This window comes from Spinacia oleracea, chromosome 1 (genome assembly GCF_020520425.1).
Source record: "Spinacia oleracea cultivar Varoflay chromosome 1, BTI_SOV_V1, whole genome shotgun sequence".
Taxonomy (NCBI): domain Eukaryota; kingdom Viridiplantae; phylum Streptophyta; class Magnoliopsida; order Caryophyllales; family Amaranthaceae; genus Spinacia; species Spinacia oleracea.
The window spans coordinates 99,201,796-99,272,779 of NC_079487.1; the positions used below are offsets into that span (position 1 = coordinate 99,201,796).

Sequence of the window (70,984 nt, forward strand, 5' to 3'; positions counted from 1 at the left end):
TAACCATTAGAGATGCTTTTTAATTTATGTACTTGTCTGAATTTAGTTTTGTTTGTTGTGGCAGCAATCAAATGACCATCAACAACAACAACAACAACAACCACCGCTACTCTCGGCTCATCATGACTCTAACGGTGGGCAGCTTCCACCAGGGCAACCCAATCACGGAGGAGATGGCGGTGGTGGGTCGATTACTAAGCCTAATTCAATGGTTGATCGAGCTCGTCAAGCTCAAATTCCACTTCCCGAGGCAGGTCAGAAATGCCCTCGTTGCGACTCTACAAACACCAAGTTCTGTTACTTCAACAATTACAGCCTCTCGCAGCCTCGACACTTTTGTAAGACGTGTAGGCGGTACTGGACTCGTGGTGGGGCCCTTAGGAATGTTCCTGTAGGTGGCGGGTCTCGCCGCACTACTAAACGAAGCAAATCAAGGAGTAGCAGCAGCGGCGGCGGTGGTGGTGGTAGTAATAATGAAGCGTCGAGATCTCCGATGATAAGTACTTGTACTACTACAAATTCAGGAGGGTCATCTTGTTCTACAAGTTTATTTTTAACCCCTAATAATAATAATATGATGAATATTATGCCTCAGTTTCCATTTCTACCCTCATCCTTGCATCATCATCATCTAGGGAACTCAAACCCTAATGGCATAGGGTTGAGTTTGTTGGGTGGTGGAGGGGTAGAAATGGAATTCCCTTTTATGGGAAATAATTTTGAAGGTCTTGGAAGAATTAATGGGATGATGCAACATATGCACCCTTTTGATCAGAACAACACCACCACTCCTGGGAGTAGTGTTGAGCTCTTGGGTGGGAGACTAATGCCTAACCACCACCACCACCACCACCACAACGCCGCCTTTCAGTCAAGGCCGCCATTGGATCACGAGGTCGGCATTGATGATCGATCAGTAGCATCAGTTAAACTCGAGGACTCACAAAGGCTAAGCTTATTAGCAAAGGATTTCGAGGTTGTTCAACCAAATGAGCATCATCAACATCAATACAACAATTGGAACTCGAGTGTGTGGAGTAATAGTGATATTTCTGGATTCACTTCTCCATCTTCAACTAGCCATCTTTTGGGGTAATGTTAAAGTTAGTGTTCTAGGATTATTATTAGTTAAAAATTATTGTAGTGGCTAGTTAGTCGATCTACTTATCTATGATTGGAGTGACTTATTTGGGTTTGATTTCTTTCATTTGTTGTATTTTAAAAGATTAGATTATGTTTATAGGGTTAATTAGCTAGTTAGTTAGGTTCATTATGTATGTTTGTTATATCATGACATGAAAATAGGAGGATTGTCATGATCTTTACTATTATTGACCAATTAGCTAATCTTGGTTTGAAATCTAGCTAATTATATAAACACTATAATATCATATATAGAGTTGTGTTTCGAAATTTCACTATTATATACTACGTAGATGAAGATTTGTGTTATTTAATTGTGATTTATATTGTACTCTCTCAATCCGGAGTTAGTTGTTGATCGCACGATTGGTTCAAATTACACAATATCAGCATAACAGTTGGTTAATGTAGCGATAATTATATGTATAAGTTCAAGATCGGATTAGGGTTTTGATTCACTTTTTTAGTGATCAAGTACATTATACTAGATATTGTAACATTTTAGATGGCTACGACGATAACATATTGAGTACTAGCTCTCTAATCTTGTTTGATATTGTTTAAATGTATACCTCAATTAATTTATGCATGCTCTTTCATTCTTAAAAAATAATGTCCTTCCTCAACTTCACACAAATTTTAAATAATTATTAACGAGCTAGGTATGAATAAATGATCACGTACGAAGAGTAATAATTTGATGAACACCGTTAACAAAAAACAAAGTGATACTCGATCAGGAAGTTTTCTTTTGATGATTTGTGACTTTGATGCAAGGAACAATATTGGCATAATTTGGTATGTTGGAGTTAATAGCACTTTATGAGCATACATATGTCAATAATAATAATCCTAAATCAATCTAACAATTAGATATGCGTGATTAAGTGGTTGAACTTGTTAATTGATGAGTAAAGTTTTAAGTATATCCACTATATGGCTAGTTAGTCATGCTACTAATTAAGTTATAGAAACATATACTGCGATCCACATATACACATATACACATATACAATACGTATTAATTTGTTTCGCCAAAACTTATAGACACATAAAATGGTGCATGGCGGAAGTAACACTATGTTTGGATAAGAAAAACAAATAGAAAGGCTCGAGGGAACGGAAAGGGAGGGTATAGGAACAAGTTAATTAATTTATTTTATCTTTTCCTAATATTAAGAGTTAGTTACAATTCTGTTAGGCTAGCTGCTGATGTGGCATTATACATTGTATATAAACACCCTTGCTGGGCTTATTTCCATTGCGAGATCATAATTCTAATAAAAGAATTCTGTTACATCTCCAAATCCTCTCTAAATCGCTTTGGGTTTCTTCATGGTATCAGAGCAAGAATCTCTGATTTGAGATTGAGGTTTGCTCGATCTGAGTTGAAATTGATTTGTTCTTTAATCAAAATCAAAAGCTGCTGATTACTGGAAGTTTAATGCGAAGTTTCTTGCAATTTGCGAAGTAAGATTGCGAAATTTCTTGCGTTTGTTACAAAATTGCTGTCGTTAATTCGAGTAATTTGATCAACTGAAATGGCGATTCAAGATTCTGAGAGTTATAATTCGCACAACAACACCAATAATGGAGGTAATACATACAACTATGATCCATTTTTCATTGCTAATTCAGACAATCCTACTTCTTCATTAGTTGGTGTTGCATTTACTGGTGTGAACTTTGTGAGATGAAGTAGAAATGTTAAACGTGCTTTAGTAGCTAAGAACAAGGAAGGATTCATAAATGGTGAGATAACAAAACCTGCTGTAAATCATAAAGATTATATGAAATGGAAACGTGCTGATTTCATGGTGGTTAGCTGGATATTGAGCTCTATGAATCATGAATTAGCTGATGATTTTGGTTATATTGACAATGATGCTGATCTGTGGTGTGAATTGAATGAGAGATTTGGTCAATCGAATGGTCCATTGATTTATCAACTGAAGAAAGAAATTGAAAATCTAACTCAGCAAAACATGACTATTGTTACTTACTATGGGAAACTGAAGAAACTGTGGGATGAAATGCAAAATGTGAGAGCATTTCCAAGCTGCACATGTGGTGCTATGATTCAGTGTAGCTGTCAGTTTCTGAAAAAGATAGCTGAATTTGAAGAAGAAGACAAGATGATGAAATTTTTACTTGGACTGAATGGAGGATTTGATAGTACTGTAACCAATGTTCTCTCCATGGATCCTTTACCTAGTATCAACAGAGTGTTCTCAATCACTCAGCAAATTGAGAAACAAAAGGAGTTAAGTGGTGCAAATGTGGAATGCAATGCTATGGCTAGCAGTGCCATGGCTGCTCAGGCTTACAGAGGGGGACAATCTACATTACAGAAGTACAATGCTGGTTCAGGAAAGAAGGACTGGAAAGAAATCAAGAAAGAGAAGATGAATCGTACTTGTACTCATTGCAAGGGGAAAGGACACACTGTTGATCAGTGTTTCAAACTAATTGGTTACCCTGAGTGGTACAATTCTATCAAAGCTTCTAAGGGCAATAACATTACTGGAAACAGACTTGCAGCTCATGTTAATGAAGTTGGTGATGAACCTTTGGGCAACACAGACAGTGATAGTGGATTGGTAAACAATGACATGCTGAATGCTATATGCCAAGAAGTCATGAAGGCAATGAAGGGCAAACAGACTCAGAGCACTGAAGCCAGTGGAGCTCAGTGTTCATATGTCAATTATGCAGGTACAATTTCCCACTCTTTTAACTGTGCTGTCACCAAGTTACATAATGAATGTCTATGGATAGTTGATTCTGGAGCATGTGACCATATGACCTATAATGATACCATCTTAACCAACATTAGAAGCTTAACTAATCCTATCAAAGTTGGTCTACCTGATGGTTCTCAATTAACTGTGGACACCATAGGAGACACTGCTTTAAGCAACAAATTGGTTCTGCATAATGTGTTGCTGGTTAAGGGTTTTAAACATAACCTCCTGTCTGTTGGTAGACTGATTGAACAATCTGGTATACAAGTTTTATTCACTAGCACTGGATATACTTTCCAGGACCCTGCTAGTTCTGAGTTGCTTGGTGCTGGAAAAAGAACAAATGGTTTGTACTACTTTGTTCTACCATCTCATGCTGATTCTTCTCAAGGTATTGCTGCTCTTTACCAACAAAGTTGTAATACAGTAGAACATTTACCTGATACTAATGTTGCTGTACTTCCAAATAAGACTGCTACTAGTATAGCTCAAACTAATACACCAACAGGAAATAAGATTCATATGTTTCATGCCAGATTGGGACATCCTTCTTTGTCTAAAATGAAATGTGTTGATGCTGAGTGCTGTAAAGGATTTTCAGAATATAATTGTGTTGTGTGTTACAAAGCTAAACAACACAAATTACCTTTTGCTGTTAGTAATAGCAGAGCTGATGCATGTTTTGATTTGGTTCATTTGGATTTGTGGGGTCCATATAGAGTAAGAAATTTGGATGGTGCCTCTTATTTCTTAACTGTTCTAGATGATCACATCAGAACAACCTGGACCTACCTACTTCACAATAAATTTCAAGTTGAAAAGGTTATAGCTAGTTTTTTGTCCATGGTTGAGACTTAATTTAATACAAAAGTCAGGAAAATCAGATCTGACAATGGGCGCACTGAAATTGTGAAAGCATCTTGTACACTTTTGTTTGCTGACAAAGGGATTGTTCATGAGAAAAGTGTTCCCTATATTCCACAACAGAATGGAAGGGTTGAGAGGAAACACAGAAGTCTACTTGAAATTGCTAGGTCTTTGAGATTTCATGCAAATCTTCCCAAAAAGTTTTGGGGAGAATGCATACTGACTGCTACTCATTTAATCAATAAACTTCATGTCAAGATTTTGAACTGGAAATCTCCTTTTGAGATTTTGTTCAAACAACCACCTGAGTATGATACTTTGAGGGTGTTTGGTTCTCTGTGCTTTGCTCATAATAATCAGATTCAAAGGGATAAATTTGATTCCAGATCCAGAAGATGTATGTTTATAGGCTATCCAGCAGGTTACAAAGCTTACAAACTTTATGATTTGGATTCACATTCAGTTTTTGTTTCAAGGGATGTCACTTTCTTTGAAACAATCTTTCCTTACAACCTATCTACTTCATCCCTCACAACTCTCATTAAATCTCCTTCTCTTGTTCAATTTGGTCTTGATTGTGATAGGCCACATCCTCAACCTAATATCCACTCCTCTCATTCTACTGATTCTGAGAATATACTTTCCTCTCCTCTAATTTCAAACTCTCCTATTTTATCTCCTTCTGTTAGTCCTCACATAAACTCTGATTCTCCTATTTCTACTCATTCTATCTCCTCCATACCACTTTCTCCTCATAATCTGTCCAATGTTCATCCTGAACCACCCCCACATTCTGAAACTGGCTCAATACCTGTTGTCAGACATTCTACTAGAACCATTAAACCTTCTTCTGTTCTCAAGGACTTTGTGGGAGGGTATGTTCCTCATAGGGACATTAATCAACCTGTTGACAGTGAATCTCTCTCTTTTTCTGTTGCATCAACTCTGGATGATAAACCTGATTTGTCTTTATCTGATCCAAATTGGTTGCTGAATCTAGCATTGCATGATTTTGACACCTGGGAATCTCTTGCTTTTTCTGTGTGTGCTTCTCCATCTGATCCTACACATTATCATCAAGCAAAGGCCAGTGAACACTGGTTACAAGCTATGGATAAGGAGATCCAGGCTCTTGAGAGTAATGATACATGGGATCTCACTTTGTTACCCAAGGATAAAAAAGAAATTGGTTCAAAATGGATTTACAGAACCAAATTGAATCCTGACTATACAATTGATAAATATAAAGCAAGACTTGTGGCTATTGGTTATCAACAAGTTGAGGGAAGAGATTTTACACAAACTTTCTCTCCAGTTGCCAAACTGGCTACTGTGAGGATTGTTATTGCTTTGGCTGCCATGAAAGGGTGGATTCTGTGTCAACTGGATGTTAATAATGCTTTTTTACATGGATTCATTGATGAGGAAGTTTACATGAAGCCTCCTGCTGGTTATACAAAGGCACAACCAGGTGAGGTTTGTAGACTCAAAAGGTCTATTTATGGACTGAAACAAGCTTCCAGGCAATGGAACAAGGAATTAAGCAAATTTCTGAAAACTCTACATTTTACTCAATCCACTCAGGATTATTCATTATTCACCAGAACACTGGATGGTGAATTTTTGGTGTTACTTGTCTATGTTGATGACATCTTGCTTACAGGAACTTCTTCCTCTCAAATAGATGATGTCAAGTTGGCTTTAGATCAAGCATTTACCATCAAAGATCTTGGCCAATTGACCTATTTTCTGGGAATAGAAGTACATAGAACTGATGCAGGGATTTCTCTTTCACAAAGGAAATATATTCAAGATATTTTGGTTGATGCTGGTATGGAGAATTGTGACTCAGTTGCTGCCCCACTGTCTTGTGATCTAAAACTCTCTACTGATGTTGGAGACTTACTCACTGAACCTGACATTTACAGAAGACTAGTTGGACGATTGCTTTACTTGGGAATTACCAGACCTGATTTATCTTATTGTGTGCAACATTTAAGTCAGTTTGTGCATTCTCCTAGAGTTCCTCATCTTCGTGCTGCTCTTCATGTCCTTAAGTATCTCAAGGGCACTCTGAATGATGGAATTTGGTATTCTGCAAGCCCTTCTTTTAATCTTTCTGCATACAGTGATGCTGATTGGAGTTCATGCCAATTCAGTAGCAGATCCCTCAGTGCCTATGCTGTATTTTTGGGTCCTAATCTCATTTCTTGGAAGACCAAGAAACAAAGAAGTGTCAGCAAGTCTTCTGCAGAAGCTGAATACAGAAGCATGTCAGCTGCTGCAAGTGAACTAGTTTGGATTCAAGGATTACTTGAAGATCTTAAAATTGATGTTCCTTTACCTGTTAATTTATACTGTGATAATGTCTCTGCTGAGCATCTTGCTAAGAACCCTGTGTTTCATGATAAAACGAAACATCTCAAGAGAGATATGCACTATGTCAGGGAGCAGGTGGAGGCTGGTTTTATTCACACCATTCATGTTTCAAGCTCGCAGCAACTTGCTGATATTCTTACTAAACCTCTTCCTTCTTCTCACCACAAACTTCTTTCAGCCAAGCTTGGACTTATATCCAAGGTCCAGCTTGAAGGGGGAGTATAGGAACTAGTTAATTAATTTATTTTATCTTTTCCTAATATTAAGAGTTAGTTACAATTCTGTTAGGCTAGCTGCTGATGTGGCATTATACATTGTATATAAACACCCTTGCTGGGCTTATTTCCATTGTGAGATCATAATTCTAATAAAAGAATTCTGTTACATCTCCAAATCCTCTCTAAATCGCTTTGGGTTTCTTCAGAGGGGAACAAATCAAACTCCCTTGTTTGGATAAAATGCTGGAGGAAGGAAAAGTAGGGATACATTTTTATAAAAACTTAAACATAAGGAGTAAACATGGCCGGTTTTGAGGGCGTGCGAGGCCGGTGAGCGACGGAACAGGGCCCCTAAATATTCAGAATATAATATAATTAGTTTTCTTAATGTAAACAAAAATAAAGTTGGAGTAGTGGTTAAGGCCTTATTGTATAATACCTAAGGTATCATAGTCATGACATCATTGTAGCCCCGGCACTGGAGTTCTTTTTATTCTCTTTTCTTTTGTTTTTATTTAAATGAGGGCCTCATTTAGAAAACAGGGCCTCATAGTCATGACATCATTGTCGCCCCGACACTTAAGTAGACACATAAAATTGGAAAGATTTGGAGGGGAAACGAAGCTCATTACCCCTCCCCTTCCTCCTCTTTCTTTTCCATTCCATATATTACCTTCTATTTTATTATCCAAACACACCATAAGACTATTAGCTCCAAGTATGGATTTGAATTAATTACAAAATTCTCGTATTTACTACCTATAGTTCCGTATAATTTTATAGTCTGTACTACCAAAGAAAAGAATGCTAAGTCACTTATTTCGTACTCCGTACTTTTCGATTGACGAGAATCTTCTAAATTCTTTCTAATACATAAAAAAAAAAAAAAAACATATCCATGTGTACTATGCAGACAAAATTACTTATAAAAATGACCTTTATCGGTACAAAGTACATGGATCTAGCAACACCGTTTTCTTCTCTTGCACAACAAAAAAGTACGCAACAAATAAACAAGTAAAAAGAAGTGTTGGAGTATCTAATTCGTGATGCATTTGCTAGAATTTTACTATTGCTTTTCCAAGCCAAATAAAGCAGTCAAGCAAAATTCTTTTTAGACGGTCTAAGCAAGAATGTAACTTTTTTTCTTTCATAATTGTAATTTAATAATAGTTCAAAAAATAAAAATGGATGTTTTATTTGGCAAGACTGCAAAGTGATGGTATTTATTGGAGTAAGGGCCATAGATTTGAGTAGTTTTGTTGATCAACAAATAATGAAATCAAGTCATAAAGTTAAGATTGGAATGGAATTCCTTCATTGATACTAGAACCATGCCTTCAGCTTCTTCTTCTGCACTTTCTTCTCGTGGTACTCAAAATTCCAATTCTGACAAGCTCATTATTCAAGGAGATTGTTAGTCCTTCCAAGAAAACCGTTTCTTTCTATTGAGAATTGTTATGTTTTCTTTTTAAAAAATACCCTCCGTTCGTTAAATATCGTATAATGGTTGACTTTCACGTACTCATGTAACACATTACTAGCTTTGACTCTTAATATCTCACATTGTATGTAAGTAAATATTGTAAAAAAAAAAAATTTAGAAAATATATATCGATAAGAATCTAACATGACCCTACACGAATACAAATATTTTTACGTATGAATCACCAAAAATGCCCAGAGTCGTAGTATGAATAGTGTAAAAAAATAAAATGGTGCGATATTTACGGAACGGGGGAAATTTTATAATTTGTAAATCGTACGCTGCAGAAGTATTATACTGGTTAATAATGGACGTACTCCGTAATAGATTGAATGTCCATATTCAAAACAAAAGAATAATATGGAAACCATACAAAGTAGTTTAAATTTTTTTGTTGACAACTTTCAAAATCAACATTAGTATTATCGGGATAACAATATTTTAGTTAACACTTAATCTTAATTATATCACTTTGAAAATCATAAAGCAAAAAGCTGGAAATTGGCATGATACTGGACGCCAGCAAGCCCGACCCTAGGGGGTAGGCAAGGGGTGCGACCGCCTATGGCTCAAGGCGGAAAATGGCCTAAAATAATAGCATGTCCAGTAAATTAGTACTAGCTAGTAATTAACAACACATTAAACACACATGTTATTTCCTTGGCTCATTTGTAGATAATAGGTGCTAAAGCTTTGATACCTACCACGAGTCTAGTGTTCGACTCCCATCATTGTCTTTATTATTTTGTTTATTCGTTCCCTCATTGTATTTCTTGATGTAAATTTTTTATTTATTTTTTGCAACTAATTTTCTCATTTATAACACTTTGTACATACATTGTCTTAATTAGTTAAACCCTTTATTTGCATTAGCTCCGTCCTTTAATCCTTTACAAGATAATTAAGTTTTACGTTGAGTTTATGTACATAGTAGTTGACTTTTATACTCAATTCTAATTGATGTAAATATATATGGGCGAAAAAAATGTTTAATTGACAGACTATGTGTAACACCCCCAAAATTTTAGACCTTTTATATAATCGAAAACCCCGTTTTTATTTCATAAAAACCATCGTCCAAACCTTGGGAGTGTCACTGCTACATTTATTCTCCTTAGAAAATAAATGTAAAGCAACAAAACAATTTAAAACCATTAAAGTCAAAATTAACTAAGTGGTCTAAAGGTGGCCAATAAAATATTACAACCAATTAATCCCAATAAAATAAATAACAAAATCCAACTTAGACTGGAATAGAAATTGTCTCTTGACTAGGTGGTTATTCTAATCGTCTCCTCACTCATAGCCAAGTACCTTTACCAACCTGCAAAAATAAATAGAAAAGAGACAAGAGAGACAAACTCCCAAAAATCAGATAAACTGAGTAATTCCAACTCCATCCCGTAAAATAAATAATTTTAGTTTGAAAAACGTTTTGAGTACATAAAGTAAATAATTAAACAACAAGTATCAATTTAATAATTCCATTATTAAACTCATCACATAAGGTCAATATTAATTAAGTGAGGGAATGAGAACGCTAAGGGTCGCGCGTAACCCTTGAGAATGGCCAAAGTAAGATGAGTACAGAATGTCCCTAGTGTGCACACCCCTCACTAATTAACTATGGGTCTCCGCGACCGCGCACCAATAGAATTAGGAGGAAGACTAAGCAGAAAGTTTCACACAGAATAATATAAACCAACTAGAAGCCTACCGGGTCTCCACCAAAGTGCACCGATAGAACAACATCTAGAAGGGCAACCTGTTCCTTACCCTTACGGGCTTTTCCCTCTTAAATTACACTTTACGTTATTAGTGATTTAATAAGACCCATTCACACAAACAACCAATTCAAGGATCAAAACAACAATACAATTAACTAGTCATATGAAACCAACACACAATCAGTTCAACCTTATTACTTGGGGTCAGATTAGTCTCCAAATACGCAAATCACCTCAATGAGTTTAATTAACTATCACCTTACTCCAACAATTCATATCAACACTACTGCCCAAATCCTCATTTGTATTAAAGTTCCTCAATACTAGTACTTCTGTTTGAAAGACAAAAACTTAATCAAATAATCCTTTTTACATACTAAGTATAATTGTTCAAAAATAATACTCTTGTAATAGTACTCCTACTGAATATGCCTATTAATTCGATCAAAATATGTAGTTCATCATATATATAACACTCTATTTTCCTATCAAATAATAACACAAAAACATATCCAAAATATATTTCGTAACGGGACCTAAAGATGATGGACATGGAAAATTACCTTGAGCACGTCAATACCCGAAAGTGTATAGTAACATCCTTTATCAGTATCCATCATCTACAACAATACACAAGGATATTGATCAATCTTCTACCCTACTCGTTAACCGAAATAGTTGGACAAAATCTCACACATGGATTGGAGTTGAAACTCATTACGTAACCCTAACCAAAACTCAAAGCTTAAGTTTTAAGTTCAAACAATCAGAGTCATCTTTTACTAAATCATCTACTATCATTATCATATATTTATTTAACAAAATCGGTAGGAAATTCTTAAATCTGTAAAATGTTTGACTTCAAAAATCCAAAAGTAGAAAACTTCTCTAATATATAATGAATACATTACTCAATAATTTATATGCTTGTTCTAAAACTGGGAAACGAAACAAGGTTTTATAGCTCACTCACCCCGACGAGGAGGAAGGAGGGTTCGCCTAATTGTAGTGAGCAGAGATAGCAGAGCAACAATCAATCGACATTTATGATGGTATAGGATCCAACATCCGAAGGAGAAGGGTAATGGTGATTTTGAAGCCTAACACTTTTCTAATATTGATGGAGGGATGATAAGAATGGTGATAGGCTGATAGCAGTACGGAGGCATGATTTTCATTGAGAGATCATTGTATACACGGCTAGGTTTTTTTTTTTTTGTCAAGTGTATTTATAGGCTAGGTCAAGTTTAGGGTCTAGTTAGCTCTACTAAATTTAATTTTTCATAAAATAATTAATAAAAATCCAAAAATCAGTTTATAAACTAAAATTTTGTTAAATTACTAAACTTTATTTAAATAACAAAATCAATACAAATTATTTACCTAGTCCATCTAAAATATACTTAAAATTTTGGGGTATTACATCTACTCCCCCTAAAAACAAAGTTCGTCCTCGAACTTTACAGTTAGCTCTCAGATAAGACCCACTTATAATAAAACTTCGGGGAATTACATTCACCCCTCTAAAACAAAGTTCGCCCTGGAACATTAATATTAGCTCTCATGATGGATACTCGAAACAACAAACTTGACATATTACACCTACTACTCCTTAAAATAAGGTCGGCCTCCTAACTAGAAGTTCGTCCTAAGACTTCAAGGTTAGCTACATACGACTACTTTGTACAAAAGAAATGAATAAATTAGTATCACACTCTACCCCTCTTAAAAGGAGTTTCGTCCCCGAAACTCTAACTCTTAAAGGTGTTACTCCTTGCCATGCGCGTGCTACCATGACATACTATCACATATAACACATCATATAAACCCACAAATAGGTTACGTACATCAATATTCTAAGGGAGAAATAGACTTATAAATAAATAATCGTAACGTATATTATCATCTACGCATGGAATCTGTTAAAAGAAAAAAAAAGATAACGTAACTCAAAAATTGTAACCAACAACACGCTAAGGGATGCAGAACGAGCTTCTGGTCGCCTCTTTTGGAAATCATGTGATCATTTTCAGATAATGGTTCCTTCATGAAAGTCGGAGATCTCAAAAAGTTAATGAAGTTAGGCTTAAGAATCGCTCGATTCGGAGTTGTGAGCTAGGAGGTACACCATTTTGAATTCTAGTGTTGATGTAGTCTCATAATTGCATCGGGGTTGGGTTGGGTGGGAAACTCTTTTATCGCCCTTCAATTAAGCAATACTATTTCTCAAGGTCACTTAGAGAACAATAGAAAGAAGGAAAATAACACATAGTTATGAAAACAATCAAATGCTTATTCGTACATGTTACTGCAATTGGGATCAATGGAACAAAAGTCCACGTTTTGATTTGAAAGTAATTAATTTTGTTTAATAAATCAAGGCATGATATAGATAAGGCATGATATAGATAGACAAAACTAGCCTAATAATGCTTGCAGGTTTGCTAATCGATGGAAAAGAAGTCGGTGAGTATTAACAAGAATAAAGCCACCCTTTAGTTTTTTTTTTTTTTTTGATAAATTGTTGCTAATCGGCTATATTACTACCTACGAACTAATTCAAAAAGAAAATAAGAGGAAGAGTCCGAAACTCAAAATCATAAAACTTGAAAGTAAACCCATTACCTGCAGAGAAGAATGGTTTTGATGAAGATGATAATATGGTGGTGGGCGGCAGAGATGCGTGAGGCCAAGGTATATTGTAGTAGGGGTTTTTTCTTTGATTTGAGGGTATATATAATTTATGGTATTAGGGTTTTGCGTCCCGCGCTCACGGCTTTATAAGAACCTAAATAATCTTATTTTCATTTATCTGAAATAACCCAATTCATTTTATTAATCCTAATTCTTAATTATTCCATTTAGTTCTAATTTAAAACTCGACACTAGGATATGAAGATCCTAGTATCAAAAGAATTGAAACCTAAGCTCTGATACCAATTTGTAACACCCCAAAATTTTAGACCTTTTATATAATCGAAAACCCCGTTTTTATTTCATAAAAACCATCGTCCAAACCTTGGGAGTGTCACTGCTACATTTATTCTCCTTAGAAAATAAATGTAAAGCAACAAAACAATTTAAAACCATTAAAGTCAAAATTAACTAAGTGGTCTAAAGGTGGCCAATAAAATATTACAACCAATTAATCCCAATAAAATAAATAACAAAATCCAACTTAGACTGGAATAGAAATTGTCTCTTGACTAGGTGGTTATTCTAATCGTCTCCTCACTCATAGCCAAGTACCTTTACCAACCTGCAAAAATAAATAGAAAAGAGACAAGAGAGACAAACTCCCAAAAATCAGATAAACTGAGTAATTCCAACTCCATCCCGTAAAATAAATAATTTTAGTTTGAAAAACGTTTTGAGTACATAAAGTAAATAATTAAACAACAAGTATCAATTTAATAATTCCATTATTAAACTCATCACATAAGGTCAATATTAATTAAGTGAGGGAATGAGAACGCTAAGGGTCGCGCGTAACCCTTGAGAATGGCCAAAGTAAGATGAGTACAGAATGTCCCTAGTGTGCACACCCCTCACTAATTAACTATGGGTCTCCGCGACCGCGCACCAATAGAATTAGGAGGAAGACTAAGCAGAAAGTTTCACACAGAATAATATAAACCAACTAGAAGCCTACCGGGTCTCCACCAAAGTGCACCGATAGAACAACATCTAGAAGGGCAACCTGTTCCTTACCCTTACGGGCTTTTCCCTCTTAAATTACACTTTACGTTATTAGTGATTTAATAAGACCCATTCACACAAACAACCAATTCAAGGATCAAAACAACAATACAATTAACTAGTCATATGAAACCAACACACAATCAGTTCAACCTTATTACTTGGGGTCAGATTAGTCTCCAAATACGCAAATCACCTCAATGAGTTTAATTAACTATCACCTTACTCCAACAATTCATATCAACACTACTGCCCAAATCCTCATTTGTATTAAAGTTCCTCAATACTAGTACTTCTGTTTGAAAGACAAAAACTTAATCAAATAATCCTTTTTACATACTAAGTATAATTGTTCAAAAATAATACTCTTGTAATAGTACTCCTACTGAATATGCCTATTAATTCGATCAAAATATGTAGTTCATCATATATATAACACTCTATTTTCCTATCAAATAATAACACAAAAACATATCCAAAATATATTTCGTAACGGGACCTAAAGATGATGGACATGGAAAATTACCTTGAGCACGTCAATACCCGAAAGTGTATAGTAACATCCTTTATCAGTATCCATCATCTACAACAATACACAAGGATATTGATCAATCTTCTACCCTACTCGTTAACCGAAATAGTTGGACAAAATCTCACACATGGATTGGAGTTGAAACTCATTACGTAACCCTAACCAAAACTCAAAGCTTAAGTTTTAAGTTCAAACAATCAGAGTCATCTTTTACTAAATCATCTACTATCATTATCATATATTTATTTAACAAAATCGGTAGGAAATTCTTAAATCTGTAAAATGTTTGACTTCAAAAATCCAAAAGTAGAAAACTTCTCTAATATATAATGAATACATTACTCAATAATTTATATGCTTGTTCTAAAACTGGGAAACGAAACAAGGTTTTATAGCTCACTCACCCCGACGAGGAGGAAGGAGGGTTCGCCTAATTGTAGTGAGCAGAGATAGCAGAGCAACAATCAATCGACATTTATGATGGTATAGGATCCAACATCCGAAGGAGAAGGGTAATGGTGATTTTGAAGCCTAACACTTTTCTAATATTGATGGAGGGATGATAAGAATGGTGATAGGCTGATAGCAGTACGGAGGCATGATTTTCATTGAGAGATCATTGTATACACGGCTAGGTTTTTTTTTTTTTGTCAAGTGTATTTATAGGCTAGGTCAAGTTTAGGGTCTAGTTAGCTCTACTAAATTTAATTTTTCATAAAATAATTAATAAAAATCCAAAAATCAGTTTATAAACTAAAATTTTGTTAAATTACTAAACTTTATTTAAATAACAAAATCAATACAAATTATTTACCTAGTCCATCTAAAATATACTTAAAATTTTGGGGTATTACACTATGGGTCTATAAGTTTTAAAATAGATATCAAATTTTAATGATGACAAAATTAACTAATACTTTTTTATGCTCAATGAACCTTTGTTTTAAAAAAATAAAAATCTCTGTATGCATATTAATTATCTTGTAATTAAGTAAATATTTATTTTATTGAAATATTTCAAGAAATCGACTAGAGCAGGAATTTGAAATTATAGGATCCTGCAAAGGAGATATAATAATTTTTTTATTGATTTGAATTCAACAATATAATGGATTTAACAAAAAAAAAATATATATGATATTATTTCAGTTAAAGACGTATCATTTCGGAAGGGCCTCCTATCCCTTATTTCGCCTAGGATCGGACCCTCAAAATGTCAGGACTGGGCTGTTGGACGGGTCATTAAAAGTAATTTGCATGTTTTAACAACAACTTAAATGGTAAACTAATTGACAAATTAATTAGATCGATTCCCATGTCACCTGAAATTTTAAGATAATTAACTTTCTAGTTAGTTTGTATTCCAATGACAAGTTAATTTGCCAAACTAGCTTCATACTAAATACATTTTTTTAGGGAAATCATATTTAACTAGTTAATTCAATTTATACAATTAACCATTTAGTTTAAATTTTATTTTATTTGTTACTTATACTATTGGGTATCTTTTTTCAAGCAAATTAGTTTGCCAAAACTAATTTATTAAAACCACTCCAGCGGTGCTAGTAGGTTGAGACTTTTGCAAGTTATAAGCACATTCCTAACTACAAACATTGGAGTTACCCTGAGTAATTTATCATTCTAGTGTTGAGAAAAATAGACCTTGAGTAAATTTGAGATGAACAACCAACAGAAAAAGAACACTCGTGATTAATTGTTTCAAGATCGAGGAAAATGTTCAATATATGGGCTTTGGAAGTCCAGAAAATCAAATTGTCAATGCTCAAGCCCCGCAGTTAGCAGGGGGTTGGAGAGGCGGATATCTAACATGTGTGGCAAGTGGCAACACACATATCAGCAACAACATGACAAAAATATGGGAAAGGGCAAGATGAAAGGACAAAACACAAAAACCAGAACAACAAAATAAGAGAGAGAAAGAGTAAAAAAATAGAGAGAGAAAGAGGCGACAGTAGAGGGAGAAAGTACCATTTTTTTTAAAAGTATCATTTCTTAAAAAAAATAAGTACCATTCTTTTTAAAACAAGTACGGTTTCTTAAAAAACAATAGGATTTTTAAAAAAAAAATCAGTACCATTTCTTTTTAAACAAGTACTATTTTTTTAAGAAATACCATTTTTTCATTTTTTCATATTCATAATTAATCTAATTAAAAAAATAAATTGCCAGTAATTTTTTTTGTCTTTTTACTATTTTGTCTTTTGCTCTGATATGTATGCTAGCATATCAGATATCCGCTTATAGTTCCTCCAGTTACATATATTGTGATCTTGTTGACACATGACTTAAGTCACTTAACCATACACATATTTAAATAGGTTTTTAAATAGTCCAATAATCTACCATGTTTTTAAATAGTCCAATAATCTACCATGTATTGAATGAACCTCTTACGTGGAACGAACCCCTTATATCGACCGAACCATACATGATTAGATTTAAATTTTAATATTATAGAAGGTTGTAATCTTATCATTACCTCTAAAGATGCTTGCAAGCCAAGTACCCAAACTTGGTCAATTAGTTCAAGAATATCCATTGTCTATCTGTCGGGAAAAATTTACGAGTATATAATTAAGACTAGTTGTATTTGTTATCATCATTAATTACTTAATTAAGGCATTTTCGCATATACGTGGATTATATCTTTTCTTAGTTGGAACTTCTTATGGTTAAGTTGATCAAGCTACAAGGCTGATTACGGGTAATTACAATGAATACACGGCTAATTACGTCATTAACAAATCAATACTCATAATTAACACGGGATGCTCGTTTTCTTAACCAGTAAGCTAGCTGTTGAACCCTCTAATCATCCATATATAAGCACATCATAAGACCAACTTATTATTCATAACTCATTCCATTACCATTACATTGGTTAATTAAAGAGAGAGAAAGAAGAGCTACACTAAAGACAGAGAAAGATCAAGTGTTGACTTTTGAGTTCAAGAAGATTGTTGTTGGTGATCCTTTCATCTTTTTCAGGTATGTTCTTAGAAAATCTTTCTTATTATCTGCAGGGTTGTTAAATTTCTACAAAATCTATCTTGTTCTCGAGTACATTTTACATTTTAGAGATAAATGTATCCAAATTTGTTTAGTTTTTGCTCATTTTGAAATATCTAAATGAAGATCAAATGAGCCAAGAACTCCATTTAGATACACCATCCTCTATATGTATCCGGTAATAAGAGGGAGGTTCTCGATAATAATGAAGGTATTTATGTAATAATTTACATTGTAATTAGTATAAACGATCAGCAGCTCCGCTCAAATGATGAGATCTGATGAATACTTATACTAATTATAATTGTGATATATAATTACATGGTACCCTTATTATTATCTGTAGTAGTTGTGATTATAAAAAATATAAACCAGGTCAATGAAACCCGAGTAATACAAGGGCATCAAGCTAAGCACATTGCGTTCTTAATTACGATGATCCGCACCAAAGGCCTTTTTGAAGCTATGACAATTTCTTGTATATTTACTAGAAAATTAAGTATAATTTTCTGATTGTAAATTCGAAAAATATTTTTTGTATATCTTATTGTATAATTTTGTGTGTCGACCCAAAAAAAAAAAAAAAAAAAAAATTCCAACTATATATCCTGCCTCGAAAAAAATAGATACGGATACATCTCTGCCATATTCCCTTTTTTATTTTGGAGAATTTATACCTTACTCTCACGAAAAAATTCTAAATTGGAAGTACAAAAGAAAAAGGAAAGTGTAGAATTAATTCGAAAATTTGAATATTGACTTTTCACCAAAAGAAAATGCCCAAACATGGGTACAAACGAATGCGTACGTATAGTTATGACTTATGAAAAGAAAGTAACTCCATACATCACATATTGGATTGGACTGGACAAAACAAAATGGTTATACCAAAACTCGTATACAATATATGCACACGATTATTAATATAACTTGTCTCGGATCTTTACTTGATTAACTAGCTCAAATTTGGTTCAAATTGGATTTTGATCAATTACTGAATTTGAATCAAACCGAAAAGAACTTTATCAAAATGTTAATTGAGATCATTGGATATTGATGGACATGACATAACTCGCGTCAAATCGACAAGAACATCCAATTTAACAGCTCTATGTATTGTAGAAATTGACAAATTGTGCCAACATCAATGGCTAAAGTGGCCTTTATTTTGATCCATTAAGAAGATAACATATTACATATGAGAATATCTAAGGTGCATCCTCGCTCATTTTTCTCTTACATGCTCTGTACGTAAGTCCAATTTCTTTAAATGACATGCATTATTATGAAGGGAAATTCAATACAAAGAAGAGTTAAAATCTAGAGTTTTAAGGAAAACAAAAAGTAACTAGACTAGATAACATTTATTTATTCTCCACAATTTCTTGATTATCAATTAGGCCTGATCAACGGGACGAGCCCCATTAAAACCCCATGACCTGCTCGTTTAAAATGGGTCATGCCCATTATTTAATATATAAGTCGAGCCCTTAATAGGTGATCAGTTTGATAACGCGCATGAATTTAATCTGATAATAGCAACAAATTAAATTAAAGTATCTACTACGGGTTTTATAATTGCTACACGATTGTACAAATATTACTTAAATGGACTAGGTTGGGACGTTGGTTATGGTCAAATTACGTTGACCCGACCCAAATCATTTACCAAACCACCTTGACCCTACTCACCCCACCCGACCCATTAAATATTGACTTGTCCCGTTAAACAATTAATTATCTATTACGTAGTAACATTTTATTACCGTCTAAAATAACACAATTATGAAATAAAATATGCGTACATATTTTATCACCGCTAAAATAACACAACTAAAAAATAAAACGAGTGTAAAATAATACTGAGTACTCCGTACAATAAAAAGAATACTCCCTATGTTCCTTAATACTCGACCTGTTTTGATCGGACACGCTTGCCAATGCACAACTTTGACCACCAATTTCTTTAACTACGTATTATAAAAATATATAAAATATTAATATTTTGAAAATATATATTAAGATGAATCCAACAATATATTATTATATAGTAACATTTGTTTTCATACACTATAAATAAAATAGGGTGAAAGTGAATTATGTGAATTGAATAGTGCAAAAAGTCAAAACGGATCGAGTATTAAGGGACGGAGGGAGTATGAATCATTGCTTAAAGTTTTATTTTAGATTTACATTAACCTTTGATATGCATGATGATATTTCTATCCTAGTTAGGTCTAATAGAATTAAACTCATTAATGTAATTTGTTGAATTATGTAAACAGCTAGCATCATGACAGACGACATTGGACCTATGAGATGCCTTTGTTACCGGAACAAATATCCTGAGCTAAAACAACACATGAAGACCTACAATTGTAACGGGTGTAGGATGGATGGGCGTGGAGAAGGATATATGTGCGACGAATGTGACTACACACTCCATTCGCAATGTATGTATCCGTCAAACAAAATAACTCCTTCCTTCTCACGAGGCGATGATATATTTGAATTCATGAAGGAACCTCTTTCAACATCAGGACAGGGAATTAGATACTGTGATGCTTGTGGAATGAGGATTAAGGGATTCGTTTACCATTGCTATAAGACGGGTTTTGATTTGCACCCTTGTTGTGCTAGCTTGGGAACTCATTTGGAGATTGATGGACAAAGGCTTACTCTCAAAAAAGAAAGTTCACAAAACAAGTGTGACTTGTGCAACTTGGATGGTGTAAACAAGAGTGGTAGAATTGATTTTGGATGGTTCTATGCATCTAAGAACAAGGATTATAAGTATCATGTTTCTTGCATTATGATTTTGGCTATCAAACATTCTATTAGTGGTGGTTCCGCTTTGGCAAAGGTGGAGTCGCTACCGATAGTTGAGAAGAAAAGACGTGGTAAAGATGGGAGCAAATATTGGAAAGTACTAAAAGCTATTGTCACATATGTCATAGCTATTGTTTTTGGCGACCCGACTGCAATTGTGGCTAAGTTGATTGTAGAGAGTGTTGTGCAACTCGGGGAGCTTCTGTAAAAATGTCTATTGTTTGAACTTTGCCTTCTCTAGCTAGATATTTGAGGGGGGTTTTTTTTTTTAAAATGTTTGAAAATATTTGTACATTGCTTGTACATCTAGTTACACAATACATGTATTCATTGTATATAAATATAATGTATATTTTGTTCAACAATGAAGTAAGTTGAATAAAATTTGTAGCATTTATGCAATTGTGTACATATTAGCTCCAATTACACATTTTATGTATTGGTTGTATAGAATATAAAAATATACATTTCTTTCAATAGTAAAATTAGTAAGTTGAATTAAATTTGTTCGCTCAATTACGCTTATAAGTTGACCCAAATAACATGTCGTCCAAATTTTTTGATTGATATTTATCATCAAGCATAAGTTGCTACCTTACAAGTAAAATTATTATTTGAGGTAATGACTAACCTGATAAAGTTAGGTAAATAAATATGAGCTCACATAGTCCATTGCAATTTGCAAATCAAACCTAACTTAATTTAAATCAAATTTAGAAAATACGGAGTAATTGAGAATAATTAATAAGTGTCTTCAAAGACTTTGCGCACTAATATAAACTATTTTTCGTTTAGTTGGGTTTAGAAAATCTGATGAGTCAACTTAGAAAAACAAAACCATTGTCGTCAATTTGAAAATCACCATGAAAGCTCTTCAAGCTTCCACTTCTTACAGTTTCTTCAGCAAATCCTCTTCCGCAACCCTCCAAAGGCGCACACATCGTCCGCAATGTGTCATTCTTTCGAAAGGTAATTGTCATCATCCTTCTCTTTTTTATTCAATTGAATTTTGCATTTTCGATTTAATTTTATTTTTTCATGAGCTGAATTTCATCAAATTAATTCCAATTAACTAGATCAATCGACATAAAATTATGTCTAAAGTCAATTTATAGGCATGGATTTTTGAGTGAAGACTGAGATTTGAATCATATACATTTTGTCACAATCTTTTTGTCTTAATTATTTCTAACGTAGTTGAATTCAGTTTCTTAGAAAATCAAATTGATTTGGGAAATCTTGGTCAAATAAGTCGAAAGCATATTTTGGTTGGTTGAAATTTGGGCTAAATTGCTGAATATTGCTGATTGTTAGAGAAAATTATTAGTGTTTATTTGTTGAAATGAGATGCCGATATATGAATTCCGAGAAAGCTCCATGGGAAGGGGATGTTACAAAGAGAGGGTCTCTAAACATCAAATGGCTTGTGACCAAATTGGACACAAGTCACCCAATACAACCTCTTTTAGTACCAGCAAAGGGATGTCAGTACCAATAACTCAAGTATCTCTTATCGAAGTACTAGTTAGTAGTGTAATACCAAATTAATCAATACCAGTAAGAGTCCCTTGCATCCATTTTCGACGCAAGCCACTTTTGAGATTGACTTACTCAAAGAGAAGTGAAGAATTAAATGGTGGAGTGCTTGATTGAAAAGTGCTATTAATTCGGGTTGGTGTTATCTAGGGAAGACGGTGTATCGTGTATGTAATCGTTTACTATAATCTTTTGATTGTAGTTCCTCAAATTTGCTGAGACTGCACATTTTCAGTTTTCTGTCAAGCAAAAGTTGTTAAGATATTATTGCTTAGTAAAGTCCATTAAGTTGTTAAGATATTATTCCTTAGTAAAGTCCATGAGGGTTTTTCGGACCAGCAGTTGAACCTAACCCGTAGTCCAGAAACAATTTCCAGAGGTCAGGTCTTTTTTTTTTTTGAAAATGGATCCTTGAATTAGAACTTCAGTTGCATACAACCCACTACGTCAATCTTTTTGGCTGACCATCCATTTTAAACATGCCACCAACATCATAAATGTTGAAACTTTTTTCAGAGATACTAAGATAGAACCTGTAGTTGTTATTTCAGCATCTAGACTTTAAGAACTCCTTAGTTTTGATACCTGGATGTGATTTTGCAGTTGCATTTGACAATATTTCAATGACTATCCTGGACTTTCTTTGTTACATAGAGTGACTTGAATGAAACAGATCTTGAATGCCAATATTGTTGGGGTATCTATGTAACTTAAATGAAGACAGCCCTTAAGTGGTATTCTTATTCGCACAATCACCTTTTTTAGTAAACTAGAGTGACTTAGAATCAAATCAAAATAACTTCAATGTTAGTGACATCATGGTTTCCCACCTGGTGGGCCAAAAAATTACAGCCATGGAAGGCTTTTTCTCAGTAAACTCTTGCTTGATGATCTTTTTATCATCATCATGAATGTGAGGAGAAAAGAAAGAGAATAACTGCAATATCATTTTAGGTGTTTGACAAGTGCTATCTTATGCTAGACAGCTAGAGAAAAAAAAAATAAGAGGGAAAGAGTGGGACACTTTCTGAATAGAAAAGTCAAGCAGATACTCTCATTTTCCCCCAAGAGTTCTCAAAAAGAAATTCTTACTAAATCTTACCCTCCCTTCTTGTTGTTGCTCCATTAATTTTCAAGATTGTTCTAACACATTTATTTGTTCTCCAGTGGAACCTTCAGACAAGTCCGTCGAAATAATGCGAAAATTCTCCGAGCAATACGCTCGAAAATCAGGAACCTATTTTTGCGTTGATAAAGGTGTCACGTCTGTTGTTATCAAGGTATTATTATTCTATTTAGTTATATGCCTGCCTTATCTTGACTCTAATAATCTTTGTTAATCGCGACTACTCCCCCTCTCCATTATTTTTCTGTTAAAATTTCCTCTTCTGGATGTCCATATGACCATACATGTGTGATGTGTCCAATCTTTAATAATGATGTGGAAGGCATTCAGAGTATCATAATCTTATTACTGACTTGGTAGAAGTCAACGAAATGGTGTAAAAGATCAGTAAAATATGATTTTATTTATTTATTTTTGGGGTTTGCCAAAACATGGAAAATAACAGAGGATAGGGGAGTTGTATACTTCGTTGTTGTTATGTGCTATAAACAATATGTCCTAGGAGGTAGCATGTGTTGTGAAATATAGAGAATAGAGGTAGCATGTGGTGTGAAACAAATAAACTATATGTCTCTATCATACTTTTTTTGTTTGTCTTTTTCGTTTATAATAGCTGATTTGGTTGAACATTTCTTATACAATGAGCTAGCTTAGGGTGCGTGAGATGGCTTAGGGTGTGTTGTTTTGAACTTCATTTTCGGAACTGATATACACTTGGTTCAACTTAGCCTAACTGAACCTGTTTGTTGATTTCTGAGATTGCTGGATTCGGCAGGACAGAACTTTATGTAATTGAGACATTGAGTTTTGCTGGGGTTTAGACTTATAGCTGTTAAAGAAACTAAAGTTATATGAACTTAACTTTAATTTTGTTGACCTATTCAATTTACTAAACATGAAAATCTTTGTTCAACCGAGTGAACTCTTTATTCGACATGTTCAATGGGTTGGGGCCCATTAAAGACCCTGATACAACCCAGTTTTAAGCGGGTCAGACCTGGTATTCCTTGTAAATGCGGTGGGCCAGTTTTTGAGGTGCCTTAGTGGGGGCGGGTGGACTCTTAAAGTGTGAACCACTTTTATATTTTCAACTTTTCACGGGGTATCCCACCTGACTTTTATGTTACTCGGACTCAGGCACCCTACCCATGCCGGATACGGGTACGTGTCCAAGTGTCCGACTCGGCTATTTTGTGGAATTTTTTCATGATTTTGGTCCAAAATAAAGTGTCCCGTGTCCATAACCATATCCGAGTGTCGAGGTCCGACACGGGTACTTGAGGTAAAATGAAGAGTCCAAGTAACATAGTCTCACTTAATACTTTGTGGTGGTGGAAATGTGTATGCTATAAAGATGATCTCTCTCTGTCTTCCCCATTGAATGCATCTTCTGTCACTTTCTATCTACAACAAAATGAAATTGTGCAGCTCAAAATCTTACAAAAATGAAGGAGAGAGAATGAGAACTCACAAATCTTCACATACAAGCCATATTCATTTTATCTTATCAATATTTTCATTCTAAGATGAACAAATTGAAAGTCTTCAACACTCTATCCATGCTCGAATTTCGAGATAGCTTAGATGATTTGATCAACCTTGAATTCAGATAATCCATAAAAATACTCCACCGAAGAAGTACTCCATTATAGATAACGAGGGGAGAAAAAAATAAAGATTACAAGTGGAGAGAGAGGACAGAGAAAGTGGTACATCTTAATGTAAGGGATAATATTGATGATGGAAATACGGTATTAACAGTCTAACAGACATGATTCATGAAGTATATATTAGAGCCTGTTTAGTGCTCAAAATAATGTTTACAAGGCCCGGCCCTGTTGATCAGGCCTACTCTTGAGTCTTGACAGTTGTGTGCTATAGTTTTTATAGCGAGCTACTTTCACACTTCACAGCCTTATTCTAAAGGAATATTATGGGATGTGGCAGGGATTAGCAGAGCACAAGGATTCACTGGGTGCCCCACTTTGTCCTTGCAGGTAAGTACTATTGTTTATTTTTTTATTTATAATTTGGAGCTTACCTCCTTTTACTCTATATGTTTTGGTAAATTGACGTTGAATAGAATCATAATATTTTTCAGATATTATGATGACAAAGCTGCTGAAGCTACTCAGGGCTTTTGGAACTGCCCGTGTGTGCCCATGAGGGAGAGGTAAGAGTCTCTTCCTAGCAAACTCTGTAATTTGTCAGTGTATATGTAATGTAAATTGAAAGCCGTTCGTCATGTCAAGATTCTCGAAAATAATGACCAATAGTTTGTGCACTTAAGACTTGAGAAATATTTATGCAGTAAATTTCTTACTAAGTTTTTGTTGGGTGATAGACTTGATTTTGGTTCTGGAATAAAAATCATTTATGTTTTTTGTGGCTGGTCCCTGCTGGATTTTCTTGGAAAATTTCTATATCTTTTTTTGTATCTATATTGCTTATTGATTTTCTGCACTGCTGCTGCCATGTGAAGAAATTCATCTGATGAATTTGCAGCCCTAGGGAAAGAGTCAAGGACATTAATTAGATTATCTAGTACAGGTTTTGGAGCAGTTAAGGATCCACATTCCACACTTCCTTGCCTATCCTTTTTTGCTAGTCTTGTCATTTATTTGTTTCTACTGTATGAGTCCAGTGAGGCAGTGACTAAGATGAAAGGTAATTTACTATTCCCTTCATCCTTTAGTAAATGAACCATTGTTTATGAACTGTTTGAACTTAGGGCCATCACAAGAACTTGAATAACATGACCTTTCTCTATCTTCCATTGGAAATCCTCCCTCCTTTATCTGTTTAGCACTCTTCTCTCTCAAAACCTATCTTCTTTAATTCTCTTGTCTATTTTTTTACTGTTATTGTTCTTCAGGCAATAAAGGATCAAAACTTATTATTGCTAGGATGGAATACCGTAAGAGATTTTTTATGGTCAAAGTGCAGGATAGAAGTTGGGGCTACCTAGTTTGGTGAGACATGATCTGTATATCCATGGCGGATGAGCCATAAGGTGTCCAAAACAATCTTCTGGGTGGGGACTTGCAAGTTGGTTATTGCACTTTCCTACATAAGATATCTTCCTTTTTCTTACGTGTATGCTGATCTAAAGTAGATAAAGTCTCCAACTTCAATCCAAATGGTTGTCTTTCCATGACTGATGCATGTGTTACACTTACACACGCAAATCATTGGAAATATATTTCATTTATCCTAGGTCTCGAGGGGCGTTTCTTCAAGGGTATGATAGGAAAGGTTTCGAGAAAGAGGGAAAGACCAGAAATCAAAAACCCCTGATTACCCATTTATTTTGGTTGGAAGAGAGAAAGTGTCGGGCTCACAAGTTATTAAAAGATCCACATCGAATTTTCTCTTCCCTTCCAAGTATCATTACCAGTATGGGACTACTACGAGTACTACCTACTCTCTCCGTCCCGCAATACTCGAAACGCTTTCCTTATAAGGCTGTCCCGGATTACTTGCAACGTTTCTAAAAATGGAAGCTTTTTATTAATATTATATCAATATCTCACTTACCAAAGGACTCACTTGCTTCCCTACTCCCTAAAAATAAACATTAAAAAACTCACACATCCCACTATCTATATTAAAAAATACCCCACTATTAACTACCATCTAATTAAATAATAAGTCAATTATAATGCATCTGTGCCGGTCAAACCGTTTCAAGTATTCTTGGACGGAGGGAGTACTTTCTAAACACCAGCACCACGGTCACCACCATTATAGTGAGCATCACCAATTCACCACCCTCTCCTCATCATGCAGCCATCTACTGACCACCCCCTGTCCATGCAAATTTCGCTGCCGCTGCTGCTTGACATGAATAAATGGTGAAATGCAACTCTTCAGTCGTCAATTTGGCTGGAAGTCTCAAACCGGGGATCTTTGTTGCCAAATTCGACCATTATAGATTTGATAGGTTAGAATGACCAACAGTCCGAATTTGCGTCTAATTTGGTTGGGATCAAGTATTCAAGTTAGAGAATTTTTGAGGCATCTGGAAAATTTGAAAGGAAAAGGGAAAAAATTGCAACCAAAAACCAGCTAAGAGAAAGACCGAAAGAGGAGTACTTGAACTTCTTTTCCTTTTCTGATTCCTCCTTACCAAACATCTCCTTACTTTGGAGGCGGAACCAAGGGGGGTTGTGGGGGGGGGGGGGGGGGGGGGAGGGGCGGCGGCATGGCCTCCCCCTCGATTGGTAAATAGTTAATGCTTCCGGTGTTTACTTATCCATTGGTAGGGGTGAGCACAACAGGTACCCTGTTAAAATTTCCGGAATCGAAACCCGTTGCAACAAATTCCTTAAAATGGGAACCGGAACTTGTTGCAACAGGTTCCGATTTAGGGTACCCTGTCGTTTTAAAAATTTAAATAAATTATTGTCATTTTATTAAAAAAATATCTACTTTATGGTTTGGGTTGATTTTTTAATAGTTTGGGCTTAAGTTGTAATTCTATATTTATATTTTCCAAAAATTAGCTTATTTTTTGTTACATATTTTGGGCATATGAAACATTTTTATATGGTCCCGTCTCTTATTTTGGGTACTCCATGTTAGAATTAGTATGTACAGGGTACCCATTTCAAAAAGTTGAGAACTGGAACTTGTTGCAACAGGTTCCCAATTTGTTACTCAGAACCGGAACTTGCACAACAAGTTTCGGTTCCGGAACCGCAGGTTCCTAACCGGTTCCGATTCAGGGTACCCTAACTCTTTGTTCACCCCTATCCACGGGTAACATTTATTTCACATATTACTTTATGTTTTAAGTATATGTTTTCTAATATTTTTAGATATTACTCCGTAATATTTTAAACTATAATAAAAACACTTGTTTTTAGGAACTATAAAAAAGAATCTTTAGTTGGAAATTACAAAATTTGTAGATTGAGCTATGAAGAATCAGAAAACACCTTGAGATAAAAGTAACATATTCCATCTCAGCCCCCCTAAATTGAAATTTATGGTTCTGCCACTGCCTTACTTCCTTGCTCAAATTCAATATTGGGAGTTATTTTCAAACTTTTCTGGATGCAGAATTTGCATTGAGGTTCTTTAACGAGTTCCCCTCAGATTTATCATCCATCTTTATTTTTTTCATAGGCTATGCGTGTCTGAGACTGTATGTAAATGGCAGCTACATTTCACAGTACTGAATTGAGTAAAAAGTGATATTGTAGGAGTTAAGAGGAGATTACTTCTTAAAACATCTGTGCTAAAAAAATGTTGCAGTAGTTTGCCCTCCATCAAACCAAATTCCCTCTGAGTATAACCCTCACCGTACCGATTCTACAATTTGGACATAGTGCAAATTTAGTAACTGTAGTTAGAATCTGGCTTGTTATCTCAATTAGATTAGGGTAGAAAATAACATAGGATGCAAACAAGACGTGCATATGTTTGGAATGGTTATCTGTTATGATAAAGGTTGTTGGAATAAGGAGGCATCTAAAGTTTTGTTACTGGATTTGTGTCCTAAAATTTTCTATGGAAAATTCAAAGTTGTTTGATTTAAACTTGAGAGCAGGGGTCAAACTTTTCACATGCTGCGTATTAGTATTGAAATCAAAACCGGCATCATGTTAAGGGTGGTGGTCATAATGGCTTTTCTGATTGCTTAGGTTATGGATCCTTCATATCTCTCATTTACATGTTTATTCTAGCTGGGATCATCAGGTTAATGGATCATACCTAAACTATATTAGGATGTCTGTAAAAAGTCACCTTTTTCTAAAACAGCAATAATTTATGATTTGATTTCCTAATATTCCCCTAGTTAAAGTATCCAGACGGGACTGGATAGAAATAACACAACAGTTCTTTCTAGATACGAACACGACTATTATTGAGATTAGAGATTATTTTGTTAAATCATATTTTGTAAATTAATTAAAAGAGGTGGAACAATGTGACAACTAATTTGTTAGGAGTATTATTATGTAATTAATAGACTTCTATAATCTCTATATTCTCATTTATTTTCCAGCTATTACTGAAACATATATTGAATTGACAGGAAGGAGTGCCACTGCATGCTTTTCTTGACCCCAGAGAATGATTTTGCAGGCAAGGATCAGGTAAATTCTACTGGGTTGATTTAATAGAGACATATTATCATCGCTGCATTTCAGTTCATTGCTATACTTCACTGCAATTAACTAAAATTTTGTTGCAGACAATCGGCTTGGATGAGATTCGGGAAGTGACAGCGAACATGTAACATAAAGGCTTACCCGTTAATGAATTGTTTGGGAACTTGCAATCAGCCTGTACATTTTGTATTCTTTCAAGTAAGCTGCTTAGTACTGTACTTACTGTTTGCTCTCATCCTTCAATGAGCTTTATTTGTGCTTCAGATGATGAGCATTGTTGATATAGAGACCCGTATTTGATTCTCAGAAAGTTCATGTTTTTCTGTGACAAATATAAGCAATCATCGCCTTTTTTTTTACCATTTATTTTGTAACCAGGCCGAATTTGCTCATTTGTAGGCATTATTTTTCATGTCAATGTAACATAAGGAGCAACTTTGAGTTACTTGAAGAAGAGCAAGGCACCATGTGTTGTTTTAGTGTATATTGATAGCAACTGGACATGAAAACCAATATTCTTTTTAGATGAGAAGCTTCAAAGGTTCAGAAATGGGAGAGAAAGAGAGGTATCCGTTTTCTCTTCTGTTTGGATATGGAATGAGCCAAAGGAAGGGGTTCCTGATTTAATTTACCAAAACTTTCCAATTAGAAGGGAAATGGTAACTTACTCCTTTCCCTCCTCTCCTTTCCTCGATCCGGCATCACCTCCACTATTACTACCTAAACATACAGTTAATCTTGGTCTTTTGAAAATTTACCAGGTGAAGTGATCCCTCTTTCACTGTCTTCAGTAAACACTAGCTTACATCCTTGTTAGTTTTGGGGGGTTGTCAATCAATTGGAATTAACGACATAAACCCGAGTTCATGTCTCATCAGTTGTATACACGATGAATTGTGTATGTGATGGAGCTTTGCCATTCGTTTTTGTTCATCTTAGCTTTTCATAGAATTACTAAACCAATAAGAATAAGCACACACCTTCATACATGTAGAACATGCAATGGGGTTTACTGGAATTCGAATTGAAAATTAGGCAATTCTTTCTCGAAAAATTGATAAACAAATTTGATAAATGTTCCAAAGTTACAAGCAAACCCTTTATATCAACAAGCTTTAACTGATTGTGAACTGCTTGTTGGAGAAACCTGTCCACGATTATTCTTGGCACAATCTTTACCGTTCCTAGCAACCAATGCAGCCAAGAATTTGTTTCCTAAACCACCATTACCAGACAGTGTAACAATCGACGAATTCCCTCTAATGCATTCATGATCTGCAGGGAGCCTGTGTTTGAGGCAGACCTTAGTATTGCAGCATCTGCAAACTGTGGCATTGGAAAAGGTCAAGTTCTCCCTGCAACGTTTTACTGGGCATCGCGGCTTCTTCTTCTTTGATGGGTCACACTCTTTCGAGTTAGCATGTTTCTCTTTCATTGCGGTCTCCTGTTCGCAAGATAAGCCGGTGATTTCCATTGATTTTGAGCATATTTCACAGACAATCACCTTCCTGCTTTTGTCATCCGATTTCGGGCAATCATGTGACCTGTATGTTCTGTGTTCTGCACAGAATACCTGCAACAACAAATTCGCTTATACTCCAATGTTAGTTATAAATTTATAATTAAGAATTACCATCTAATTGAATACCCCTCTCTAAATAACAGGCCATGGTGTTTAGTGATAAAAAAATAGTATGAAGTTTGTACCTTTTGGCAACGATTGCAGCTGAAGGGAAGAAAATCAAGCTGATGGCAATCAGAGTGTTGGCAATGTTGTCCTAAATCTGGGAAAGCTTCTGTTCCTCCCATCTTTGTATTTTCCTAATTGTTTTCGCAGAAATTAACAAATAATTTTGTGTCTATAATAATTTTGGCAATCCGAGGAAGAGGAAGGCTTGAATTTATACATACAATTAGGTACGGTTTTGTTGTGGCTTGGAGCACAAGACAGACGCCCCAACGAAGCAAACTAATTACAACTCTTTATTGGCCGACTTATTACGTCATGGAACACGTTTTCCCTTTATGGTCTTTTGTTTCTTCAAGAGTTGAGTTTGCATAGCCGAGATAGGACTCTTAATTAAGGCGAGTTTATAAATATACATAACTACGTACGTACTACCTCCGTTCCTAAAAGTTCTTTACGCTTTCCGTTTTAGTCCGTTCCTGAAAGTTCTTTACACTTCTACTTTATTCTATTTTTACTCTTATTTGGCCCACCATAACTTACCCACTCACAATACTTTAATATTAGTTTCCACCCACTCACATTGGTGGACAATTTATAGCCACTCATTTTCCATTTGTTACCCCACCATCACATGTTCACCAAAATTCCTTAATTACCGTGCAAATAGTAACCGTAAAGATCATTTAGGAACGGAGGTAGTAGTACTTTTTAATATTGGTGTGGTAGGAAAAGGTTACCAAATACTAATATGATACTTCATAAAATTAGATTTAAGTCCGTATTAGGCCTGGTTATTTACAGGGTATTTCAATGGACATAAGGATCAGGTTAATTTTGAAAGGGTCTTGGCTCTTTATCTTCTTATTGGACAGTGTACTTATAGGGTATTTGTTTACATGTCTCTTATAGGGTATTTCTTAAAAGCCCAATAACTTTAAAACAAAAAATACAAGGGTCAAGATCTGGTCAAGTAAAATATATGGCTCTTTATCTTAACTTTCTCTCCTCATTCCTCACTGGATTTAAGTCCGTATGATGTATGATTTTAAGTGAATATGATTTAATAAACACAATGTTTTACTGTGCCTATTTAAAAATATTTTGTAAGAGTAGTTTTACACTACAAGTATTTTCAATTATTTTTTCTTCAAAATAAATTATTTCTTTTAAATATTATGTCATCCTCTATATCTCACTATATCAATTTGGTCTCAGTCCTCCATAAAAGAAAAAACAAATCTTATTTTAACTTAATATACTCCATATATTAGTACCAAATTTATTATATAATAAAAATTAATAAAATTAAAATATATTTATAATGTTTCATGATTAATGGTGATTACATAAAAACTTTATCTATTGAAAAAAGTTAAAAACTTATCTTGTAAAAATCAATATAATTATATTTTATCCCAAAATTAATTCATCTATTATCTAAATTTTGTTGTGTGATTAAATAAAAATGTTATGTTCCCTCAAAACAAAACAAAACAAAACAAAACAAAACAAAAAATACAAAAAAAAACGCTATGTTCAACATTTGACTTGTAATTTCAACGTAAATACAATTCTAAAATGAAAGAATGATAATCCCTTATTCACAATTTAATATTATGGCATATGTCCACTAATATTTTATTATCTATCTTTATCCGTTACGGATATTTCTCATCACATCTACTTTTCTATTAAAATACTAATTTTAGCTTTAAAAGAAAAATCGATGATATTACAAAGCTCGTAAATGTTTTTATGCCTTTTATTTAGTTAGGACAATAAGCAGAACTAAGTTCAATCAACTAACTCGAATTTGAAGTCGGGCATATGACAAAGCTCGTAAATATTTTTATGCCTTTTATTTGAATATTTTTATACATTTTATCACAAATGGAAGAGTACATCAGAATACTCCAGTCTCCAGGTAACTGAATTTTGTAGGCTTTCATACCTATAAAGTGGGACTTTCATAGACTTTCCAATATAAGACACTCGAGAAAATAAGAAGCAATCATGCTTGCAAAGTTATTATAACATTACTTAAATAGAGTATGAGGCATGTAGCCTATTATAATCAAAAAATAAATTGTTCAAACAATAACTAATTACATTCACTTCAAGTTTTACCCTTCTTGTCTTCTTTGCTAACTCAGCAGCCAAGTTCTGTTGTTTGAGGGGCAGTGATCGCTCGTAAGCAATCTGATAAGACAAGTATGTTATCCCAGCTGTTTGTGGTTGCAATCACCACGGCTTCTGGTATACTCAAAGCTTCGCGTGAAGAGAGTGGAGACAACATACACCATTTTTTGCAAAGCCTATTATCCTGCAATACTTGATGGGATATCGTTGTTCAGAAATGAGGCATCAACATTCACATGAATCCAATTAGTTAAAAGTCGGGGAAGGGTGGAAATCTGTAAATTCTGGACCAAGGGTGGGCTAACTGCTTGTGGGTTGAACTTCGGAAACTCCATGGCAAGAGTAATGGCTCTCTAAGCTTGGCTAATCATGCAATTTACCATCAAAAACAAATGTATTCCTGTTTCCAAATTTCAACACAAAAGGCAAGAGCAAGTTCCATATAGACCATTATACGACCTTGTGTGAAAGAAATATAACTTGACCAAAACTTTTGGGGAAGGAGTAAAATGTGTGGCAGTAAAATGTGCCACACAGCCTCAGCTATAATGCAATCTCTTAGGACATGCATGGTGTTCTCTACGTGGAGTTAAGAATTGAACAAGGGTCAAGAACAATCTGCCTTATCCCACCAAGCTAACCACATGAAGAAGGCATATTTTGGTGGTAATTTTGACTTCCATAAAATCGTTGTTTTGTATGCTTGGGCAAGGGAGAACTGGTTAGCATAGACAAAGGGAGAGGAGGGATTGTCTGACTTGTGAAGACAAGTTGGGGGTAAGCTCTTGATTCTGTCAAGAATGGCAGCACGTAGTTGGAGGGATTGACAAATGCCCAAACTCCCACTCATCGTCTATAATGCACGATGCTAGTTTACAAGAAATAGTACTAAGGGTTAGTCAAGAATGGCAGCTGTTTAGGACAAGATAAAGGTTGCTTAAAGTCTCGGGAAAGGAATTATATACCAGAACAAGTTATTCCATCCAGACCTAAATAAAGTTCCACATTACTCCAGATATCTTCCCAAAATAACTTCCATTTTCTTTTCATGGCATGCCCTGTAGGTATTCCTGTATATGCTCCTTCAATGATTGATTGATTGGAGCAATACGTTAACTCCTTGACTAGTCCTTGTTTTTCTTAGATCATTCAAAGACAACCCTTGCAGATAGTGATACAATCTTCCTCTCCCCATACCCAAAAATCATAATATAAAATAGCATGGAGAAATCTTCCATCCATGGGCTTTATACAAACCTGGACGCCTTCTGAAATTCTAAAATAAATGAAAAGAACTCCTCTGCAGAGCTTTGACCACCTTGTTCTCTGCATCTTAAGAGATACTCCATGCCCTGAATAACTCACGAGTCTCAATTTTATTACATAGACAAGCTACACGAGTAAAATGCAAACAAATAAAAATATTAAGCTGTCACTCACTCTATCTTTAATGATTTTGTTACACATCCTTTTCCTCAACCCCTTTTTGAGCAGTTATTTGTTCAATTTCTCCAAAGACCCCCTTCCCCCTCCTCGTTGTCTAGAATGCAAAGTTAGTAGTTACTGTGCAACTTGTAGATCATATATATTCTTATACAAGGGAAACATCATTCGAGGCAGCCTTCTCTCTCCCTCTCTCAGTATCTCCCTCTCTCTGATCAGGTGTTTTATGTATGACAATAAAAACAATCAAGCAGTTGAGGTTTTCGGGTTATAGAAAACTACAAAGAAAGCTAAAACAGAATCAAGTAATAAAAATGAAGGCATAAAGGAAAACAACAAAAAGCCATCAGATAATTCCTAAAAAACACTTACATTTATGGCATTATGCCTTTGTTCGCACCATGCTCAGGCGAACCAAATAAGTTTTCTCAGCAAAATCATGTAACGATTTGTGCGTCCGAGCTCCTTCATGTTCAGTTTTCTCATCATCTACATTCAACAACCTTCTACATTCATCAACATTCTGCAAGACAGTTGAACAAATTAAGTAAGATAATTGGACAAACGGCGGATACCCCTATATGCTTGCAAGTTACAAAGGCTACTGCATTATGGAGAGCATACATTGAATTTCTAGGCAAAGAAAGACACACATATACAAAAACAACATACACAACCAGTCAAATATGATAAAGAAGATGGCGGGTGTCCAACTATACACACGTATTAAAGTTGTGTGTTGGTCATTTACAGACTATTATCATTATCATTACCCCATTGCCTCAAAGAGGCTCCCGCAAGAAGCGGGGTAAGGGGTCGGGTGTGCGCAACCTTATCCCTGCAATTGCAGAGAGGTTGTTTCCAATTGACCCAAAAGCGATAACAGGACGACAATGGGAAGACCATCTTCTATTTCATGGAAAGGAAGCGAAGAGGTTTTAAAAGCCATTTTGATTTAGTCCATTACATCCCACTGCCAAAAGAACAAATGAATTTTTGGCTCCATCGGAAATGGACATAATGGTCATTTACAGACTGGACACCTTAATTCAGATGAGGGGTGAAGACCTGAAATGGGGAGGAGTATTAACCTGCAAGAACTCCAGCATTTGCTCTTCAATAGTACCACGCATCGCTAAGGTCTCAACATGAATGGGACGCACTGCACCCATACGATGAGCACGACTAATCACTTGTTCCTCCAAACTGTAACAGAATACAATGAAAAGCCAATAATTACACCAAGAAACGATATGAAAAAAATTAACAAATATCCAAACAACATTTGCTGTAAACGGGCCAATGTATGCAGGCTAGCTTCTACGTAGAGTAATGGGGTTTGTGCAAGCCACCTAAGTCAACTAAAGGTAAAAACATTCTCTTGTTCACTTTTTTCTGTCCAACAAACGGAGAACCGGACAAGGAGTCAGGTAACCTATGTTACTTCGACAATCCGGTTGATGGAGGGTGTCGGGTCCTCCGTTCCTTCGCCGGGACATGACACCCAAATATATAGTGGCTTTGTATGAAATTTATTACATCTAGAGTGTCGAAAGAACATCGGGTCCTCCGATCCGTTATCGGACACAACACCCTAATATAAGCCTGACCAACATAACAGGTAACCTTTGTATAACTTAACCTGCTTAAGCTCCACAAGTTGCAAGAGATCATATAAGATTATTTCTAAATACTCCACAAACTAATAAAAATTACACTCTTGGCTCAAGAGAATTGTCCTACTTTCCATTATTCTCCCTTGACATTGACAAAGTTCACTGGCAATCTACAATTTTCATTATGTGCCATCATTGCACAGCTCCATAAAGTTGGTTTATAGTGGTTCTTCTTTCACTTAATTATGCCCAAATTAAACTAGGAAGATAAATAAAGATTGAAGAGAAAAAAAATTACCTTCTTTCAAATTAACATTTTTAATAGATCAAAGTCATCAAACAAACCGGTAAGGATGTGTTTTCTTCACCGTAAAAAAAATAAGTTTCAGGTCTAATGAGTTCAAGTAAGTTGCAATCAAGTCCAAGTCAAGTTCCAATCAAGTCCTATAAGTTTACTCTCCTGCAATCAGGTATGATCAATTCTAATTATGTCCTATCAGGATTCATCAGGTCCAATAAGTTCAGATTTCATCCTGTGAGAATAGTGTACCATAAGACATCAAAGATCTTGTTCACTTCCCTCTCACCCAAACACCTTCCTCTAGCGTCTATATTCCCATCCTCCCCCCTCCCCCACCTCCACCCTCACGTCTCCAAAAGTGGGAATCAGTATTAGTAGTAGACCTATCACAGTTGCGGATGCTAGAGTGTGGAGTGGGGATTCATCAGGGTTGTTTTCTTGAAAACATGTTTCAAGGTTCAATAGAATCGGCCCTTAAGTTTCCACAAATTTCATTTGGAAGGCAAAGGTACCTCTAAAAGTGAGGGCCTTTGTGGACATTGGCGTTAGGTAGGATTAACACTAATGACATACTCCAAAAGCGCAGGCCAGGTTTGGTTATTTCACCAGAATGTGTTTGCTTTATCGTGCTAATAGTGAGTCATGTTGACATGTTTTCTTACGTTGTGAAATGGCAAGTTGCATTTTGAGGTGGTTGTTTGCGCTTAATGAGGAAAATTGGTTTTGCCCTTCACGGATTTGGCCGCAAATATTCTTCAGGGGGATTGGTAAGAATAAGGAGAAAACATTGTTATTGGGTAATACTTTCATGACAATTATGTGGTGTGTGTGGTTGGAGAGGAACTCAAGGGTCTTTTCAAGTGATTCATCACCTATGAGTTTTTGTGGAACAAAGTAACCTTTTTAGCATCTTTTTGGGCCAAGGCCGGTGAGGATTTCAAAACTTACTCGGTTGGGGAGGTACAAAGAAATTGAGTGCGATCTATAATGTTTCCTACTGTTAATATAAATTATTCTCTTTTCTTATCAGGAAAAAAAAAAAAATATATATATATATATATATATAGTAGACCTTTCACTAAGACAGTAAATTCCTGGCAGGGGAAACCAAATGTTTGTATGCAAAAGCTAAATGAGCAAACCAATTATCCATTATAGATAAAGAAAAAGGAAGTAGAATCTTATCCAAAAAAAGCTTATCCAAACCAAACATGAGGCAAATCCATGTTCCATTAGATAAAGAAAGCAACATTAACCAATTTTACTTGCTGTTAATAGAACCACAAGTAATGCTAGACACTCTTATGTGAGGTAAGACTCTTTGCTTGATCTGAAAACTAAACTAAAATATTCTTTTGCAATAAAGAGATTTACCTCCGATCCCAAATTGGCTCCATTAGAAACACGTGGGTAACAAAGCTCAAATCTAAACCTAGTGCAGCACTTCCATCCATCACAAGCACCATACAGCTTGGATCATCTTGAAAGGTGGTGAGCGCCTTTTTCTGAAAACATGAACATCAAAAACATTAAAAGAGACTATATTCTACTTATCCCTATATTATATAACTCTAAACATTTCGCCTCCATTAAAAATAAGAAAAAGAAGAGCAACCAACTTTTAGGTGTTCATGCATTAATAACTTTACTAAAGCACTAATAATAAGTCTCACATTTTAAATTATGACATTCAAAAGGATAAGTACTGGGAGGGAATAACAGTGAATGAGGAATTGAGGAGTATGATACCTTGTTAATGGCATTCATTGGGCTATGCATTCCAGCAAATTTGATATCAGCGATAGCCAGCTGACACAGAAAGGGAAAAGGTGAAATGATCATCTTTACTCTACGACTCATAAACTGCGCAAGATGTAGACAACTCGCAACTTATACCTGTTGTTTAATGACATGTATGTGCTCAAGAAACTGAGAAAATATGAGAACTTTCTCAGAAAGGGCCTCGGAAGAATCAATCCTTGGCTTGCAACATGTCTCTTGAGTAAAACTGAGATCACAAGGTCTTTCCGCATAACTTCCCTCGCCCATTGAGCAATCTTTTTTATTTCTAGCAACCTGAATTTCTTTAAGCCTCTGAATAAGATACATGACTTTACTACTGGAAGTTGATTGCCAGTCTGGATCCCAACTATCCTGCACAAAGAGAAGTAAAGAAATTTCAGATCAGATCCAATTGAAAAACAAAGGGAAGTATTGAGTGTTCAAATAAGATTCGTTTTTTATCTAAAAAAAAAAGATTCGATTGAAATGTCAATCATAATTGACTTTTGCCTATTCTAAAACTTGCCTGCTTATATGATGGTTGTAGCTCAATGAGATCTTTTGGGACAGGCCACTTAGGATTTGGGTTTTCTTGTCTTCTCCGTACTTCAGGACTCTCCATCTCATATGAATGACCGCAACCAGGAATAGCACATCTTTCACTATCTAAAGAAACACAATCAAGGCACATGAGATGCCTACATGGTGTAACAATAGGTAGACGGCACCATTCTTTACATCTACACCAGAAGAAGAAAAAATGATCAGCCAAAAATATAACATCAAAGATTTTACTTTCATACAAGGTCAAAAGAAAACTGTTACCTCTGGCAGTTACCACCATACGAAAGATAGTATCTTACAAGAGCATGCTCCGCCGAAAGAGGATCCAAACCATTTTGGACTAAGATATCCATCGTTTCTTGAATATCCTTACCAACAAGTGATACTTTAATATTTCCAGCCACACAACAAGAAAGCCTGACATTTCTGATAGTGCTGGTCCTGGATTTCCATTGCTTTGGGTTCAGCAAACTTTCTACATGAGAAGGATCATTCCAATCAGCCATCAAAATGTTACGCCGAACTGTAACGACGAGTTCGTTATACGTTTTTGCATGTTCCTCTGTAAAATCAACACAGGTTGTTTTCTTGATACAGGGAGGAATGCAACGTAAGTCAGCTTTCCTAGCACTAATCATGCACCTCTCTAGTAATTGCAATAAACGCAATTTACCCTCCTCCATCTGTGCTTCAAAAGGCTTCAGGATACCAGCTTCCCAGTTCTTGTGACTTTCTCCATATACTTCATCATGAAGAAATTTCAACATAGGTTGAATCTGAGAAACCTGACTACTAGGAGTATTTGGAGTAGGAGTTCCTGTTAAAATCCAACGATTTGAAGCACTCAGTGAAACTGCCATCTGCATTTTATTGGTCAGGTTTATGCTTCCCAGAGTGTGTCCCTCATCTAGCATGACCCTCATCCAGTGAATTTGCATCAAGACGCTTCTCTTGTGAGGTTTCCACTCAGCACTGAGCCGACTAAAGGTTGTTATGACAACATCATAATCCCATGCAAGGTTGTGAACAGAAGGCTTCTTTATCTTATGATCCGTCCAGACATAAACCCGCAATTGCTCAGGTTTCACATGCTTCTGGATCTGTGAATTCCAGTGATCAACCAAATTTGATGGAACGACGATGAGAGTTGCCCGTGACAAGTACATCCTGAATGAGTCTAACCGCTCGCAAAGAGCAATTCGGAGAGCAGGTGAATCGAAGACCAGATTTTTTAGGGTTTTTGGATAAAACCACCGACTAACACCCTGCTCCACCCTCCTCACAAAGCCAAATGCTTGAAATATTTTATTGAATCCATTAGCCTCTTTCGTAGTCACCTGACCAGGACGAACCAATCCAACTGTCTCCATTTCCAAGAGTTTGTCATATGGAAGTTTAGCAAGCCATTTTAAAGATTTCTTGGTCTGACAGTTGAGTAAAGTATAATTCTCCTTTAGCACAGTAGTGAAAAATTCCACATTTTGAGGCAGTTCTCCGGGAGTTTCTTTTCTGTAAAATCCAGGTAAATAAGTAACAGGTTGGCTGTAATCCCATGACTCTTCAGGAGCATCACAACTCTTGTACAAGGGGTCAGTGTGCAAACTACAAAACCAAGCAGTTGTTGAATCAGCTAAATTGTCATCAAAAAGCCTACGCCATTTCTGACAAGCATCACACTGAATCCAAGTTTCATTATATAACACAGACTTATCTCCCAAATCCTTCCTCCGCCTCTTGCTAGCAAATGGAGATGGATATGAAATTCTAAATCGTTTGCTTGAACCTGTATTATTTTCTTCAGGATTTCTGGAAGTTCTTTCATATGTACACGTAAGATTTTTCTTAACACAACTCAAGCTCCTGGCGCAGGGAACTAAAGTAGATTCAGGCGTCAGGGGAGAAAGTTCAGATGATGCTAAAGCTAGTCTTTTCCGACAAGAAGACATGGATGACGTACTCTTCCCACAAGAACTGGCCCTCTTTGGTGTAAATTGATCCTTTGGAATCAGCTCATCGGGAGAAAACTGGGACCTTCTATCACTCTGACTCGCACATTTTTGTCCTGAGGATGGGGTAGCCACACCAGTGTATCTACTGCCACTACTGCACTCATAATAGCCATATTTCTGATCACCATTATGTGAGCACCAAATTGTTTCCGCACCTTCTGGTGGGTCAGCCAGTGTTCCTTGGGTCTTCAGAATAAGTGAAAGAGCTGTAATAGTTTTACCAAGTCCAGGTTCATCACAAAACATTCCACCGCGGAAATCCTTGGCTGTTGGAGCTGTTCCCGTGACTATTTCACCAGATACAATATTAATGCAGAAAGCAAATCCATCTTCAGTCAAGAAGTCTAAATACAGCGGATGATGTAAAGTAGCAACTTTCCTCTCTCGTTGCACCATCCACTCAACGGCAGCTTGCTGATGTGGAAAAAGCTTGAGCTTTATACATGGCATAATCGATACAGACAAGAGCCTCAGATGACGACATGTAGCAGAAACCCTTACAATATCTACCGGACAGAGACAAGATATAATTTTTTGCACAATATCATCTGTTAAATCCCAAATGCCAGATGCAAAAACCTTTTCCTCCAGCATTATTCTTGAAGAAAAAGACTTCACATCTCCAGACAAGCTAGGCAAGCTCTTAAAAATCTCGTGAAGTTCAAATCCCTTTTTCTTTGAAGAATCAGAAATATCAGAATGCTGCTTACACCCAAGAACATGACAGTCAGCTAGATTCCATAAACCCTTATTGCCTCCAACTATATCTTTATAATATCCATCCTTCAGAATTAAAGTCCGTTCCTGCCATTCGCAACTAAAGACAAATTTTACTTTAGTATATCTCAAAAATTACATGCTTATATTGTAAATAATACACACTTAACTCCAAAGTGCATCATCTAATGAAAACATACATCAACACAATACCAAACCTCTAGAGGGGTCTAAAGGGACCCCCATTATTTTTGAAAAAAACTGTAAAATTGATATTAGGGGAATTAATTACAGTTGAAATAGTTAAGTTATGTATAATTAACTTACATTTATGACATTGAAATGTACTTGAAGCATAATGGTTGCTTGAATACTATGTTACCCATGTGACTAGGGTTCGAATCCTTATAAGTGAAGTTAATTATGATTTATTTCCATTTTTTGTCTTTTACTTTGTCCCCTTCGTTGATCATCTAAATTCTTTATGTTTCTTTTTTTTTCTTCATCGCTTTTTTTTCTAGAATGATTCATGATTTTGCTTTTATAAAAACACAAGAAAATAGTAATGTTATTTTTTCTTCAAAAATATTTTGTATTTTTCTTAAGATATATACTTCTAATGGTAACTATTGTAATAAAGTAAACTCATTGTAAACTCATTTTAAGTAAGAAAAACTCGTTTTTTCATTTTAAATTGAAATCGCGCCAAGTTATTGTTTGCAATTTGGACTAGGTGTTGAGTTTTATTGCTATGAAAATCCAAAATTAAAGTTCATAAATCCTCCACATATTTTATTATGGCGTTTTTAATATTTCGAGTACTTACCTCTCAACTTTAACTGATATTAAAAATTAGAAAAATTAGCAAATATGAAAAATTAGAAAGCAAATCATAATTTTTTTGGACCCCATTTATAAATTTCTGGGTCCGTCCCTGTACCAAACCATGAAAAACATTGAAAAGAGTCATATGAGTAAACCTTCATACATGCAAAAGCTACAAGACTGTTCAACAAGGTACGGACACCAAAACTCGAAAGCAGTGTACAAGCAAGCAAAAACGTCATCTAAAGTCTAAACCTCAAATTAACAATTACGGAGTAATAATTACCGGAGTTCAAGTTTTAATGATGATGATCAGTAATGTTTCTGCTAACAATCAAAATACAAAATGAACAGGTGAGGATTAGCTTGAATTACTAACCTCAAATGGCGAAAGACTGACGCAGCAGTAGTGGCAGACTTAGGGAACTGCCAACCTAACTCCAATGCAATTGGGAGATACACATCAACCAAAACCGCAACCCTAATTTCACTATCTCCTTCCCGAATTGAAATTCCAACAACTCTGGTAACAATCTCCAAGCACTTCTGCTTCAACAATGTCTTCAATTGACGAATCACACTCACAATTCCATTCCCTTGCACATTCCCAACCTTCTTCGGACTCTTCACATTACTACCTTTCTTCTTCTTCGTCTTCTTCCCCGGTGTCGTCGTTGTCGAATTCAAACAATCATCATCAAAGCGAATGCCGCCAGAATATGGAATCGGAGAGAGAATGACACCGGCATTGGATTTAAATACGATGTCGGATTTCTGGGAGAATAGTTCAAGACGAGTGCCGAATTCTAGGGCTTTCGATTCAGAATGGATTGATGATAGGACTGTTGTGAGGAATCCACATAGCTTGTGACTGGGAGGAATTGGGGATTCCTCAACCTCCATTTTAGCAGAATTTCCAAGGTCGAATGGGATGATTATACGACAATTGGAGAAGAAGATAAAGATTGGAAATTGAAAATTTTGAAGATTGAGGTAGTTATTTTAGGAAAGGAAGGGTGGTGTTGTTCCTTAGCCTAGCTTCATACTCTTAACGGTTTGGAAGCTGCTGAGAGAGAAAAGGGGGTCGCGGGAAAGAGAGAAAGGTGGGGTGGTTTGACAAAATCTGTTTTGTTTTATGGAGTAGTTCTGCTTTTATTAGGAGTACGTACAAAGTACTGTATAAATTTAGGCTGCGCGCTCTGGGGCCTAGGGTACTATTATACATAGTACAATTGGGCCCGGTAATTGAGAGCATGGTTATTAAAAGTGTATCGAATAAAAAGTGTATCGTTATTCGACGCCCGCGTACGTTAAAATCGCCCACATTTTTAATGTGAAATTACAAGTTTACCCTTAAAGAAAAAACCCTTCATTTTTTCTTCACCCTTCTCTCACCCCTCCCCTCCCTCACTGAGTCACTGGCAGCATGTTCCTCATTCCCTCCAAGGCTCCAACCGCCATAACTTCCGGCAAACTATCATTAAACAATGATAATAATAGCATATATAAAATTAAACAATAATAATAATAACATAAAATAAAAAATAATTGAGCAATAATTCTCATGACTTAGTAGTGAGCAGAAATTCAAAGTCTACCATCGGCAACGACGGCAAGTTGTTCTGCAATTGCTAATACCCATATTGTTTTGCAGTCATATCACAATTGAATCGTTTGGAATGAGTATTGACATTTGACAATAATTGTTTGGAATAAAAAAAAAATTATAAAAATAAAATCAAATCGTTGCTCTGCTCTATCCCGCGCACAGCCTTTGCGGGAATGACAAGGAAGCCGCGCACAGGTTGTGCGCCGGTGACACGGAGGTCTCGCATAAGATCTGCGCCACTGCCGTATCGCCGGCGCACAGCCTGTGCGCGACAACCTTGACTTCCCTGCAAACGCTGTGCGCGACAACCTTGACTTCCCTGCAAACGCTGTGCGCGGACCTTCCCCGGTGGTCTACCCTTCTTCCTCCTACTCGCGAGCCTCGTGGGTGGTCGGAATATGCAGCAGAATATGCGTGGGTGGTCCGAATATGCGGTAGAAAATGCGTGGGTGGACGGAATTATTGGAGGGAGATACACAGAGAGGAATACTCAAGCAGTGACGGAGGCCGCAAAACAGAGCAAATCCAATACTTCTACGTAGTCAGACACATTTTCTTCCGGCTGAATTTTTTTGGTGGTTGGTATAGTTGTCGGAACTTTGATGAGGGGTGGAGGGGGTGGGGGTGGATTTCTTTAAAAGGGTAAATATGTAATTTTACACAATAAATTAGGGCGTTTTTAACCAACGTTGGCGTCAATTAAAAATCCCCAATAAAAATCCCCTATTAAATTCGCGATCCAAATCGTATTTAGTATTTACGATTATACACTTTTTCTTTTCACCTATAATATAAGCACTTTAAATGATAATATGTGAGAATAAAATATTGATTAAACTTGTTCGTAGAATCTTAATATTCTACGATTCGATTCTAATAGTCCATTCCGATTCAAAGTAGAATCACGATTTTAATAACCTTGATCGGACGAGTCGGTCTCGGATAAGAATGACAATAGGTCGGATTATATGAACCGGTCTTCGGACTTGGATTATATTTATCTGATTTCGAATATTTTGCCTCGGAGGGTCGTTTTTAGTCGGGTTTGGATTATTTTAGCACTTAGAAATTTAAAATCACAAAAATAATAATGTAATTTTACATAAACTCCACCTCCTACAAGGTCTAGATTGCATTTTTACGTTTTCAAATTTAGATCGGATTTTTTTGTCGGATCGAGTTGGATTCTGATTAGATTCGAACTAAATTGTCATCCATTAATGCGGGTCATTAGCGGAGTGGATCAGAAGAAATTATGAGAGGGCTGGGTCAGGATCACAAGGATCAAGGTCGGGTCATGGTCGAGTCCAAAATATTAAAGGGTTATTACTGGGTCAAAAACTCAATATACAATTGAACCCTCTTGCTAATCCTAATCCTAATCCTAATCCGTACATTTGATATTTATAAACAACTAGAGTATTACATTGTAAGCTTAGTTTAGACATACTTAGGGACTGAAATTTGCCTTCGACTGTTCTGTATCGAGAAATTTGTAAATCCCTTCCTTCCGTTGTCTCCGAAGAGGGAAGAGTTCTCTACACATTTTTATGTAAACAGACAGAAAACAAGATGCAGTTGTTAAGAAACATTGACATTAATTTCTTATTGGACGATGATAAAGGTCGCAAGTTGCGACGTAATCTTACGTGTCGCAGTTTAATTGGTACATATAGGCGCCACGTAGGATACACGTCATTATAATATTTTTACTATCAATGCAATATTTCTACTATGAAATATGTAAATAAGGTAGTCGATATGAATAAGGAAACAAATTAGAATATTAAGATTTTCCTACTTTTTTTTTTATAACAAGTATAATAGATAATATAAGTTAAATATTTTAATTTCCAATTTAAATCATGACACATAAACATGCCATGTCATCATTGTGACACGGCTTAAAGGTCGCATGTTGCGACCTTTATCATTTCTGTTTCTTATTTCCTTAATCAAAATTGGCACTAGAAGAACCTACCTCTGAAGCTGATTTTCAGCATAGTTAATCTCAGCAAACACAATCTCCTCTCCATGTTCTGCCTTAGCTTTGACTTCACCACTCTGACATAAATATAAATACTAGTATAAGCTTTATATAGTCCAAAAAATCTAAAAAAGTTAGAAGAAATGTAGAATGTTTGGTAAATTACAGGACCAACTAGCATGGAATGACCCCAAATCGTATAAGATCCAGCAGAATCCCGGCTTGGTGAACAAACAGCAACAAACATCTACAAGATATATAATAACCCGAAATCATAATCATCCTCGATCACTACCACGTATCAGTTTAGATACAGAGAAGTATAATAGCTACGCAGGGTTTGAAGATAGAGTAATGATACCTGGTTATCAATGGCCCTGAAAAGGTACAAGTCATAGAACAAACCGAAAGGAAAAGAGTTAGGAACTAGAAACAGATCAAAATGCAGATAATTAACTTCCAACACTAATAGATACTGATGGCGATTAGGTGAGTGTTTTTCATGTGCTAATAGATACATTGAACATTTGAACTACAAGTACTTGCCTTGCTTTTGTTTCCAGTTCCCAGAGTGCCATTCCGGTGCTCATATTGAATGCAGCAGGATATATAATCAGGTCAGCCCCTGGCATTGCAATATAGAAGTATCTTTTTTTAGAAACATATTTCAGAATTAATAATTGGAGAACCCAAAGAAAAATGAGTCTGAGAAACCTTTTGCTCTGTATAGCATGCCAAGCTCTGGGAAGCGTATGTCATGACAGATACCAATGCCAATGCAGCCTACATCTGCAGGTATTAGACATATCATACTTACTATGTTCAGCTAAAATTGCTCAGAATCATCATTTTTTCAAGAAGAATACATGCTTTTAGCATCATTTAGAGTCCTAAGTAGTCACTTGATACTAGCTAGCTTAAGAGATTGTTGATATATATACTGTAAAATGTAAAGGTAAAATTGACATGAATAATCCCGACTTTCACCTTTCTTCTCGAAATAATCCCAACTTTGGATTTTTCCAGAATAATCCTAACTTTTGAGGGGATCTTCTCAAAATAAACCAAATAACGAAGTATCACTTTTCTTGTCTACACTAATCCATTTTAGGTCTATAATATATAGAAAAATAATAGTTCGGATTACTTTGAGAAGGTACCCTCTAAAGTTTTAAGATTATTCTAAAATAATACAAAGTTGTAAAAATTGAGATTATTCATGTCAATTTTTCCAAATGTAAATCCTTACATACAAGCGGCCAATCAATCTAGGCCTATATGTATTGAAGTTGTGAAAGCTCAATTACCAGTGTGTACGATTGTAGGTGTGTCTCCGGCAGTGAAGGAGTCTGACTCCCTAAACGAAACATCTCCAGATGCTTCGTAGTAGTCAAACAAATGCAACTGCAAAAACACAACAAAGACTAACAGATTAACCCCCATAACTATATATTAACTACTAAAGTTAAGATCAAATATAATTAAATGATTTCACGATTTTTATCAACACAAGATTGGGCTTACTTTGCTATGCTTAGCTTTGAGTTTACCATCAGGTCCAAACACACAGCAAGTGTTATACATCTGACCATTTCTCCTCTCTGGAATTGACCCTCCAACTATGGTAATCTGATGAATACTAGAAATTTCCGACAACATGTGATAAGTTGCTGATGATTCCTCTGTATTAAGTTCCTCACCACATTTTTCGAAGTATTCGTGTGAATAAGGGCACAGCCACATTTCCTATTCAAGCAACAGAACAATATTTACATGACATGGATACTCTTAGGCTGTTGTGTTTAATTGGTTCATAGAAAAAGCATTTTGAATTGATCGAGTTTTAATAAGAAAAACAAAGGCCCTATTTGGTAATTAATTGGTAGCTGGTTTGACTAGCTGTTAGTCGTTAGATGTTGATGGTTTAACTAGCCGTTAGTTGTTATATGTTACTCCGTAGTTAGTTTGACTAGCTGATTAAATGAAAAGTTTGTGTAAAGTGTTTGGTAAATTAGCAATTAATTTTTAGTTGTTTAATGTATCAATTGACCATTAAATACATTGACATAAGTGATGAAAGTTGATAAAAATTGTAACTTTAAGACAATAATATGACAAACTTGTCATTTTACACCAACTTCTAACCCAAAATGCTCATATATTAAGCTTGTCAAAATTAGTTTTTTCAACCAAACCTCTTTTAACCAAATACTCTAGTTATCTTGTTAAGATAGTGAAACCTCAAAAAACCTCTTTTTCCTCCAAACACACCAAAGTATTAGTATTACAACAAAAACCGAACATTTCATCAAACAGTTTAAGTGCAATAATAGAAAGTTACAGGTAAAACAACAAGCTTGGCACCCTTATTAGCAGCTTCTTCAAGCATGTTTCGAGCGCGATTCAAGTTGTTTGCCTTGTCATTAGTCACCCTTAATTGACATAGAGCTATCTTAAACTGCAAGATTCAGAAATATACTTGTTTTTAAATATTTAAAATAACCAAATTTCAATTGAATTAATCAGTAATCCAGCAATTACTTTGCTTATCTAATCCGAATAAGTAATAATACTGAAACTTACCCGAGAGATAGGAGATACTGAAATATTAGTCCTTGAAGCTGTTGTCGTGTCCATGAGTCTGTGTGAGTGTTTATTCATTTGCAAGATTCGGGGATGGTTTTGACCTCTTAAGGTTATGTAAGATCTACATAATTTGAAAAGGAAAGAGGTGTTTATTTATCTCTATCACTGTTGAATAAGTCAACACCTAAACTCCTAAAGCCGTGGTCATCTCTATATACTAGTGTTCTATTTCCTTAGACCATCTTTCAATAGTTGTACCTAGAACTTACTTGTAATTTGTAAAAGTTTTAGTCAAGATTGTCTTATACTCCCTCCGTCCCAAAATTATCTTCATGTTTGACCAATTTCACGGTTTTTAAGAAAAATATTTGGAGTGGATAAATCTAATGATTGGATTGTACTTGTGTTGGAATAAGCAAAATGGTCCCCTCCTCTTTTGCACATGGATCCTAATCAAAATAGTTTAACCAATAAGAATACAATAATATTTATTCTCAACCAATCAAAATGCTCAGATTTAAAGCACACAGATTCAACACAAATAGGGGTAATATGGGGTCATTTTTTCCATCAAATGGTCCCCTCCTCTTTTTCTGATTTTTGTGTTATTAAATTAGTTTTCCATGTTTTTTTTTTTCAATTTTAGTGGTCTCAAATAAGGGTAAAGTGAAAAGTTAGTACATCTATAATTAGAAACAGGAAGATAATTTTGGGACATTTCAACTTATGCATTTTTAGCTTGTACCATGGTACATGCTTATGAATTTTAAGCTTGTACCATGGTACAGACTTATGAGTTTTTAGCTTCGACCATGGTATTGACTTATGAAGTTTAAGCTTGTACTATGGAAGGATCTAAAAATTCATAAGCCTATACCATGGTACAAGCTAAATATTCATAAGTCTATATTATTTAAGATTTTGATTTGTTGTTGCATTCGATTTAATGTAATCGGGAAAAAAATATAGAGACTTATGAATTTTTAGCTCCTTCCATGGTACGGGCTTATGAATTTTAAGCTCCTTTCATGGTACAAGCTTAAATTGCATAAGTCAATACCATGGTCGAAGCTAAAAACTCATAAGTCTGTACCATGGTACAAACTTAAAATTCATAAGCCTGTACCATGGTACAAGCTAAAATTACATAAGTTTCTAAAAAAAAAACCGGACAAAAAAACTCTTGTGAAGACTCGGCCATTTTGTCGCCTAAGACGTGATGGTGGTGGCCGGAGGTAGTGACCGGCGATGGTGGCCGGAGGTGGTGGGGTGGTGTGGTGAGAGAGAATTAAAAAGTAAGGGTACTAATGGAAAATAAGGGAAAATAATATGGCGGTTTTGAGTAATATGAGGCGGCTTTTAGCGCTCCACAAATATTATTGACAAGCTGCATAAAAAAAGTGATATTTGATGAAATAAAATAAAATTAGAAAAGGATCAATTATGCTGATAACTAAGAACAAAACAAAGTAGTTAGATCTGTCAGAAATTGACCCGACCCGAAAACCGATCCGAACCCGACCCGAAAATAGTGGGTCTTAAACAAGATTTTGTGACCATAACTCGATTTTATCCGAACCCGAGCAACCCGAAAAGTAATGGGTCAAAACCCGACCGAACCTGTTTTTACCCAACTGATTGAAAATCATTGTATTTATAATAATAAATGAGACTATGAGGAATTTTAAGCAAGGTTGTTACTATTATTGGGTGTAATTGATTTTAATTTAAATTATGCGCCATTTTATGATTGAATTTGACTAAATATAAACTTGTGTAAGAAAATTTGTTAATTTGTGCCCGTATTTTGTATATTTATTACTAAATCAATGAAAATATAATACGTGTTTTAAAATCTCTCAACCCGTTTGGACGACCATAACCCGAAAATTCTAGGTTTTGAACAAACATTTGTAAACTCGAATCCGAACGTGACCAACCCAAATTAACCCGACCGAAAATAATTTTTTACAATCCAACCCGACCGACCTGTTTAACATATCTACTAGTAATGCAACGTGCATGCGGACGGAGTACGTGTGTAACTTACGAAGGCAATTTAGCTTTAGTTTAGTTCAATTAACTAATGGATATGATTACAATTTATGTTTGGAAAATTTCGTATTTACTAACTTTTAAATACCCAACTTTTGTAATTACTACCTTATGAAATTTTTATTTTATTTTACTACCTTAAACTTCCTATAATTTTTTATTTACTACTCCCTCCGTTTCTTTTTGTTGTATCCGTTTCTATTTTAAGCGTTTCATATTGTTGTATCCATTTAGAATCTATTCTATTTTTGGACATACATTTTATCCTAAAATACCCTTACATTTCTATTTAATTACCAAAATACCTAAAGATTCTACCCATATTCCCACCTAATTTTCCTCACCCATAATATTTAATTATTTTCCCTTCCCCATATACCCACTCTCTCACCTCCTTTATCATCCATCATTATCACTCCTCTTTCTTACCTTATTTCTTTATTATTTTCTCACTCCTTTATTTATTATAATCTCTTACACTCAATCATTTCTCTTACACCCAATCATTACACTTATACTCATACAAACCAATATTCCAATTTTTCTTAAAAACCACACCAGATTCCAAATGGATACATCAAAAAGAAATGGAGGGAGTACCTCTTAACAGTTTCCATCCAAAATTTCGTCATGTGGGGCCCACTAACGGCTAGTTTAGGATTTCCTCCTTACATTCTTGCAACCTTCCACGATTTCCGTCATATTTCCCCCCAAAATTTTACCCAAATTATCCAATCACTTTCAATTCTTCAATTAGGTTAGGGGTTTTACTTTAATTTGTGAATCGTTCGTTTTTTGCTCAAACCAAGGATAAATATGCTCATTACAGGTATCAATTTTAGGTTTTTGTTCTTTAATTAGGGTTTAAATCCAATTTTGGGATTTTTGTTCTTCAAACGAATTATCAAATTTAGGTTACTATTATTCAAATTGCTACCATAATTAACTTGATTTAATGTAAGTGGTATGGAAAATGCTCCTCCTTCTCCTTTGTCAAAGCAAAAGTGTCATTGTGGCGCAAGATTTAGCCGCCGGCGAAGATGGAGAGGGTGGCTATGCGAGCTCCACGGTCGCAGCCGGATACGGGTGCGTCTATTGAGACGCAAGATTTAGCGTCGGCTGCGGTGGAGATTTCGACGGCGAGGGTGGGATCGGAAGTGGTCATATCAATGAGGATTCCACCTGGTCGGAGGAGAAAGAGTACACCGTCGGTGACTGATTTGACGTCGGATGGAAAGCCTACGATGGTGAAAACGACGTCAGATTGGTCGGCGACTTCGACGGGGGAGGTAGCTAAGTGGGCCCCTTGATCGAGTAAAGGTTGGGCTTTTGAGATGGTGCGGTTGAAGATGGTGAGTTTGTAGGTGGCTTTGAGGATGTGGGCGCACATGGAACGACCCTTTACGCCGGTACCGATCCAACCCACTTTGGTGGTGGATGGGATGATATGATGGGTTCGAGTGTGGACATGGTGTGTTTTTGAGGAGAGAGAAAGTTGAGGGTGTTGTTGGTGTAGCGTTGGAGATGGTCTGTTTGCGGAGGAGAGAGAATGAGTTGATTAAGAGTGACCACCGCATCGCATCGGAATAATAAGGGGTGAGATTTGAGGGTCATGTTTCAAGCCTTTCTTGGCCTCATAAAGGGAAATCGTGGAAGGAAGTTCAAAAGGAAGAGGTAAATAAGAATTAAAGTTGTTAGTTGGCTCCACGTGACGGAATTTTGGATGGAAACTGTTAAGTGGTAGTAAACAAAAATTATAGGAAGTTTAAGGTAGTAAAATAAAATAAAAATTTCATAAGGTAGTAATTACAAAAGTTGGGTATTTAAAATGTAGTAAATACGAAATTTTCCTTTATGTTTTAAGATTATATTTAACTCAAAGTCAATTATATTTTGAATGTGCGTTATCCTAAATAATAGTACTCCTTAGTTAAGCCCTGTTCTGTTTATCTTATTTTCACTTATTTTTCAGGAAAAATAAGTTCAGATAAGTTCAGATAAGTTTAGATAAGATAAGTTCAGGAAAAATAAGGGTTGGCCAAGTACAATTTATAAGTAAAATAAGTTCTGATAAGTTCTAATAAGTTCAGATAAGTTCAGTTAAGTTCAGATAAGTTCAGATAAGATAAGTTCAGGAAAAATAAGTGGAAATCAGGTGAATAGAACGCAACCTTAAAGAGTTTCCTTTATCGTAAAATTGTAGCAAAATATAATTCCAAGCTATTATCCAACTCAGGGACGAAGCCAGACTCGAAAATAGAGGGGGGGGACAAATTAAACTAAAAGCTTATCAAAGTACTGACATATACTCATTCGTGCCACTAAGGTAGTGTTCTCTTCACCTGAATTTCACTTATCTTATCTTATTGACCCTGAACTTATCTTATTGACTCTTATCTTATCTTATCTTATCTGAACTTATTGACCCTTATCTTATCGTATCTTATCTTATTGACCCTTATCTTATCTTATTGAAACTTATAGTATTTTCTTATGTAATATTTACCTCACATTATCTTATCTTATCTTATCTTATTGGCCTTGAACTTATCTTATCTTATCTTATTGACCTTGAACTTATCTTATTTTATCTTATCTTATCTTATCTATTGACCCTGAACTTATCTTATTTTATCTTATCTTATCTTATTGGCTCTTATTTTATTTTATCTTATCTTATCAGATCTGAAATAAGTGAAAATAGGGTGAAAAGAACAGAGCATAAGTCATCTGTAACAAATACACGCTAATTAAAATAAAACATAAAATTGAATGTGAACAAAATTGTTTGGAAGTATATATTACACAACAAATCTTAGATAATGAAGAAATGTAAGATAAATCGGTACGTAAAATCTAAGTTGTGGAACAGTAAGATTGGGGAAAGAAAGGAGATTTTAGTTTAAGCAAAAGTTTAAATAAAGAAAGGGAAAAATTATTTACTGTAAAACATTAAACTCACAGAAAATAGGCTTGTATTGGAAGCTAAATATACTAACCCGTATCACTTCTCCCAAGAATATGAAGTTCCATTACAATATTACATAAAGTAACTAAATTATGCAACTAGTATTGTTTGTAAATTGTTTCTTTTAGATTACTTTTTTCACATTAAGAGGGCAAGAGGGGCCATACTAAATACCAAGCATTAAAAATCATACTTTATAACCATTTTTAGAGGTTCAGTTGAGCCTCTAAGGAGGGCCATGGTCTACTTAGGCCCATACACAACCTCGTCCATGATGCAACTCCAACCCCTAGCTAATCATAACGATACAAGGATATGTATTTTTACTCTTACAATTACTTATAGGGTATTGAAAACATTTTCTACTTCTTAATTTACAATCTTAATAACATGAAAAATATGTAAATGTAGTTAGGTTATACGTAGTAATTCAACAAATATATACTATAAACATATATTATAGGAAAGATAGGCTCCCATAAACTGTAAGAATTTGCTTATAGCCTCCTAGGCCTTTGGTAAGTAGAAACACTCATATGAAATTACTTTTTCACTTGTCAATAAAAAAAAATTAGGAACTTCACATGAATTTGATTATGAAACTTATATTCTACTAATTTAAATTAATTTTGTGGAAACTTCTACGAGTATGTCTTAGGTAAGCCCAATTGCCACTTAATTTAGTGCTTTCAAAATGCACGAAATTTCTGAATCTTACTGATTATTACAAGTATATAGTTTAGTCAATAAATTAGCCACCAATTACTAAAGACATTGATATGACCATATTTCTTTTTAAACCATGATATAGACGAAATTATGATATGATGATATTTCGATTTCGATTCCGCCTATGGATAATTGTATATACTTTTTTGAAGATAATTGCCTACAATTTTTCTATGGTTATTACTAAATACTAACCTACTTTTGTTTTCCATCTTGCATATTCCTCCAAAAACAAATTCCCAACGAAAAAGGTAGAGACAGAAGGAGAGAGATTAGAAGATTTGAAAATTAAAATAAAGAAACAAAAATACGAATAAATGGAAACTTTCTGAATTTTTCTTAGAAATAAAGAAGGGAAAAGGCAAAATAAAAAGAAAAAAAAGAATCTTATAAAGTTCAACACTTTACATTGGTGCGTACATGTATTACATTTACATGCCATATCGTAGTAAAGTAGTAATCCTACTTACGTTAACCACTTCAAATCCCACCATAATTCATCACTATCAATATTTTTATTATACGAAGTACGAGTATATTTTAGTATTTTACTTTTTATTTTCAGACTTCGTTCTATTGACTTACTAGATTTGGTTCCGTCACATAAATAAACACTAAACTTATATTATTATTGACAAAAAATTAATAAATATTTGACCGGAATATTTCTCCCTTCCTAAAATTATTTCATTAATTAATAAATCTTGAACTTATTAATTTAATCATCTACGAAGTATTATTCAATGTATTACGGAGTATGTATTTTATATGCTTAACATGCAATAATAACCAAAGTATCCGATATGCTAAATATGCTAATTTGACCACAATAATAAGAAAATATTTTTTTATCGACTTGACTAAAATATTACACCACAGATCATTTTTAGCAAAATATTATCGTGTTTTCTATTATTTTCTTAATCTATAAACCAATATTATTTTTTCTATACATAAACCGTTAATAAAATTAGATAGAATGAAATATAAATAAAATAAAGATACTCCCTTCGTATTTATTTAAGAGATACATTTGGCCGGACACGAGTATTAAGAAGAAAAATTGAATGAAATAAAGTAATAAAACAAGTGGGGTGGGTAGATATTCTAATAGGTAAAACAAGTGGGGTTCATGTCATTTTAAGGGGTGGGGTGTAGTTCTGAAAATATTTGTTTATTAGGGTGGTGAGACATATGATATATTAGATAGATTATTTGATTAGATGGTGGGGTTGATAAGTTACTAAAAATGGGAAGTGTATCTCTTAAATAAATACGGCCGGAAAAGGCATGTGTATCCCTTAAATAAATACGGATGGAGTATTTTTAAGAAAAAAATTTAACTGAAATTTTTTGCATCAAGAGGTGACAAGTGTCATTCCTGATCTCTGTTTTATTATAAAACTAGTTTTTTGGCCCGTTCGATGAACGGGCTGATTATAAGAAGAAGCACTTTTTTATTTTATTTTTGACGAAATGAACTCCTTTTATGTGTTTTTTTTGTGGTTGTATTTTCCTTTCTTTCACACACTTCATTATTAGTCTTCACATTCATATATTTACCATTGATGAAAACATAGTTTTTTTTAATATATATAATTTGATGAAAACATAGTTAATTATACATGCTACTACGTATATTACATAAAAATTATGCCAATAGAGGATCTCCTATGTCTCGAATTAAAACTAAATACTTCGTATATCATAAACCATAAAATCGTAAATGAGAACTGTGACGTTTTGGTCACAAAAATAAGTTGATGCTCATATTTTCCACATGCTGTAAAATCTTGCTTTTGCTATTAGAGTTTAGATGCACCTGAAATCACAAAAAGAGGTTATATTGTCCCGTTCTCAATGTCATAAAATCCGGCTTATAATCCAGCTTCTTTACGTCACTCTGTCGTAGAACATAAAAATAGCTTTGGTTGCACCTAATAATTTTCACCACCTCGAGTCATTAACATTATTATGTTCATGTTACTCACCGTGAATCTATTATGTAGAATCAAATTTGTCTAATTTATCCCGTCCAAACAAATTATCTACTTCACCATCAAATATGCCGATTGTCATGAATTTTCCAAATTTAGCAGAACATGATATTGAACCCAATTGAACAAAATTCAGAAATAATACTCTAGTGGCTATAATAACTACTACTTAATAATTAGAAAGATCATATCATGGCAGGAAAACAACAAACCTGCAGACGAACTCAATAAACTCCTTAGCTTTAATTTATCTTTTTCGAGAAACGTGTCACAACACTATTATTGTTCGTTAAAGAATCTAAATCAACAGATTAAAGAAAAAACTAAACACCTTAATTCAGATCAGAACCATAGCAAAAATTGGTAGATAGCATGAATCTGGAAATAAATTAGAGCGAAAGATATCATTATGCTTAAAATGGATTAAAAAAAGATAAATATAGGGAAGACAAATTTACCTCAACTAAAATAAGATTATATAAAATCAATTAAGAGAACCCTTGCACCGTTTTCAAAAAAAAATTAGATTTGAAGACAAAATTGCACCCAGCTTGTAAATTTTTTGGAAAAAGATTATGAACATAAGATTAAGATTGTTGCAATGGAGGAACCCGAATGAAACTTGGTTGTGGGTATAAAAACTAATTATATTCATAAACTCCTACCTTTTCAAATTCATCCATTTATAAATTGATTAGCTAATTAATTAATGATTTTAAAATTACTTAAAACCTTTAAATGAAGGAATGAATGAGTTTGAATGAAACCCTATGAATTAACTTTGTAATTGATTTTGAAGGTTGAAGGAAGTTGGTTTTTTTTTTTTTTTTTTTTTGCAACTTGAAGGAAGTTAGATGATAATGAAGGTGGAACATTTTCCATAAATCTTTGTAGCATCGTAAAGTTTTTATTTTATTTTTATATAAAAAAGGAAAGGAGGATGTCACGCAGGGCCGGCTCCGGCGACTTGGTGGCCCTGTGCTGAGTGTTACTAAAGTTCATATGAGGCCCCTCTTTACATTCAATAACAAACTGTAGATTGCTTGCAATAAGAAATATCCAACTTCCCCTCTTGAAACATATCTAATATATGAAAATTTATCCGTTGAACAACTTATAGGTGTTTTTTTTAGAAGACGAATTAAATGGGTGATAAATAGATGAACAATATTAATTCATAATTCACCATACTCCATGCTTCAATTTGCAATTAAACTGAACAAATTACCCAGGAAAAACAATCAAATCGATAAAATTAAACCCAAAATCTTCAATAAAACCTACCTAATTGGCCAAATTCCACCGCGTTCATTCCTCCAGGGAGTTCCAAATCCATCAAAATACACAGCCTTGACCCGAACTTAGACTAATTTTCTCGAAAGAACTATTCGATTTCAAAACCCTAACCGAAAATTGAAATAGAAGAATTACAATTAAGCACAACAACAACAACAACAACAACAACAACAATAACAACAAAAATCAAATCTTGAGGTTTTAGCATTAGAAAATTACCTGGTAGAAAGGCTTGAACGACAGAGAGAGAAAGTGAGAGTCATAGAGCGAGAAGAGAAGTGGTTGAGTCGTGGAGAGCTGATTATAATTAAGGGAATTAATTGACTCCTTTTTGGAAATCACCATGGAAATTGGGAAGGAGAGAGAAATTGAAGAGGCGTGACTATTGGAATTGATTCAGAAGTCACGGGGAAGGGAAAGAACAATGGAATTTTTTATTTTTTTTCCAGTTTTAGTCCAACTAACGTTTTATTATTTTTTGGGCCCTGTGCTGGAGATCCGACCAGACCTCCCTATGGCCGGGCCTGATGCCACGTGTCATAAGTGGATTTTAAAAATAAAAAGAGGAACCAATGGAGGATATGCCAAATGTCTCCATGTCATGAGTGATTTGAGTTTTTAAAGACTAAGTATTGATATTGATTGATTGTAGAGTTTGTCTTCACTAATGCTCCATACAAGCGTTTTAACTAGGCTACGCATATCAATCCTTTGTTCAATTAAAGGTATTGATAGTTCAGTAGGAACACTTGACAAGAGGGGGGGTGCATTGTTTCTTGGGAACTTGGGTAATTAAGTTTCTTGCGGAATTTAAACAATAAAGAGACTGAGAACAATAAGCGGAGAAAGATATGAAACTGAGGAACCTTCTTGATCCTAATCAAGAAGAACCTCACAAACTCTTTTGTATTAATGTAATACCTCTATTACAAATACACTCTTTAACTCGAGTTCCTCTCGAACACGAGTTTCCCACAGCAATCCCCGTCGATTACTGTGCTCCTCTTTCTCACTCTGACTTAACTCTAAGTCACTCTTTCTCTCTCTGACTTAACTCTAAGTCACTCTTTCTCTCTATGACTTAACTCTAAGTCACTCAATGATCACTCAACCCTTAAACCCAAAATACAATTTGATAGAAAAAATCTAGTACATAATAAAGCTTATAGCAATAAGGAACTCAAGGAACACTCTTTTTGTAAACTGATTCTTTTAAAACGTTTAAGCTCTTTAAGATATATTTTGCAGAGATCAATTGTGTTTTGGAAAACAAAAACTCTTCTCCTTTTATAGAGGAGTTTTACCTAAGGTTGGATACCCATGTTCCCCTCAACTACCCACTAACTGTTACTGCTCAGTAACATGGGCATAGTTGGAGAGAAACAGGGGAGACCAAATCAAAACACTACTTGCACGTTTAAACAGAAATACGTGGGAGAGTTTTAAGGATCATGGAAAATCTTTAGCTTGAGAAACAAGGAGAATGAAAACAAAATCCTACGTTTACATTTATTAATTAAATTCATTTTATTTATTAACAAAGATTTTCTAATTTAAAACTCTTTTATGATTACAGTTAATATATTTCAATTAAAACGTACCAAAATACTTATGTTCCTTTCGTTCCAAATTACGTATAAACATTATTAAATACTTAAATAAATCCTAAACATAATCTCATATGTTATAGTCTTCATGTTGCACCTTTAGGAAGCTTCACTCGAAGTCTTCACAGTTTGTTCCTTCTCTGAAAAATTGAGGATCCACATAATATATGAGGATCTCGCCTTAGGAACTCGCCTAAGGATCTCGCCTTTGTAAACTTGCCAAATGATTAATTCTTCAACGTAGTGTCTGGCATGGATCAAGTGACTTGCATATATTCCACTTTGCTTAGTTTATCCAACCCAGGATCTCCCTAACTTAACATTATCTCTCTAAGGATCTCAGAACCTATTTTGCAACATAACTTAACCAATAGTCAGGAGTTTGCTTTGTCATCATCAAAACTATAGGGTCAACAAAACAGTTATGTTGTTTTCAATTTGTATAACTTATTTTGACTTATTTTAGCAAAACTAAGTTCATTAAAAGTAAGTTCAGATCAGTTCAGTTGGTTCAAATAAGTTTAGATAAATTCAGTTAAATTTAAATAAGTTCAATTGTGTTCAAATAAGTTAGGATAAGTTATAATTTCAATCAAATTCAATTGAACCAAACAAATCTTAAATCCGAATAATTTTGTATGGATAAAAAAAAGAAATTGATTTGTTATTCGACGTATACTAGTAGATTCACAAAATAGTGGCAATTTATTGCTCAAATAATCTATATGAGTCATATGTCCACCTAGGGGTGCTTATGAGCTCCCCGAACTCGCGAGCTACTCGAACCCGACTCGGTCAAAGCTCGGTCAAAACTCGACTCGAATCAGCTCAACTTGATACTCGACTCGAAAAGCTTGAGAAGCTCGAATTATATATACATAATATAAACTTTTATAAAAATATAAATGTTTTATTTTATCATTTTATTCATCATTTTATGTTTTTATATTCCTTAAAAAAAATATAATTTTTTTTTCTTCCTAAAATGGATGAATAAATTATTAAGGACAAAAAAAGAAAATCTAAATCGTCCATCTAGATTACACTATTTGGCAGTCAAAATGTCTTCTACCATTACTCCAACGTTGGTACATATATGAGGGAGGAAAGAAGGAAATAAGTATATTCATTTTGTCCCACATGGTTAAATAAGTGAGGGAGGAAAGAAGAAAATGTTATATTAACTTTGTCCCACATTGGTAAATAAGTGAGGGAGGAAAGGGGCAAAGGGTTATAAGTATTACTCTTTGAGTGTGAAAGTGTACAAATCACTTCCATTGGGCTTTCATTTGGGCTAATGGATGTATTGATTTGGGGTATAAACTTACTTTTTATAAGATTTGTATTTGATTCAAGTCGAATTTAAGCTCAATTTTGGGTTTTCAAGTCGATCTCGAGTCGAGTTTTAGCTCAAGTGCTTGTGTTTTCGAGCCCATTTCGAGTCGAGTTCGAGCTTGAGTTTAGTTTTTGAGCTCGAGTTTGGGTTTTCGAGCTGATTTCAAGCCGATTTTGAGTCGACTTCGAGCTCGGGTTTAGTTTTCGAGTTCGAGTCGAGTTTGAAAATTTTAAGCTCGCGAGTTTTCGAGTCGAGTCGAGTTTGACTATGAGTTTTCGAGTTCGAGTCGAGCTTAGCCAAACTCGAGCTCGACTCGGCTCATTAGCATCCCTATGTCCACCTATAATGCCTAAAATATTCTTACTATGGGTACATGAGTACACGTAGCATGTTAATACCTCCGAACTTGCTCCTTCCTTTCCACTTGTTTAATTATTAAAATATATATTCAACTCCACTTGCTTAATTATTTTTTTCATTCAATTTTTCTTCTTAATACCCGTGCCCGCCAAGTGTATCTCTTAAATAAATACGGAGGAAGTATGTTTTCTCTCACATTTTATTGTTCAGATTAGTAAACTAAACCACTTACTTTTCTTTTGACTTTTATCTTAATAAAATGGAAAATGTGGTAGGGTAACTTTACCAACTAAATACGGAGTACTCCATCCGTCCCTTAATACTCGATATGTTTTGACTTTTTGCACTATTCACATAATTCACTTTGACCCTATTTAATTTCTAGTATATGAAAACAAATGTTATTTTATAATATATTATTGGCTTCAGCTTAATATATATTTTTAAAATATTAATATTTTTATAATTTTTTATAATATGTAGTTAAAGAAATTTGTGGTCAAAATTGTGCATTGACAAGCATGTCCGATCAAAACAAGTCGATTAGTTAGAGTAAACAATGTGTTCCTGCATTAGTTCTGAACTTCTGATTTTTCACTCTCTACGTTAGCTCACTACTCACTAGTACTGCTCATCACCACTCCCCTGTTCTTTCTCAATCTCTCTCCTCATTTAAAGCTTTTCCGCCCTTGCGAATATATTCTCCCGCATTTTTCGCTTCAAAATTCATCTTTAGCTTTTTATTTTCTCCGCAAATTCCGAATATCAGTTGCAAATACTTCAATTAAAATACAACAATTCCCAGATAAATATTCTTTTACAAAAATGGGTAGTGGGAAGCATCGTTGGAAAATCTCAATCTACAGATCAAATTCAACAACAAGCAAGCTCGATACGCGAAGCTCGAAACCTCCAAACGAGTTCATCTGCCCAATTTCCGGGTCACTCATGGCTGACCCGGTTATTGTCTCAACGGGGCAGACATTTGAGCGAGCTTGTGTTACGGCGTGCAAAAATCTAGGGTTTACTCCCACTTTAAACGATGGTTCTGTACCCGATTTCTCCATGGTTATCCCCAATTTAGCCCTCAAAACCTCCATTTTTAACTGGGCCAATGTTTCTCTCTCCTCCCCACCAAAACCCCTCGAGCTCGCCGATGCTCTGAAGCTTCTAGAGTCGACGCCAGCGGCAGCGGAAAAGTTGACGGCGGAAGGTGGTGGAGTTGAATCGGGGGAGTTAATACGACGAGTCGGTGAGAGCCCCGGTCCGAATCTCTTCCAACACGCCGATAGTGAGTTGAGTCGGAGGCAGACCCGGTTCGACTCGGGCGAGTCTCTGTCGGGTTCGTTTACTGGGACGCCGCTGGTTCTTGCGACTCGGCCAAGTTGCTACTCTTCCTGCTCGTCGAGTTCTGAGTTCGAGTTGTCCGAGTCAGGCACGTGCGAAGATGATGTGTACGTGGCGAGGCTTAGGAGCACACACGTGTACGAGCAGGAGGAAGGATTGGTTGCGTTGAGGAGGACCACCAGAAGTAGCGTGGAGTCGCGGGTAAGTCTGTGTACTCCGCGGCTTCTCTCCAGTCTCCGGTGTTTAATCTCGTCCAAGTATACTGACATTCAGGTACGGGTTTTAATTTTAAGTTTATTTAATAATTATTAATACTTGTACTCCCGAATTTTGAATTTATTATCGACAGTTGACATTATAAATTTAAAGGGTCAACTAAACCGCACGAATTATTGAAATTTGATAAACTATGAAGCTATTGAGTTGAAAAATCCATGTTGGTCAATTTCGATTTTGTGCAAATGTACTCAAATGTATCTCCAAATGTGGTTCAAGCTATGATTTACGTCTAGATTTCAATGATTATATCATTATAATTAGGATTCGTATTTTGTACATTAGAAGAATGTCACTAAAAAAACATTGATCTTGAAATAGTTCTTTGTTCCCCGCATGAGTCGCTGAGTAGAATTGTTAATGATAGTGTAGCTATTAATTTATTCATTCCATCACTTAATTTAATAACCCAATCATCATAATCCAGTTCTATTTCGACGGAACACTTCCGGTAATGTCATTTTAACCACATAGTTTTTATTGGTAAGAAGAACCTTTAAAGGAATCCCTACTCTCTCAAGCATAGTGTAGTTGATTGTGCTCGAACTTGTGACCTTCAAGTCATTTTCTTTTTTACAGATATGTACAACTCTTTAGAATTCTAAGAAAAGGGTCAAAAAGCAAATTAGAATGTGTATACAGTTCGAATCCCTACTCATCCATTTGTAATTTGTATTGCCCTCGTGGCTCATTCGCACCATAAACAACAAACAAACCTTAACCCTGTACTATTAATATTAATATGAGAATCGTACACATCTCTTGCCAAAAAGAAATAAAGAGTTCACTCTAATAGTGAAATCGGCAAAGTGCTTGAGCGCTTTTGATATTAACTGGTCAAGTCAAACCTGATGCCCTTGGTGCATGATTGCAGTTCTATTTGGTCTTCAGTAAAAACAACCAAATTGGGGCTTGGTAGTGGGTACAGCAGACAAAGGTTGTCCTACATACCGGCCTCGGATGTTTGGATGCAGGGCAGTAAGTGTTGTACCCAATCATATTATCATAAACCTTCTACAAGCAATGGTGAAATCTCATCTAGTAACACAAGCATGAATGTTGTTGATAATTGCAAAAGAAGTGTTGTTTGGTTGTTGATAATAGATAGAATATATGCAATTAATAATTTTTGTATACTGCGCATCTTTTTCAGGTGAACTCAGTAGCAGTATTGGTAAACTTATCCCTAGAAAATGTTAACAAAGTAAGGATTGTAAGAGCAGGTTTTGTTCCCCCTCTAGTTGATGTGTTGAGGGGGAGATCCCCTGAAGCACAAGAACATGCTTGTGGTGCACTCTTCAGCTTAGCCCTTGATGATGGGAACAAAACTGCTATAGGAGTTCTGGGCGCATTACAGCCATTGTTCCACATGATGATGAGATCAGAGAGTGAACGAGCCAGACATGATGCAGCATTATCTTTATACCATCTCTCATTGGTCCAAAGCAACAGATTAAAACTGGTTAAATTTGGGTCAGTCCAGTTATTACTAGGCATGGTCAAGTCGGGTCAAATGCCAGGGTGTGCCTTGTTAATATTATGTAACTTGGGGGCTTGTAATGAAGGAAGGGCTGCTATGCTGGACGCTGGTGCGGTTGAATTCTTGATAGAGTTGCTTAGGAAGGGTGAATTTGACTCTGAATCAACTCAAGAGAGCTGTGTTGCAGCACTTTGTGCACTGAGTCATGGTGGTGGTTTGAGATTCCGAGGATTGGCTAAGGTAGCAGGGGCAATGGATGTACTTAAGGATGTAGTTGAAAACAATAGTCGCGAACGTGCAAAGGAGAAGGCAAGGCGAGTTCTGGAGATGTTGAAAGCAAAGGAGGAAGAAGAAGAGGAAGTAGATTGGGAGAAGGTGCTCGAATCAGGGTTCCAAAGTCGACCCATAACTCGACCCGGAGGTCAATCATGCAGTAATTCTACCGATTTTTGACTGATTTAATTATGGTTTTGGAATTTTGGGTTGTGTTTATAATTTGGAAGGTGGTTTTAAAATCCTGCTGGGTGTTTTGACATGGTCTAATTGAAAAGGTGTAAATAATGGGTTCAGTACAGAAATGGAGTTAAGATGATGAATTTACGCATCACGAGGCGTGTTTAATGTAATTATGTAAAGTAATTGGTCTCTAATGACCTGTTTTTGATTCTTTGATGAGCTTTCTAGAGGTTTATGAAGTCTAGAAGTTGCAAGTTGGGATTGTTTATCAACTTTAAAAACTTGTGATACAGCTCAAATTAGCAGGTAATTGCAAAACCAGCTGCTTTCAATTATTTCATCTGCTTTGCTTTTGATGATGCTGTAGTTTTCACGTGGTTGGCAACACTTTATCCCTTTGGTTTGTTTAGTCAATTATGAAAAGTTTTACTTGACATACTTTGCTTATTGTCTACCACCACCTTCACGAGTGTTTTTCCATGATTACAAGTGCTAATTTCATTGCCCTAAAAACGTAAAAGTGCTACTTTATATAGAATCTTTTTATTTAATTGCACCCTTACAAGTTACTTCCTCCATTCTTTATTAAATGACACAATTTTTTTGTCACGTTTGCCAATGTAATATTTCAACCATTAATACTTTTTATTATCAATGGTTAAAAATTATAAAAGTTTGATATTATAAAACTATAGGATGAGACGATTATAACAAGACCCCACATGACTATATTTTTTGCTAAGTATAAATCACAATTAATGGTCAAAATATATTATATGAATAGTGCCAAAAGTACAATTGTGTCATTTAAAAAAGAATGGAGGAAGTACAAGTTACTTGTACTAGTTACTTTCTGTTCACACAATCACACTCTTCTTATATAGTTATAGTTATGTTTTTTTTTTGTTAGATTCGTCTCTTAAGACTTGATTTAGTCGGAACGTTTTCCACGAAAACTAGTTTTGTCATGTACTCCATGAGTCCGTGGTAGCTAAAATTTTACCAATAAGTTAAAGCCTAAGGTCAATGATTCCCATGGGAGTACCAACCAAGCACAACGGGAATCGAGTTGGGTTTTAATTTTACAAAAGCTTTAAATTTCTCCACGGCAAGAAGGTGTATCTCCGATCTGATCAGCTATATTTCCATTTTCGTTTGGTTATTGCTTGTTTCTTCAAAGAATTTACGAGTTAAAGATGGGAGCACTTATTTTTGCTTCCGAGTGTCTGTTTAGTGTGAACGTGCCTGTTTAGTGTGCAAATACAATCAAAATATTATCCATGCGTAGAATTTTTTTTAAGGTAAAATATTACTCCCTTCGTTCCTTTTTAAGTGTCCAGTTCCCATAAATAGCGTTCTGTTATAAGTGTTCAGTTTCCATTTTTTGACATATACTTTTCCCACTTTTTTATACACTTTTCCCACTTTTCAATACACTTTTTCCCCGCTTTTCCATAAATCATTATTACTTTTTCTTACGCATTACTCCCTCCGTCCCTTAATACTCGCACCGGTTTGACCGGTGCGGAGTTTAAGACATTTGAATTGATTTATTAATTTAATGGGTGTTAGTTGATAGTGGGGTATTTTTTTAATATAGTTAGTGGGAAATGTGTAAGGGGTGGGAAGTGGTGTGTGGGGATGTGGATTTTTAAATGATTCTTTGTAGGGAGTATGGGTGTAGGTGGGGTAGTAAATAAGTGTGAGAAATAATATAATATTGGTAAAGATTTCCATTTATAGAAGCGGTGCAAGTATTAATGGACGACCCGAAAAGAAAAGCGGTGCGAGTAGTAAGGGACGGAAAGAGTATACACTTTTTCCACTTTTCAATTCCCACATCCTTTTTATTTGTGCTTTAAACATTACACATTTATTTACTTTTTCCTTTCAAAAAAAAAAAAAAACTCTCAATCAGTATCTGGAGTAACAATATCTCGACTCTGCTGGGGATCGAACCCAGAATCTCTGGTTTCGTAGACCAGCGCCTTATCCATTGGGCCACAGAGTCATGTTGTTACCATGCTTAGAAATTACGGTACAAATATGATCAAAGATTTTGTACGCGTATAAATTAGTGAACAAATACGACCAAAGATTAATCAAATCAGGAGATTACGTTAGTCATATGACTCATATTATACCAGAAATTTTTTATATAAATATGGATAATAAGATCAAAGATTAAGTTATGAATATGGATCTCAAAGTCTCATACTTCGTACTACGTATATAAATATATGACAAGCAACACCTGACACCATCGACGATGTGGCATGTTCACAATGTTACATTTTCAACATATCTTTTGGGGAGCCCGTGTACCTTAGAGCCTCGACCTGTATAATAATTCATTAGATATGTGTGGTGCAAACTTTCAAAAGAGAAGTTCAGACATGACCCAAATCACCCAATCCCGCAATTACCTAAGACTCTAAGAGGCCAATATCGACTATATTCTAGGATTGTTCTTATACAAGTATATCCTAGCAAGTGTAATTCTAAAATATATATTAATGGTATGTAATTTGCTTTACCATGTTCTAGACTTGTATCTTTAGCCAAGGAAATGACCACTAACAAGAAAGACTTCCCTGTCCATAAAATTGCATGATAGTAATATGCTGGAATGATTCCAATGTCCATATATTCCTGTATCTTTGCATGTAGCTTTGTTTATGATGTTTCAATTCACAAAAGCCTTTTTCACTTCTCATTACAGGATAAGCTTCAATTCTTTTGACTTCCTACACTTTATGATAATTAAGAACGAAAATATTGCTGGATAAAAAGGCAGTGTTCATCTTGTTTTTTAAGTTGCAACTCTGTACCCTAGCTTTTATTTATTTTTATGGTAATAGATGGATCATTTGACGTGTCTAAATCGATGAAAAATGATACATATAATATTTAGGGTTGTAAATAAATAAGGAGCTAAAAATGAAAAATATTATGCTCAATCGATGAATAAATATAATGATCAATACGTGATTTTGTCATAAATTTGTAAATCAGTTAGTCTTCTATCAGACCGTCTGACACTTACTTAATTGTCAGACCATATTGAATAGCATGTTAGTTAGGTATAAGGTGATGACATAGTAGGTGATCTGACAGTTAGTATATTGCCGTACAGTCTTTTACAAGACTTTGTAAAACCCACAATGTATAAAAGAGATTAAGAGATTGAATTGGCCTAAAATATAGTTTCAGCATTACACTTCGAGGCTCTAGCTAGTTAAGCTATTTGGTACTGGGTATTCCCCAAACTACACGAATAAAATTACTCCCTAAGTTCAAAATCTTATTAACTTCATATGAAGTTCTTGCAATTCAAAGAAAATAAAACTCTCCATTTCACTAATCACTATTCAATCTTTTTAGCCGTTGACAAGATTTAAATTAAAGCCTAAAGCATAAAGAACATTCGACCATCTTTTATAATACACACTCATGTGTTTACACCCATAGCATATTACCACCAAAATCAACCAATAGAATAACACCAATTGTTTTCTTACCCAAAATGAAGCATATGTGTTTTGTATGCCTTAATTATTCCATCATACGAAGTACCTTCTAAAATAATACATTCCATAGGATCTTTTACACGTTAATGCACAATTACACATTGACCTTAATTAATATCTTGGGAGCACAATCTTTTCCTAATGCTTTTAATATTAGGAATATTATTCTTAATCTTACACTATAAATACAACATCAACTCACTCAACTCCTACCATGCAAATTAGACTTTAACACATTTTCTCAATACAAATCTCATTTTTAATTAGTTTGACAAATTGCTAATTAAGTTAGAAGATCATGGAAAAGATTGATCAATTTTCACAAGGAGCTCCTATTGGTAAGAAGCTTAGGCTATTTGGTTTCGACTTTGATTTTAGTCAAAATAATGCAAGTAATTTAGAACACGACGAAGGGAGAGTGCAAGGTAAACGTAAATGTCCATTTTGTGAGAAAGAGTTCACAAATTCACAAGCGTTAGGAGGTCACCAAAACGCGCACAAGAAAGAGAGGTTGGTGATGAGAAAATCGCAGCTCGCGGCGAAGAAAGCGAGCATTGAGTTCTACCTTCGGTCTCTTGATCATCGTTTTTCTAGCTCTTTGGTGTATGATTCACCATTTATGTTTGATTCCATCAGTGAGCCCTTGCAAGTTTATGTCCCTTACTAAAAAAAATGCATATTCATTAGCATTTTTTGTATAAAAATTATGGTAGTAATGCAAGTTTTAATTATTTTAATTTTCACAGACTAATTTCAATCATCATATTCTCTTCAACTTGAAAACTAACATTTCGCAGAAATTGGTTTTAATTAGCTAAAATTGGGTTTTATTATTTATTGGTACATATGTGTAAATATAATACACTTTATATGATCCTATATCATAAAAATAAAATTAAAATAAATAAAATAATAATAAAATAATAATAATGATACACTTCATATGAGAATTGAAGACGTCTAGAGAATCAGCAAAATTCAATTTTTGTCAACAGCCATTGATAATTACAAGGGTGTTACATGTAATTTATCGTACATTGGCCATCGATCTATACCAATAAGCTAATACGAAATACATCATTGGCATACTTGTATAGTTGTATTACGTGAATAATTAATGAGTTATTTGATGATGTTTAGATTAATGAGAAGGTTTCTTGCGAAATAAGGAGTACGAACTGCGAGGTACGGAGTAGTAATTTAATACTCCCTCCGTCCCGGAATACTCGAAACGATTTGACTTTTTGCACTATTCACATAATCCTCTTTGACCATATTTTAAACAATTGTTAGTATATAATATATTGTTGGCTTCATCTTAATATATATTTTCAAAATATTAATATTTTATAAGTTTTTATAATATGTAGTTAAAGATATTGGTGGTCAAAGTTGTGCATTGGCAAGCGTGCCCAGTCAACACGTTACGAGTATTCCGAGACGGAGGGAGTATTCCGTAATTTATGTGATCCTATCAACAAAAAAAAAAGAATACGGAGTAATAATAATTTATGTGAAAGTTTAAGGCTCAAGGTCAAGGCCTTTTCAATTTATTTATGGAAAGGCCCAAGGGATGACTGGCCGCAAATTTTTAGCTATACCCGGGTACAGCCAAAGCTGGCTGTACCCCCATCCAAAATGATGTCGTTTGTGTTGTTTAAAATGAACATTAATATACTGGTACAAAAATGAACATTTACTATTTCGGAAATGAACATTTATTTATTTATTTGGAATGAACATTTACTATTTGGAAATGAACATTTATTTATTTATTTGGAAATAAACTACAAAAATGAACATTTACTATTTCGAAAATGAACATTTTTTTATTTATTTGGAAATAAACAATATAGGCTCTTGTAAAAACATAAAAGACCAATGAAGTGAACAATTTCATTATGAACATTAACCATATATTTATTGTGAACAAACAAATAAACAAGAAAGAACAAATAATTCAACAAAAAAGAACAAACAATATAAAAAAGAACATAAAGTTCCAGAAAAAAGAACAACCAATACAACAATTATGAACAATTTTATGATGAATTTTAAAGCCAACATGAAAGAACAAACAATACAACAAGAAAGAACAAATACTGGTACAAAAATGAACATTTACTATTACGGAAATGAACATTTATTTATTTATTTGGAATGAACATTTACTATTTTGGAAATGAACATTTATTTATTTATTTGGAAATAAACTACAAAAATGAACATTTACTATTTCGGAAATGAACATTTATTTATTTATTTGGAATAAACATTTACTATTTTGGAAATGAAAATTTATTTATTTATTTGGAATGAACATTTACTATTTTGGAAATGAACATTTATTTATTTATTTGGAAATAAACAATATAGGCGCTTGTAAAAACATAAAAGACCAATGAAGTGAACAATTTCATTATGAATTTTAAAGCCAACATGAAAGAACAAACAATACAACAAGAAAGAACAAACAATAAAGCAGATAATTATTATGAACAAACAAATAAACAAGAAAGAACAAATAATTCAACAAAAAAGAACAAACAATATAAAAAAGAACATAAAATTCCAGAAAAAAGAACAAACAATACAACAATTATGAACAATTTTATGATGAATTTTAAAGCCAACATGAAAGAACAAACAATACAACAATAAGTTTGATGAATACAAGAAAGAACAAACAGTACAACAAGAAAAAACAAACAATACAAAAAGAAAGAATAAAAGATTAATGAAGAGTTTAATTATGAACATTAACCATATGATTATTATAAACAAACAAATAAACAATAAAGAACAAACAATATAAAAAAGAACATAAAATTCCAGAAGAAAGAA

General features: G+C 34.8%; 8 protein-coding genes, 2 long non-coding RNA genes and 1 other non-coding gene across 16 annotated transcripts in view; 5 read left to right on the forward strand and 6 right to left on the reverse strand.

Annotated features, from left to right (window-relative positions):
• LOC110798487 (dof zinc finger protein DOF3.6) overlaps positions 1–1,424 on the forward strand; it is a 2,000-nt gene extending 576 nt beyond the window's left edge. For both annotated transcript variants that reach the window (XM_022003664.2, XM_022003665.2), the window contains exon 2: positions 65–1,424. In XM_022003664.2, coding sequence (XP_021859356.2) covers positions 65–1,096 — 1,032 coding nt within the window. In that variant the 3' untranslated portion in view covers positions 1,097–1,424. The remainder of the gene's footprint in view (positions 1–64) is intronic.
• An 8,461-nt stretch (positions 1,425–9,885) lies between these two features.
• Positions 9,886–11,749, reverse strand: LOC130466058 (uncharacterized). Its single transcript, XR_008926077.1, has 3 exons — positions 11,538–11,749; positions 11,128–11,184; positions 9,886–10,161 (listed from the first exon to the last, which is right to left on the reverse strand). It is a non-coding gene; the product is annotated as an uncharacterized lncRNA (long non-coding RNA).
• A 1,798-nt stretch (positions 11,750–13,547) lies between these two features.
• Positions 13,548–15,411, reverse strand: LOC130466059 (uncharacterized). The gene is made up of 3 exons (XR_008926078.1): positions 15,200–15,411; positions 14,790–14,846; positions 13,548–13,823 (listed from the first exon to the last, which is right to left on the reverse strand). It is a non-coding gene; the product is annotated as an uncharacterized lncRNA (long non-coding RNA).
• A 2,006-nt stretch (positions 15,412–17,417) lies between these two features.
• On the forward strand, positions 17,418–21,070 carry LOC110775377 (protein VACUOLELESS GAMETOPHYTES-like). The gene is made up of 2 exons (XM_021979989.2): positions 17,418–17,804; positions 20,111–21,070. The coding sequence occupies exon 2, from the start codon at positions 20,119–20,121 to the stop codon at positions 20,860–20,862; it is 744 nt and encodes a 247-aa protein (XP_021835681.1). The 5' UTR covers positions 17,418–17,804; positions 20,111–20,118; the 3' UTR covers positions 20,863–21,070.
• A 391-nt stretch (positions 21,071–21,461) lies between these two features.
• On the forward strand, positions 21,462–29,790 carry LOC110798481 (ferredoxin-thioredoxin reductase catalytic chain, chloroplastic-like). Its single transcript, NM_001426453.1, has 6 exons — positions 21,462–21,623; positions 23,358–23,470; positions 25,264–25,313; positions 25,418–25,489; positions 29,360–29,420; positions 29,519–29,790. Exons 1-6 carry the CDS (start codon positions 21,518–21,520, stop codon positions 29,561–29,563), a joined length of 447 nt encoding a protein of 148 aa, NP_001413382.1. The 5' UTR covers positions 21,462–21,517; the 3' UTR covers positions 29,564–29,790.
• A 676-nt stretch (positions 29,791–30,466) lies between these two features.
• On the reverse strand, positions 30,467–31,397 carry LOC110798480 (zinc finger AN1 domain-containing stress-associated protein 12). The gene is made up of 2 exons (XM_022003658.2): positions 31,143–31,397; positions 30,467–31,008 (listed from the first exon to the last, which is right to left on the reverse strand). The coding sequence occupies exons 1-2, from the start codon at positions 31,242–31,244 to the stop codon at positions 30,541–30,543; spliced, it is 570 nt and encodes a 189-aa protein (XP_021859350.1). The 5' UTR covers positions 31,245–31,397; the 3' UTR covers positions 30,467–30,540.
• A 1,729-nt stretch (positions 31,398–33,126) lies between these two features.
• LOC110798476 (F-box protein At3g54460) lies at positions 33,127–43,424 on the reverse strand. Of its 3 annotated transcripts, none has more exons than XM_022003651.2 (9): positions 42,901–43,424; positions 39,232–41,796; positions 38,933–39,146; positions 38,521–38,778; positions 38,374–38,433; positions 37,999–38,129; positions 35,799–35,913; positions 35,080–35,230; positions 33,127–33,448 (listed from the first exon to the last, which is right to left on the reverse strand). In XM_022003651.2, the coding sequence occupies exons 1-8, from the start codon at positions 43,422–43,424 to the stop codon at positions 35,090–35,092; spliced, it is 4,008 nt and encodes a 1,335-aa protein (XP_021859343.2). In that variant the 3' UTR covers positions 33,127–33,448; positions 35,080–35,089. The 3 variants fall into 3 exon arrangements, with proteins under 3 accessions (XP_021859343.2, XP_056693360.1, XP_021859344.2); XM_056837382.1 differs by having other exon boundaries at positions 33,127–33,456; XM_022003652.2 differs by lacking the exon at positions 33,127–33,448 and adding an exon at positions 33,463–34,616.
• Positions 43,425–43,856: 432 nt separating this feature from the next.
• LOC110798477 (omega-amidase, chloroplastic) lies at positions 43,857–48,928 on the reverse strand. 3 transcript variants are annotated; one of them, XM_022003654.2, is made up of 10 exons: positions 48,701–48,927; positions 48,459–48,575; positions 47,642–47,863; positions 47,425–47,521; positions 46,832–46,906; positions 46,664–46,742; positions 46,479–46,494; positions 46,284–46,364; positions 46,112–46,194; positions 43,857–43,995 (listed from the first exon to the last, which is right to left on the reverse strand). In XM_022003654.2, the coding sequence occupies exons 1-10, from the start codon at positions 48,776–48,778 to the stop codon at positions 43,929–43,931; spliced, it is 915 nt and encodes a 304-aa protein (XP_021859346.1). In that variant the 5' UTR covers positions 48,779–48,927; the 3' UTR covers positions 43,857–43,928. The 3 variants fall into 3 exon arrangements, with proteins under 3 accessions (XP_021859346.1, XP_021859345.1, XP_021859347.1); XM_022003653.2 differs by lacking the exon at positions 43,857–43,995 and adding an exon at positions 44,002–45,668 and having other exon boundaries at positions 48,701–48,924; XM_022003655.2 differs by lacking the exons at positions 43,857–43,995; positions 48,459–48,575 and adding an exon at positions 44,002–45,668 and having other exon boundaries at positions 48,701–48,928.
• Positions 48,929–61,614: 12,686 nt separating this feature from the next.
• Positions 61,615–64,945, forward strand: LOC110798482 (U-box domain-containing protein 40). The gene is made up of 2 exons (XM_022003660.2): positions 61,615–62,671; positions 63,828–64,945. The coding sequence occupies exons 1-2, from the start codon at positions 61,877–61,879 to the stop codon at positions 64,605–64,607; spliced, it is 1,575 nt and encodes a 524-aa protein (XP_021859352.1). The 5' UTR covers positions 61,615–61,876; the 3' UTR covers positions 64,608–64,945.
• Positions 64,946–66,548: 1,603 nt separating this feature from the next.
• TRNAR-ACG (transfer RNA arginine (anticodon ACG)) lies at positions 66,549–66,621 on the reverse strand. The gene has a single exon. It is a non-coding gene; the product is annotated as a tRNA-Arg (tRNA).
• A 1,817-nt stretch (positions 66,622–68,438) lies between these two features.
• On the forward strand, positions 68,439–68,807 carry LOC130465551 (zinc finger protein 5-like). The gene has a single exon (XM_056834357.1). The coding sequence runs from the start codon at positions 68,439–68,441 to the stop codon at positions 68,805–68,807; it is 369 nt and encodes a 122-aa protein (XP_056690335.1).
• Positions 68,808–70,984: the final 2,177 nt, after the last annotated feature.

Coding starts and splice junctions, on each gene's coding strand:
- LOC110798477 (XM_022003653.2), bottom strand. CDS start 48,778: ATGAATAAACACTCACACAGACTCATGGACACGACAACAGCTTCAAGG. Junction 46,743..46,831: donor CATGCTATACAGAGCAAAAG/GTTTCTCAGACT, acceptor TTGCAATGCCAG/GGGCTGACCTGATTATATAT. Junction 46,195..46,283: donor ATTCCATGCTAGTTGGTCCT/GTAATTTACCAA, acceptor TATTTATGTCAG/AGTGGTGAAGTCAAAGCTAA.
- LOC130465551 (XM_056834357.1), top strand. CDS start 68,439: ATGGAAAAGATTGATCAATTTTCACAAGGAGCTCCTATTGGTAAGAAG.
- LOC110775377 (XM_021979989.2), top strand. CDS start 20,119: ATGACAGACGACATTGGACCTATGAGATGCCTTTGTTACCGGAACAAA.
- LOC110798476 (XM_022003651.2), bottom strand. CDS start 43,424: ATGGAGGTTGAGGAATCCCCAATTCCTCCCAGTCACAAGCTATGTGGA. Junction 38,779..38,932: donor TACAACCATCATATAAGCAG/GCAAGTTTTAGA, acceptor CTCTTTGTGCAG/GATAGTTGGGATCCAGACTG. Junction 35,914..37,998: donor GAGCCAATTTGGGATCGGAG/GTAAATCTCTTT, acceptor ATTCTGTTACAG/TTTGGAGGAACAAGTGATTA.
- LOC110798481 (NM_001426453.1), top strand. CDS start 21,518: ATGAAAGCTCTTCAAGCTTCCACTTCTTACAGTTTCTTCAGCAAATCC. Junction 23,471..25,263: donor TCACGTCTGTTGTTATCAAG/GTATTATTATTC, acceptor GGGATGTGGCAG/GGATTAGCAGAGCACAAGGA. Junction 25,490..29,359: donor TGTGTGCCCATGAGGGAGAG/GTAAGAGTCTCT, acceptor TTGAATTGACAG/GAAGGAGTGCCACTGCATGC.
- LOC110798480 (XM_022003658.2), bottom strand. CDS start 31,244: ATGGGAGGAACAGAAGCTTTCCCAGATTTAGGACAACATTGCCAACAC. Junction 31,009..31,142: donor GCTGCAATCGTTGCCAAAAG/GTACAAACTTCA, acceptor TTGTTGTTGCAG/GTATTCTGTGCAGAACACAG.
- LOC110798482 (XM_022003660.2), top strand. CDS start 61,877: ATGGGTAGTGGGAAGCATCGTTGGAAAATCTCAATCTACAGATCAAAT. Junction 62,672..63,827: donor CCAAGTATACTGACATTCAG/GTACGGGTTTTA, acceptor CATCTTTTTCAG/GTGAACTCAGTAGCAGTATT.